General features: G+C 53.7%; 2 protein-coding genes, 1 long non-coding RNA gene and 1 pseudogene across 3 annotated transcripts; 1 reads left to right on the top strand and 3 right to left on the bottom strand.

Moving 5' to 3' along the window:
* The first annotated feature begins 4,581 nt into the window (after positions 1-4,581).
* On the top strand, positions 4,582-13,554 carry LOC119098983 (solute carrier family 35 member C2-like; annotated as a pseudogene).
* An 11,565-nt stretch (positions 13,555-25,119) lies between these two features.
* LOC119098724 (uncharacterized) lies at positions 25,120-27,055 on the bottom strand. The gene is made up of 3 exons (XR_005094283.1): positions 27,012-27,055; positions 25,456-25,517; positions 25,120-25,129 (listed from the first exon to the last, which is right to left on the bottom strand). It is a non-coding gene; the product is annotated as an uncharacterized LOC119098724 (long non-coding RNA).
* A 2,999-nt stretch (positions 27,056-30,054) lies between these two features.
* LOC119098982 (polypeptide N-acetylgalactosaminyltransferase 5) lies at positions 30,055-60,834 on the bottom strand. Its single transcript, XM_037222031.1, has 11 exons — positions 60,784-60,834; positions 59,590-59,626; positions 57,214-57,493; positions 56,728-56,894; positions 55,633-55,807; positions 54,990-55,190; positions 50,477-50,594; positions 45,753-45,938; positions 45,005-45,244; positions 43,647-43,796; positions 30,055-30,108 (listed from the first exon to the last, which is right to left on the bottom strand). Exons 2-11 carry the CDS (start codon positions 59,624-59,626, stop codon positions 30,055-30,057), a joined length of 1,608 nt encoding a protein of 535 aa, XP_037077926.1. The 5' UTR covers positions 60,784-60,834.
* LOC119098723 (zinc transporter ZIP2) lies at positions 51,805-53,631 on the bottom strand. Its single transcript, XM_037221734.1, has one exon. The coding sequence runs from the start codon at positions 53,239-53,241 to the stop codon at positions 52,222-52,224; it is 1,020 nt and encodes a 339-aa protein (XP_037077629.1). The 5' UTR covers positions 53,242-53,631; the 3' UTR covers positions 51,805-52,221.
* Positions 60,835-71,320: the final 10,486 nt, after the last annotated feature.

The raw sequence follows: 71,320 nt of genomic DNA, 5'->3' as shown, positions 1-71,320 counted from the left end.
CTCTGGTCCGCCGCCTGCAGTGCTGACTTCACAGTGCGGTTGGCCCGCTCCCCTGCACCCGACCCTGCCCGGTGGTACGGAGTCACACGAATCTGACGAGTCCCTACATTCTGTAGGTACTCAGTGAAGGCTCCGGACGTGAAGTGCGTCCCGTTGTCGGAGACAAACTCTTTCGGGTAGCCTTCTCGCGGAGCAATCACCTCCACGAACTGGATAGGGGCTTCTGAGCTCGCCTCTGCACAAAACCCCACCTTGATCCACTTGGAGTAGTAGTTCACCAAAAACTGTCGCGAACCGTTGGTTCTTGGGTGCCTTCATAGGACCGGCGTGGTCCACCCTGACCTTGTCCCGTGACGCCTGTGGCAAAGGTACGGACTGCATCGGCGCGCTGCGTATCCTGGCTGTCTTGTCTAGCGCTGAACAAACATCACAAGCTCTGACGATAGCCTTCACCTCGGTGTCCATTCTCGGCCACCCATAGACTTTTCTGGCTCGCTGTTTGGATCTTGCAATCCCCTGGTGGCCTTCGTAAGCCAGTTTGACCGTCCTGGAGCGCAGTCTCGCCACCCGCTGCCCGTGTAGCACCAGGTCGCCCACCAGACTGAGCTCACCCCGGCAACGGGAGAAGACGGTTGGAGCTCCTCTGGACAGTCTCTGCATCGCCGCGGCCACCGCCCCGGAATATGCTCCATGAGCTGGCGTGGCACCGGGTCCTCCCCGCGTTAACCCTGGCCAGCTCGTCCCGCTGCATGGCCTGGGGCTGGGCCGCCACGACGTCACCGCTGCCACCGCCACGACGTCGTCTTCTTGAGCGTCCTCAGTCCGGCCTGGAAGTCTTGATAGGTCATTCGCTGGGTTCTCCGATCCCTGGACGTGCTTGACCGTGAAGTGGCTCGCCATGAGACGTGACGCCCAGCTGGCGATCCATAGGCCGGCTCGACCCACACCTGGTGACGTCATCAGGGTGCAGAGCGCAGCATGATCCGCTCGGCGGCAGAAAGACCGTCTCCACAAGTATTTTCTCCACTTCTCCACCGCCCAGACGCACGCGAGTACCTCCCGCTCCGTCCCACTGTAATGTCGCTGTGCTGGGTTGAGACTGGAGGAGGCGAAGCTCACCACCCTCTTTCCCTCCGGATGCGGCTGGGACAGCGCTGCGCCAAGCCCGACGTCACTGGCGTCGGTAGTGACTCGGGTCGGCAGGGACGGGTCTTACATGGCGAGCACCTGGCTGGTCAAGATGTTTTGCCGTACTGCGCAGTTCGGACTGACCGATTCGAGGCCCCTTGTTGACACAGAATGCCCTGTTCGGGACTGCAAGCCCCTGAACCATACAGGAGCCCGGCCAATGTAAATCGTGGGCCTGCCCTTGTCCCTCCTTGGGAAATGGACCCACAGAGCTCAGACCAACATGGAGCTGGCTGTTCGTTGTTCGTGATCTCTGGCCGAAATAGAGGAACAGTCAGTCTCACGAGTCCCTACCGGTGTAAGAGATCATCTTATTGACATTTGAGAATATGACCCTCTCAATGTGACCTCCGGACAGCCCTTCGGACCCTTTAGCTTCCCCATTGAGCCCTTGATCTTTGGTCTCGAGAGACCCTTTGGTCCCCTTTTCGGGCCTCCTCAACCACCGCTTCGACTCGGGGCCACTTGCCGCCACAGGACCCCTGTGAGGCACTGTTTGTAGTCTCGAACCGACATAGGAACCCCTCATTGTGTCAGGTACCCCGAACATTGCAAATCGCAAACTCCGGCCTCGTTTCTGCTTGGGAAATGGGTATCAAGGGCTCAGAAGGACATGGAGCCGACTTGTCAGTATTCGTGGTCTCTGACCAACTAAAAAATCTGCATTGTTTCGGTGTTCCCTGAGCCGGTGCAAGAGGACCTCTGACTGATATGTCAGGTTATCACCCTACGGCCGCGATTCTTTATGTGACCCACAGCCAGGCCTTTGGGCCCTTATGCCCTCCAGCCGGGCCTTTGATCATCGGTTCCGGGGTGCCGTCGGGCCCCTTTTCAGGTCTCATCGAATACTTCCCCTGGTCAGCTCGGGGCTTGCGCGGGCACAGGACCCTCTGTTAGGCGCTGTGGGCCCCTGGCAAATAAAAGGTCCCTGGCAAGTGTAAATATCTGGCCGCGACTTTTTAACTGATTGGGAAGTGAGCCCTCAGACCTATACCGTCACGGAACCAACTGTGTGGTACTGGTGGTAGCTGACCGGCATATAAGCCTATGTTGACTCAGGGGCTCTCCGATGAGCGCAAAGGGTCCCCTGACCGGTATTTGATTGTCAGCCTTTGCAGACCGGAGCCCCTGAATAAGACTCCGACCAGCCCTTTATACCATTCCTACAATCGCGCCCTTGATCGTCGGAACGAGTGGGCCCTCCAGGCTTTTCGGGCCTCCTCGAACACTGCCTCTAGCCAACTCTGGGCCCCTTGACGACACCGGGGACCCTGCTAGGTGCTGTGGGGCCTCGAGCAATGTCAATCGCTGACTCCTGCTTTGTCCGTGCTTAGGAAATGTGCCCTTAGGTCTATTCTGCCATGGAGCCGGCTGGGCGTTAGTGGTGGTGTCTGACCGAAATATAGGCCCTTATTGACTCAGTGGGCCCATGATCAGCACTCAAGGCCCTCTGGCTGGCATTGGAGTGCCCAGCCCTGCGGCCGAAGCCCCCGCAATGGGACCTCCGGCCAGCCTCTCCAGTCTTTCGGGCCCTCAAATCGGGCCCTTAATCGTCGGTTCCGAGGGGCCCGAAGGTCCCCTCGGAACCTCAGGGGGAGGGGGTACGTTCCCCCTGTGCCCCCTGGTTGCTCTACGGCAGACAAACGTTGGCGACTCAGCCAGACGTCGATAACGCAAGCAGGCAGACGTCGATGACGCGGGCTGACCCACGCCGAGGATGCAGGCAGACAATCACGTCAGTGGCCACTGCGAAGCTTGTTCCGACGATGCAGCCTACACTCCAGATGGTATCAACAAAAATACGTATTGTTGAGTAACAGCAAACTTCACCTAGCATGTCCACGACGACCCCCTAGAATGTTAGCGTGGGTGCATTTATGGCTTTGGCTTTGCTTTCAGGAGAAGAGCCTTGCCGTCGCTCGACCGTCTATTCAGCCGCGACACTCCCGAACAGGCTAGCCAAAAACTGACCAACGGCCGTCGCGCTGCGCCCCAAGCCATGAATTGGTGCCAGCTTGACAAACGTCTTACCAAATTCTTTTATTTAGTAGCATTATACGAATCAAGTGCTTCTCAAAACAAAAGCGTAAATGACGCACTTGATGCATTTAATCTGCCCTGTTGTCAGTCGCCGAAATTAGTGAGGACCTGGTGGTGCTTGGAACGAGGCGGGGACCTGGGAATACGGGGAAAGTGTGTCACGATAAGGACATTAGCTGCATTGACTTTTTGCTGTCCGCAACAAAATAGACTAGCTTTCCTTGAGTACACACATGCTTAAAAATATTAACTCCATCTTTTTTGAATTGGTGAATTTCTGGGAGCAGAGTCCATGCTAAGCAGTGTTTGCTGTGAGAGTCCTGATTCCCACCATCTTAACGTTCATTTCCAGGTCCACAGCAAAAATGGTGAAAAAATCGAACCAACACTATGCTTTCCATGGTCTTCCCTTCCCTCTTGGACTTAACCATGAGTGTGGATGTTGCCATAGATCACAGGCTGTCCCAATCAAGGGCATGGACACTTTTGTGGTGCATTTCCCAGGTGCATAGTTTGTTGCTAATTTCTATACATGCTTGCAATGGAGCTTATGGTATCTGATGATAATGCCTTGCTATCCATGCTCAAGTTGCTGGATTTATATCTTACATTTGAGATAAAAGATCCCCTGAGTTAAAAATAGGATTTCCTGCCCATTGTGATAGTAGAGAAAAGTAAGCATGTCAGTTTTGAGATAAATGGTATCCAAAGAAGTACAAACTTCCTCCATTTGTCCATGTTTACTGCATCAGGTTTCCTTGGTGAGCTGAAGTCTATGAGCTGTGGCAACTGTCCTTTTCTTGTCTCAATCATGTCTACCAAAGTTTGTAATGGTTGGACGGACAACTTAGTAAGTCAATGTACCAAGCATGTGTCTGTGCATGTCTGCATTTGTCTGAGTCTGTCTGTGTCTGTGATTGCCTATGGCAGTCCGCAACATGCTGTCAAACCTGAACAGCAGTCAAACCATAGCCATCCATTTGATCAGATCTAATGCATTAGATCATGCTACTGTGGTAATTACAGCCTTGTTTCCTCATAATCATAAAAGAGTGATAGAATTTACTGGTAGGTGGTTGTGCAGAAGTTTTAAACTATGCACTTAGATTCTTTGAGCTTGTGGGCACAGTGTGCCCATTTACCACTACCTTGTGATCATGAAATGTTTGGTAATTATAAGATATCTCATGATATCTGCGATCCAAAGGCATGAGGGCCTAAGTGCTATGTTAACTAAATTATAAGGCCTTTTTGCATAGGAGGACAAATATGTTCTGGTTGTGGATAATTCTGAAATATGTATGCCTTGAAATGTTTTCAGATCACATCAAACAATGAATGGTGAAGAGCATCATGGATTTTGAACTTATGAAGTATGCATTCAAGAGCATTGGTTGCCTTCTGACATATTTCTTTTTCTCCATATCACTTACATTTTATCAGAAATCTCTTCTGCAGGTCAGTTGCTGGCATGACATGATATTCAGGCTAATGATCAGGCATGAATATTAACTATCAAAATATGGTGTTATCATTTGTCAAAGTGTATGCTAACTTAATTGTGCAATAGGGCAATTACAGATCACACTCAAACCGTATTGTATGCTTTGAACAACAGTTAGATCACTGCTAAAACTTGAGCAATATAGTAACATGGGTTACCTTCTTGAACAAGATTTATGGTGCAACAATTATTCCTGCAATCTTTAGAGTAGAACATAGTCTTTTTGGTGTCAAATATGCTATTGTTTTCAGTGGCAGGTGAACAAGGTCTGCACTGTTTGCAAGCTAGTAGTATTTGAGGGTGACCACCTCAATGCCTTTCAACTGATAATGTTTCTTAAAAATCAAAACTTTCTTCAACTGTATGTGCAAAGTTAAATTTTAGGATTTTACTGGACAAACTCCCTTTAATGCAACAACTGTAATGTTGGTTCAAATGTTAGGCATGTTGTGGATCAGATTGGGGAGAAAAACTGTTACAAGATCAGGGTGTTGGTATGCATGTATTTTTGCTTGTGACTGCATGAAATGCATAAGTTCATGCCACTAACCAGTCAAAAGCACAAGTTTTGAGATGCTAATATATTATTTTTGTAGGCTGCATGCTACAAATGATAAACAAGTTACAAAATTAACCCTGTGTGTTGTATGACACTTCATACTGGTGTGACCTGCAACAGTGTGATGTGCACATGCCATTCTTCTGACAGGAGCTGCGCTTTCCGCTCTCGATCGTACTCGCCCACCTGACCGTCAAGTTTCTCCTGGCGGCCACCGTGCGCAACTATCTCGAGTGTACCTACAACACACAGCGCACCACGCTCTCATGGCGACAGTTCTGGCGCAAGGTGTCGGCGCCGGGCGTGCTGAGCGCACTGGATATTGGCCTCTCGCAGTGGAGCTTTGAGTTCATCACTGTGACGCTCTACACCATGACGAAGTCCACGTCCGTCATCTTTATTTACGTGTGCGCCCTCTTCCTACGCATCGAGCAGCTGGTGAGCACACTGCACTCCGGAGCGTTGGCGGGCCGCGAGCGTCTAAGCCTCGGGCGCTGTCGATGGGCCTTGGGCGCGTGCTGCAAGCTGTAGGATGCGAAGGGGTGCTGATCGACTCCAGTTAGTTGTTTCCGTGGTCGCCAGCATGTAAACTGCGCTGTAACGAGCGCGCTCGGTTAGTTGGGGCAGGTGTGTCACGCCCCCAACTCATTGTTTTTATTTCCCATTCGCGCTACAGGACGTAGGGCCAGGTATTCGCGCCCAGGGCGGCAACACTTGTACAAATGCAATAAAACCTGTGACACATCCGCCGGGGGCATTGGCGCCTGTCTGCAGTGCATGGACACAAGGGCGGCCAGTGTCCTGGCTAGTGGTGCATACGTTTGACAAAGAGCCCCTGATAGTGGCACGCCCGTAAAAATTTGGCGGATATAGCCTTTTGAAGCATGCTTTTTCATTTCTATCCTCTCCTACTGGGAACGGAAGCCAAAAGCTACCGCAACATCAATTCCTTCTTAAATTGATAGCCAATAAACGGAAGAAATCATGCGTTAATTTGCGCTCGGTTGGGGAGGGGGCAATCTGACCCCACGGAGGTTTCCGAAATGGTTTGCGAACGGCGCGGCGTGGCCGCGCCAAATTCTGTATAGCTGTAGACAACTGAGTATTGGATCGCTCGGTATCAGAACATTTATTTACATTTACATTTAGGTGTAACCCTGTAAGGTCGCTGTCCTACGGCAGGTCAAAGTCAGGCCATGGATTCAGCGAAGACGATGTCTGGGGAATCGTTTAATATGATGCAACAGTGGAGTGTTAGACGACGCCATACATCTGGGAGAGTTTCTCAGGCAGTACAATAATTGGATAAAAACATTTAGTTGACGTAGGGTCAGGTATAAAGATCAGACCAAGGCCAAACTAACCTGTTTTATTGCTCTAGATCTTGCTGTACGGGGTATTTTCTGGTGCTCATTTCAAATTTTTCCATAACAGGAACTGCAGTATACATCCCCCCATGGACTTCTGAAGGGTCAGGATAGGTCACTGGCCTACAATTACCCAGATCAACATTTTGTTTTAGGAACATTCTGCCATGCGTAATCTTTGGTGCTTCTTCAAATGCCAAACTCAGAGAACTCTTGTGGGATTCGGGTCACCACGACATACGAAGGTCAAAAAAGGTCGCTGACCTTAAATTGGCACCGATGACCTGTTAATTAAAGCAAATACCTAAGTTCGGGGCCCTTGGACACCAGTCTGGAATTCGCCCTCGTTTGACGTTATTTGATCCGGAGGTCATGATCTTGGAACCTTAAATTTTGATACGAGCTAGTTCACATACAGGCCAACCAACGCGCCCTGTGAGTTTTGGCTTTCTAGCTCACTTAGTTTCTGAGATCTCGAGGGAGGCAAATTGACCCTCACCCAAACAAAGGGCATTAAGCATGCCACCCGGGCACGTGCTAAACGGCTGCAGAAAATAAATCCCCGGTACTATTCAATTTACAATTATCCAGGGGGCTATTTTTAAACCAACAGAGCTCCGAAGTTTTACCAGAATTGTTATCAGTTCTGCAGGAGTATTAAGGCCCCCGCGAATATAGATAGTAGATGCAAGTGGGTCAGCAACTTGTGTAAACATGACCAGGCCATGCTTCTATGGAAAGGTTTCAACATTGTGTCAGAATCGACCGTGACGTAGATTTCGTAGCGTAGTGTAGAACATGCGCACTCGCGAATCATAGCAACAAAGACCTCGACGCCAGGCGTTGCAGTCTTCGCAGGCCACGTAGCGTCACACCCACGGTTAATACCAAGCTGGGACCAACGGACAAAAGTGATGACACATCTGAATGGAGTACGTTTGAACGCTTTGGGGGACAAAATTCATACTTGTATAATCTAGTCCGGCATATACTTCAACTGTGCCATTTTTAGGTTGATGATACGACCGCAGTGGCTTTACAGCGCTGCGAAGTGGCGCTAGGATTTGATGGTGGGACGGAAACAGAAGCGGAGGAATATCTATTTCTCGTATTGTTGTCACTGTTGACCTGTCCAAATATAAGGTATAGGATGAGTTGTAAAAATGCTCACATACTTATCTTTGAACGGCGCGAACTAACTTTGAGGCTCTCCGTAAGCCTGCTTTTACGACGGTTGTTCTCGCGCGCACGGCGCCCGCAACCTGGTGTTACATACCGTGGCCAACGCTGTTCGGTTTTACGCAAGCTGCATACCGGCCGTCGTTGTCCGTGCTTCCGAGATGGCGGGTGCGCAGGTTTAAAACCCTTTGATGTAATTTGCTTCCCCTGTCCCCCTGTGCCTCCCTGCCTGGACCACTGCATAGGCATGCTGTACGTGATTCCATTCGTCGCCGTCACGTGGTGTGCTTGTTGACGTGGCGTGCTTGTGACGTGGTGTGCTTGTGACGTGGCGTGCTTGTGACGTGGCGTGCTTTGTGACGTGGGTGTGCTTGTGACGTGGTGTGCTTGTGACGTGGCGTGCTTGTGACGTGGTGTGCTTGTGACGTGGTTTGCTTATGACGTGGTGTGTTTTCAGCAATGGTCTATGGCGCTGGTAGTGACGCTCATCTCGGGAGGCCTGGTGATTTTCACATACGAGTCGACCACATTTCACCTGCTGGGATTCCTGATGGCGCTGGCTGCCGCGCTGAGCAGGTGAGCAGCTGACCTGGGTGCGCGCGCCTCCGCTCAGCCTCGTCGCAAGGCCAGGACCATCCACAGGCCCCTGCCAGGTGTCAGCCCCCATTGGACGGCCGCCCGCCGTCAATTACCACAATTGCTATCAGGAGCCCTTCCCGGGGATGATTCTTGATGAGCCCTTCCTAGCCCTGATCGACTACCAACCTGGCTTTGCAGGCCTGCTCAGCCGATTGGGGGGACACGAGCCGGCTGACCGGGTTGCGAAGGCGGCCTCTGCTGCTCCCTGACGGTACCATGCGGGGTCCTGCGAGCGACCTATAGGCGTCAATCAAACGACGCGACAACAGAATGGCAGACAATGTCGGGTCTGAGAGGAGCCATAACAAGATCAAAAGCCATTAAACCTGGGTCGGGGGCACTGGTCGTCCTTTCTGGGCAAGTCTGGACAGAAAAAGAGATGCTGACTTGTGTACGTATTTGCCATAGTTTCAGCACGCACTCATGCCGACTGTGCAACGCTGCAGGCGTCCTTACGTACGATGGGTGCGGTGAGACCCTCGTTGTCAGGCATACACTGATTGAATATGCACTGTTTGTAAACTCGTCGTGTAGTTTGAAACGTAACAAAAGCACAAAATAGCCTAAGAAGCCGGCACGCTCCATAGTACCAGACATCCTCATCATTACTACCAACCCCTCCCCGGTCAACCCTTTCCTCGTCTCTCCACCGCGCCTCCGTCCTGTCCTCCGACCATAGCTTGGCAGCCGTCGTCTCCGCCGTCCTTGACGCCTCTTTAGCCCTTCTGTCTCTCCGACCGTAGCTCCACAGCCGTCCGTCCCCGCCGCCTTGACGCGTCGTTAACCCTTCTGTCTTCCGACCGTGGCTCCACAGCTGTCCGTCTCCGCCGTCTTGACGCCTCGTTAACCCTTCTGTCTTCCGACCGTAACTCCACAGCCGTCCGTCCCGCCGCCTTGACGCCTCGTTAACCCTTCTGTCTTCCGACCGTGGATCCGCAGCCGTCCGTCTCCGCCGTCTTGGCGCCCTCGCTAGCCCTCCTGTCTTCCGACCCGTAGCTCCACAGCCGTCCATCTCCGCCGTCTTGACGCCTCGCTAGCCCTTCTGTCTTCCGACCGTAGCTCCGCAGCCGTCCGTCTCCGCCGTCTTGGCGCCTCGCTAGCCCTCCCAATCTGTCCGCCGCCTTAGACTCCGCTTCTTCTCCCAACCTGCCCGCAGCCTTGTTGCATCCGTCGTATCCCTCTAAGCTGCCGGCAAACTCCGGCCACCACTCTCCCTGTCTTCAATGGTCGGTTTAAATGCCACTTTTCTCAGTATCACGTTCAGGACGAACATGAGTGAGCTGTTCGTTCCGCATAAAAACCAGGTTGAGCCTAGTTTTTTGGGAACGAAAGAGCGATTTTGCAAATGTTTTGGTGCAGCATTCTCGATTATGATTATGATATTGAAATAAAGAAGGTGGCGCTTCAATCCACAACCACCTTGTAATCTGATCTCCTGTCATGCAGCGGTGTGAAACCGCCGCTGCGTCGTGAGTTACGGCATATGTATGCAATGCTCAAAGGAATGGCCTGTCTCCCCTTACTTGGTCACCACTTGATACCTCCAGTGAGCCGGTTGGTAACGTTTTCGCTCAGACATATGCAGGAGCTGTGAGGGACCTGGCTATTCCTGTGGCGTGCAGGATGACTTGTAGCGAAGCGCCGCTATCGCCATTGCGTCTCTCATAGCTGCAACTTCCCGAGTTGAAGCGGTAGGGTCTCCAGGGAGTGAGTAACGGACACGATGCTGACCGCGCTGGGGACGGGACAAACTGGCCCTGAAAATTGTCGGCTGGTTTCCGATGGGCATCCAGGGTATCAGCCGGCGCGGGAAAGCCATGTTAGGCGATGGCGAGTGTTCCGAATGGTGGCGTATTGTAATAAGGCGCATAGGTGGAACGTAGTGGCGTGGTGTTGGATCTGATTTAATGCTTTTCGTATTCGAATCGTTTCTAAAATGCCAGCAGGGGCCAGAAATGTGTTAACACGCACTCGGGTGGGGGTGGGAGTCAAATTGACCACCCTGAATGTTTTTTTTTCCGGAACGATTTCCGAACGGCGCGGCGTAGTCGTGCCAAATTTTGCGTAGGTGTAGGCAATTGAATAGCGGATTGTTTGGCACCAATTTTAATGTACCTTGTAAGGTCGCTGACCTGTGACAGGTCAAAGTCAGGCCATGGTTTCAGCGAAGTCAATTTCTAGGGAATCGTTCAATCTGATGCAACAACTGAGTGTTAGAAGGATATCCAGCGGGCCAACCAGGCGCGTGTTAATCGTGATAATGGCCTGACTGTGTCCTCGTTCTGTTTAATGCGTCCATATGGACTGAACCAGCTTTTTCTGGTGGCCCGCCCACAGCCCAAACTGTCACGCTTCAAAAGCTGGTCGTTACTGTCGCACACCCCAACAGAAAATGATGCTTAGGTTTACAGAGTAAAAGGAAACTACATGCCATCGTCATGAAGTGTGGCCACATCCGACTCCGCACAGCTGCCAGCCACACCCTTTTGTTCGGTGATGCGATGCGTCATCCTTCGCACACTGCTCGTCCCATCAGTTGGCCAGCGCATGGCCCTGGAGCGCGCCTCCGTGTCCATATGTGGTGTCGCTACCTTCATCCATTTTCTTTTCCGGAAACAGTTACATTTTTTAAATGTTTGTCACAATTGATTTTGCGCCTCTAAATATTGTAGTTAGTGGCGCTTTCGTTCTGCTGCAGCACCATTTTGCCATAAAATGTTTTACGAGTTATGAATAGTATGGTGGATTTCTTATCGTATTCATGGCGCTCAGGCGCTAGTAGAAATATGCTGTTTGATAATTTTGTACCGCTGCTGCCATAAGCAGTTCTTCTCGGCGTGGGAAGCCGAGTATAACCGTTACCCCGCTATTTATGCGATGCTCGGACATCGCCACTGGTGCGCTTGGCTGCTCCCAACAGAGGTCACCGCACAGCGGAGCCGTGCGGCGCGCGGCTGGCATTACACCCGTGCCGGCAGTGGGCTTGCGGTGGACGCTGTCACAGATTCTGATGCAAAAGAAGGAGCTGGGCCTCTCCCAACCCCATCGACATGATCTACCACATTCAGCCGTGGATGATCGTCAGTTTAATGCCGTTTGCCGTCTTCTTTGAAGGTGAGCCATCTTGGCGAGCGCGGGCCTCCTTTCACGCGCGTATGACCAGCCTCCTGCGGGCCCTTCGACTGCCCGCGTCCTCCGTATAGCTAGCTGGTAGAACATTGCTCGGCCACTGCTAAAGTACGGCCTTTCCACGTTCCTTGTGCTCCCGATGATGACACACCCGGCGGGTGGAAGCCCAGGCCAGCCGACATATTGAGGCGTGGTACCATTAGAGGCACGTCACGGCCGCCACGTTTTTCTCTTGTGTCGGGATGTATGGCCATGTAATGGGCCGTTGAACACCGGGACTGCAGGCGTCACATACTGCGATTAGTGTGCTCGTCAGAACACACTGGCTAAAGTAACACGGGTTCGTGGTGTTATTGTGGGTGGAGCAGTGAAGTTTTCTTCCGCAGCTATGTCGATTTGTGACCACTGCACGTTTCTCACCGCTCTCGAATAGGCAGCCTTTACGAGACTGTGACACCGTTGTGGACTCGTCTGAGCTGTGACGAATCTACGGTTCAGACGAACATCTGCACCTTTGTTGTGTTGATGCCGTTCGTACCACCCAGCCCCACCCAGAAGCGTTTCCAAGCTCTGCGGCCGTACCGTGTCCTCCCCTGCCCTGCCCTGTCACCCTGCCCCAGCCCCAGCCCTGCCAAGCCCCAGCCCGCTGCTGCCACGGCCCCGGCCCCGACTCCAGGCGGAGCGCGGTCACTCCCCTCTGACGGGCCCGGCCGGCGTGGGCGCCAGGTGCGGCCGTGGCCACGTCGCGCGACCTGTTTCTCTACTCGGAGCCGCATCAGCTGGCCGACTCGGCCGGCCGCGTGCTGCTCGGCTGCGTGCTGGACTTCATGATGGACCTCTCCGAGTTCCTGGCGCTGCGCGTCACCGTCCAGCGTCACGCTCTGCGTGGCCAGCGTGTTCAAGGTACGTCACTCCGCCGACCCCTGCAGAGGTGTGCTGCGCGGGTCGTGGTGCTGGAGACGGCGCACTCATTCGCTCTATGCGATGCTGACTACGTGATGGGAGTGTTGGAAGCTCGGGTTGGTGACGCGACGGGGGCTGTGCGTCTCGTCACTTAGAAACATGTGGAACTGGAGTTGGAACTGGAACTGGTAAACAAACATGAAATTAACGTATTCTTATGCATTTTCCTAAAAGAACACGTTTTGGTCAGAGCGGCCATCATCTTAGACGGCCCATAAGACGGCTCAGACCAATATCTGCCTCTCATACGGCCGGTCAGTGATATCAGATACGTTAGTGGAGAATAAACGGATGGTCACTCGTAATGATCCACGCAGCTTTCGTAGTTGTTTACGTCAGCGCAGTTAAAAACAGGTACTGCATTGCTGATGAAGCCTACATTCGGGTAGTAGGGTAATAAAGCTTTATGTCTGAAGCCGATAGCTCAACAGACACCAGTATCCCCTTGAATACGCTCGACCCGGTCCCGGTGTCAAAGATGCAAACAAGAACCATCATAACACTATCAGCTTCTTTCTATCGTGTTTAATGTTTTAATAACATTCGCGCCACCTCCTGCCACCACTGTGGCAATAAGCCGCCCCGCCCAATCTCGCGTGTCTGTCTGCGGTGGGTTTCCGCGTGTCTGCTCTCCGCGTGCCGCCACACGAGGTGCGCGCCCCGCCGCTGGCTGTCCTCCGAGTTGCAGGCTGGCGTGTGACAGTCCCGCGGCCGCCACAGGAGGTGTGTGTACCCTGCTGCTGGCCATCCTGGTGAACGGGCGACGAGCTGAGCGGCCTGAAGGCGGTCGGCCTGGTCACGTGCGTGGGCGGGATCGCGCTGCACGCCGGCATCAAGGGCGCGCCACCTGGCCACCGCCCGGCCGGCCGACGTTCGGCCGCGCCACCTTGGCACCGAGCTGCCGCTGCTCGGCGAACACGACGACGACGACGACGACGAGGACGTGCTCTTCGAGAACCGATAGCGACGCGAAGCGCCGGCGGGTCGTGACGTCACGAGTCACTCTGACGTCACCGGCGGAGGGGTCTCTGTCTCCGCGAACGGCGGAGAGCCGGGGCTCGAGCGCCGCGGCTCAGGGAAGGCGGCGAGCGCTCGGCTCGGGATCTCAACACCAGCGAGCGCCGCTTTCGCGACAAACGCTGGCCGGCTGGAGCTTGCGACGAAGGCGACGGGATACCGGCGCGGCTCGGAGACAAAGGCGGCGGCGTGGCGCCGCCAGCAACCTGTGATAACTAGGGTCGCCATCATTCCTTGGGTGTGGACATTGTTCCGTGGCGTGTGCGTGTGGGTGCGCGCCTTCCCGCCTTTGGTGTGATGTGGGATTCAGGTGTGGTGGTGTGACATTCAGCGTGGTGGAACGAGCTCCGCCGTCGGCGCCCGGCCCTCGGCGATCGCGCCGTTTTGGTGCCGGTGTTTTGGACCTGTTGTTAGGGGCTAGCGTTCTCAGGCGAGCTGGTTGCTGTTGGCGACACCCACGTTATCAGAGTTTATGTCGTTGGGAGGGTTAAAATACACCGATATGTTTGTTCTCAGCAGTCTGCTGGCCTCGCGACGTGCCATGGCACCTCAATCTTCCCTTCACGACCAGGTCCCGGAAGTAGAGAATATCGGGGCGAGGATCGCCCACTCGGCTGTCAGGGCTGCCGGCCGCAGCATACCACCGCCCCAACCGTCAGCACACTAGCCGTAACACCCTCCGCGGTGCGGGACCCAGCTACTACTGCGGACGTCCCCCAACCAGCTGAGTGCACGCAACCGTGCATGTCAAAGGCAACTGTTCGGCAAACCAACATTTCTGTTCCATGTGGTCGGGTCAAGGTCTCCAAAGGTTTCTTAGAAGTGCTCTCGTTCCGAAGAACATCCGCACGAAATGCAAGATGATTTGGGGGTAGAGCATTGGGGGGGGGGGAGGGGGGGAATTTAAATGCGTCGATCTTTCCACGCATCTACCTCGCCTATCTGAGCACATTGCTCACACCCTGGTACAGCATACTCATCTGGCGCCACTAATGTTTAGTGATATCATCCAATGGGACAGAACACAGATGCGTAAAGGGTCATTATAGCGCGTGCAAAAAACCTGCCATGGCGCTTCAAGCGGTGCGATCCCCTGACAGCTCGTTGGGACTAGCCCGGGAGTATCGGACCGTTGCCCTCGGCGGTCGCGAAGCTCGAGCATATATCGATATCACCGGGTGGCTCTCCCGCATTAATTATCAAATCTGAACAGAGTGCTCAGGGGCAAATAACACCCCATATTGAATATGACCGAATGGGATGTGTGCTGACAAGGTGACAGTTGACAGGGCACGATGCTCGACATTGGCATGATTTGGCTTTCAGTCCGGTGTACTTGCCGAGAACGCGACAAATGTAATGTTTCAGCGGAGTGTTCGTGGCATAATACAACTGCACACACCAGTAGAGCTGCTTCTTCGTTTCCTTCACCAGTGGCGTATCGTTCACGAAAAGCGGTGGCCCAGCCACTGTCCATCAGTAATGATTGCACACCACACCGCCTGCGTAACGCACACTGCGGCCGGAGAGAGACGCGACACGAACAAGCACGACATCGACCAAACTACTGGAATGAAGTGCAGCGGCGTGGACGCGTGACGCGTGACGCGTGACGCGCCGCCGCACACCGCCCGTCCGCTAAGCTCGGCGAACCGATCGGGGCCGAACTCTACACCGCTACCACAGCGCGCGTGACCGGAGGTGACCGGTGCGTCGGTGGCCCCCAAGTTCAAGAGCGTGAACTAAAACACGCATCAGCGAGGCGGCCGGCAGCTAGTCAACTCGCACAGAGCGCACTAGGGGCACAGAAATCCGCTTCGGAGTCTCACAAGGCAGAAATAGCGTGTCCTTTCCACGGCCGCCTTCGTGGCGGTCACTGCCTTCGCAGGCTCTTCTAACTGCCCTCGCGAGGGCGGACGGCTCAACTGAACGACACCGCGACGGGAGAAACGCTAACAAGCTCAATGGGTGCTTGCCGCCCGTCCGCCACTGCTGGGACCAACAAACGCACGCACCCGACCGTCGAAAGCTGTCACTGAATCAAGCGGAATCTGCCAGCGAGAGCTGGTCATCACAGACAAGCGGCGCACACACCGGCGTCTAATGTAGGAGGCGCGACTCCCGACCAGTTTGGCGGGGCACACGCCATCATTGATCAACGCTTAACGCACTCCAGCTTGGCCAACAAAGGTATTTACAATTTTGTTTGGGACCTGGCAATCCCAAACATCGAACTTGATGATACGCCGGTCAGTACCGAATGCGTTTAATAGACCGTCTAAACGTTTCTCGAGATAGACTTGAAAAAAACCTTCAGTTTCTATCGGCCTCCAGAGAGCCAAGCCTAACCCAACAAGCGCGCCCATCACGAGCTCGACGCGCCCAGGGGCCCAGTCATGCGGGCCGGTGTCCCCCAGCTACCTGGGCCACGGTCTGGCAGGCAAGCAGCGGCGGCGGTGGCGCGAGGGGCAGCCTACGTCGGCCGGGCGGCGGCTCCGCGCCATCACGGCTCGGCGTGCCCCACCAGCTGGCGGCGCGCGCGTGCTCGGACCAAGTGGCGCGAGACCCCCGCGGCCGTGGTGTCGGCCACGGACCCGCCCGGGGCCGCGGCGACCGCCCGATGTCACACAGAGACTGCTCAGCGGCCGTGGCAGCCGTCGTCAACCCATACGGCAACGAGGACCAGCCCAGCGGCGTGAAGCGAGCGCAACCACTGCAACATTGACCGTAGCCGCCGCAACACCGGCACCGCACCGCGCCCCGTCCGGCTCTGTCCGTAAGCCGCGGACCTAGCACAGTCCGCCAGCGTACTCGTCACTCTTCGTCATCGTGGCTGAACGACCGTCCGCGGCGGCACCCGTCGCTCCCTGTGGGCAGACGGGTGCGGGCGGGGGGAGGGGGTCAGGTCGGGCCGACACAGCTGCGACCAGGCGTAACGAGCTCTGGCTCACGCGAGGCCGCACAAGTGCCCACCTGCCCATCAGCGGACGATGTGTGACACCGCTGAGGCCCGATAACTGCCAGCTATTTCGTTTCCAACAACTGCGATCCCCCCTTGCCTGAAATAACGTGCTCTGAAAGAGAGAGGTGACTGGGAGCAGAGGAGCAGACACAGGCCCGCGAGGAGCAGGACACAGGCACAGCGGCGCACAGCTCGTCGTGTGGCGCACAACGCGTGCCGTCGGCCGGCGGTCTGGTCCACAGCCGGCCGTAGGAAACGCGCTCTCCGCGGGCATATGGCAGGTGGCTGGAGATCGTCTGGGCTGTCTAAGCGTCTAAGCAAACACCAGGGCCGCGTTCCCCATTACCAACGGCTGCCCACACGTTGCAACCTATGACGTCAGAGGTAGATGCGTCACAACATCTCATGCGGTTTGGAGGTTAGTCGCTTATGTATGATGTAGTACTTCCGACATCATTAGTAGCAACTCAAGTAGGTACTTTTGCCAATGAGGAACGCGGCCCAGCTTGATTTGGCAGTCCGACAACAGCGACAGCGCCGGAGTCCAGCGACAGTGCCGGAGTCCAGCGACAGTGCCGGAGCCGGCGACAGTGCCGGAGTCCAGCCACAGCGCCGGAGTCCAAAGGCAGCGCCGGAGTCCAGCGACAGCGCGGAGTCCAGCGACGGCGCCGGAGTCCAAGCGACAGTGCCGGAGTCAAGCGACGGCGCCTGGAGTTCAAGCGACGGCGCCGGAGTCAAGCGACGGCGCCGGAGCCAGCGACGGCGCCGGAGTCCAGCGACGGCGCCGGAAGTCCAGCGACGGCGCCGGAGTCCAGCGACAGTGGCCGGAGTCCAGCGACAGCGCCGGAGTTATCAGCGACGGCGCCGGAGTCTAGCAACAGCGCCGGAGTCCAGCGACCAGCGCGGGTAGTCCAGCGACAAGCGCGGGAGTCCGGCGACAGCGCAGGGAGTCCAGCGACGGCGCCGGAGTCTAGCAACAGCGCCGGAGTCCAGCGACAGCGCCGGAGTCCGGCGACAGCGCCGGCGTCCAGCGACCGCGCCGGAGTCCAGCGACGGCGTCGGAGCCGCAGCGCACCTCACCTGTCGACACGGAGACGCTCTGTTGGAAGTTGGCCGCCAGAGCATCTTGTCGACTGCGCCTCCGCCGTCGGGACTTCTCCTGCGGGTTTGCCTGAGGACAAACGTAACAACGTCGCGGGCCTCAGAGGCACAACCCAGCGCAACAAGTCATGCCCTGTTTCCGCCCTCCCCCCCAGATGGCCAAAGTCGGGCAAAACGTGGCGTTTTCGGACGATAACAATGCCGTTCTGAATGCGCCCTTGGCAGTTCATGGCGGCAAACAGAGGTAACGGAAGTTCTCCAGGTGTGTGTGCGTGGGTGCGTTCGTGCGTGCGCTGCGTGCGTGCGTGCGTGCGTGCGTGCGTGTGGTGTGGAGGGGGTGGGGTGGGGTGGGGGGTGGGGGGGGGTGGGGGTGGGGGGTGGGGGGTGGGGGGTGGGGGGTGGGGGGTGGGGGGGGGGGGGGGCAGTACAGCCATCTTTGGTTATTCCTGCCCAGTCAACATTCAGACAGACAATGCTAAATCTTCAGAGAGTGGGGCGGAGGGGAGGCGTCTACCCCCGGCCCAACGGTTGCTTCGCCCTTTGCAGTGTGACACCATTTTAGCATGAGGACGACGTGTCAGGTGCAAGCAAATATATAGGACAGGCAAAGGACGCGATGGGTGAAGGAAACGCCGGGAAAGGCCAGACCACCTTAATAAATACGCAGCTCCATGGACGCGTCCATCGCCGCAATATTCCAGTCAGAAGCCATCTGGGAACCCTACCGTGACTTCGGGCAGCTTCAGGCTGGCGGCCAGCTTGGCGTAGTCGATGTCCATGTGTTTGATGAACGACGAGCCGAGCGGGCGCGCGCCAACTCCGGATCCTCTTCCTCATAGCCCTCCAGCAGCTGGGCTAGCGTGCCCACCTGAGGTCGGGAGGTCGTAGGGGTCAGACGGGGAGTCAGGAGTGTCCAGCTCAGGTGGGAGAGGGTGGTCACCTGTGGTCACGAGTCACGGGGTCAGAGGGTCAGCTCAGGTGGGAAAGGGTGGTCACCTGTGGTCACGAGTCACGGGGTCAGAGGATCAGCTCAGGTGAGGAGAGGGTGGTCACCTGTGGTCACAGTCACGGGGTCAGAGGGTCAGCTCAGGTGGGAGAGGGTGGTCACCTGTGGTCACGAGTCACGGGTCAGAGGGTCAGCCTCAGGTGGGAGAGGGTGGGTCACCTGCGGCACGGTCACAGGGTCAGAGATAAGCTCAGCTGAGAGAGGGTGGCTACCTGCAATCCGAGATAGTGGGTATGGGCGGGTATCACAGCTGGGACAGAATGGCCATCTGCTATCAACTGGTTATGTGGCCAGGGACGACAGTCAGTTGTGAACAGGGTGACATCTGCGGTCAGCCCAAACCATCGCCCAGTGGAGACATACTGGCGGGCAGCAGGAACGGCGGACGAGTCCGCTCCCAATGGGCTGCTACGAGGGGCACTGGCGGGGCGTCAGCGTGTTGACTAAAAGTAGCTTTCCTTACATACAAAACAGGATCCCATACAGAACGGCTAAAGCACGATACCATTGCAGGCCCTGGGACATCACGAAACTTGGCAAAAGCAAAATGGAGCTCGCGTTAACGAATGAATCACCCAATAATTGCCAAAAAGGCCAATTGCCGGCGACAGGGCGGCACCGCCCGTGGACTCTCCTCCTCGGCCTCGCAGTAGTTGCTGCCCCACTCGTCGAAAGGCCTTCCTGGCGGCGACCACAATCATCCCTGGCGAGGTGAAGCAGCACCAGCACCACCGTCAGGCGGCCCAGCTGCGCGGCGTCCTCGAGCTCCTGAGGGCCGGCGGCACGGGGGTCAGCGGCCGGCCACAACCACGCGGGGTACGGGGCAGAGAAGCAGTCCCATGTCAGGAGGCTGCGTCAGGCGACCCTAGCGGCCGATCAGAGTCCACAGCCAATCTCTGGTGTCGGCGGCATAACTTGACGGAAAGCTGTTGAATAAACATCGGCACTTCGTACGGACTACCTGGGAACGGCACGGCAGAACTGATTGCGATGGAAGAAGCGAGCGCAATGAAAAAGGAATGACGAAGGTGACACGGCCTTTTCACAGCCCTTCCCTTCCCCACCCTCGCCTGCCGGTATCCTGCCTCATATGCTGGCCCCCACCTCACCTGTTGGTACCCACCTCACCTGCCAGTCCCCACCTCATCTGTCGTACCTACCTCGCATGCCGGCCCCTACCCCACCTGTTGGTACCCCATCTCACCCGCCGGTCCCCACCTAACCTGTTGGTAACCCGCCCCATCTGCCGGCCCCCTCCTCACCTGTTGGACTTCACCTCACCTCACCTCACCCCCGCGTCACCTACCGGCCCCCCTCACCTGTTGGTACCCTGCCTCACATACTGGCCCCCGCCTCACCTGTTGGTACCCCGCCTCACATACTGACCCCCATCTCACCTGTTGGCACCCCACGTCACCTACCAGCCCCACCTCACCTGTTGGTACCCCACCACACATACTGGCCCCCATCTCACCTGTTGGTACCCCGCCTCACATACTGGCCCCCACCTCACCTGTTGATACCCCGCCTCGACTGCCAGCCCCCCCCCCCCTCACCTGTTGGTACCCCATCTCCCTGCGGACGGACACCACGGCCTCATCGTAGCGACCCAGGCGCACCATCAGCCGGGACTGTCTTCGAGGTGTAGTTGGCTGGCGGCAAGAGCAGGGTTATCGCGTTTAGCCCGTTTCGTCGGTTAAACCCCCCGCCCCACGCGCTGTCGAAACAAATTTCCGTCACGTCTACACCAACCTCCTTCGCTTCGTGAGAACCCCAGGGGAGGAAACGGAGAGTGTTGGAAGATTATCACGGCGTAAGTACCACGGCAAAAAACTCCTGCCGACAGATGTGTTACGTTAGTTATACACGCTATTACATCTAAAAGATTATGCAGCCTTTTACTTGTGCGCGACATCACCTCCATGCAAAGACACACATGACGTGAGTGCTACACCCACAACACCTTCTGCCGTAAAAAATATACCCGGCTATTACTGACACAGCAAAGACCTATCCGGCCATTGCTTCTATGCGACATTACTTACCACTGCAACGAGCTATAGCAGATGATATTAGTGGTACACAACAAAACTTGAAGTTATACAATATTTTATTTTAAAAAAGTATATGTCCATCTGTCTCTACTGTAAAAAACTATGTAGTCTTGACTTGTCAGCGATTTTACTTCTTCTTTGGCCCATAGTTATGTGAAATTTGTGCAAAAACGTGGTAAATACAAATAAGGTGGCAATATAAGAAACAGCTTTTCGATTATCGTAACTAACGCCTTATCTGTATAAATAAACAGCTTTTCGTATTGACATAACATACATTTAGTTGCAGTATTGTCCAGTTGAGGTTCCTTCCTAACCTGTGAATTGTTCCTACACCCGCTGTTAGATGTCCACAGCATGCTGTGGCTTCACGCGAGCATCAGTAGAAGAAGTAGTGCTACGCACCACCCTTAATATTATACGAGTTCTTGCAAATAAATCTAATGACAATTAATAGATTTGCAAGCGGACACGTTTTGTCGCGTAGCACTTATATTGCGTTTAAGTCTTTTGCAGTAAAAGGTAACGGGACATTACACATCTGTGAAGCCTAGCTTTTGGTCGTGTAGGTACTCAACCGTGTGGACGTCTTTACGGTAGAATAAATGCCGTAAATAAGCAATGGTTGTGCAAGTCCTTGCAGTGGGTATAATGATGGGTATGAGTATTGAAAGTATATAAGTGTCGTCGTATAGCATTGATCTTGCGTACAAGTTTTTGCAGTAAAAATAATGTCGTGCATAATTTCTGAATGTATAAGCGTTCGCAGTAGAAAACATGACGAGTATACATTTGTGCAGCATAAGTTTTGTCGCATAGCAGGTAATGTTGAGTATCAATATTGACAGTGAAAGTGATGTTATAACCCATGTCGCAGAAGCAGTTTCTGTTGTGACACTTTGTTATGGAATCGCATTAGAAGTCGCATATAGGTAGGATAATACTGCACACGAGGACATGAAGGAAAAATCCGCTGACCAGAGCCACCCGGCAGCGAGTCAGTGGGTAAACCATGAACGCCGGGTTATATCAACCAGTGCACCAATCGGAAGGGTCAGGACGACCACAGGACACTTCTGAATGGCGATGGTGTAGCAACATCACACCATGCCAAGAGGGCACTGACCTGCTGTACATCACAGGCGGGAAAGGGGGTGCACGACACCACTGCCGGGAAAAATGACTTCACCGGCGGAACCATCCAATGAAAGGATAATTAGGACTAGTGGCATAACGTCACTGGAGGGCAGTTAGACTCAGTGGAACGGCACAGCCAGGGAGCACAGTTGGGTCCCCAGCATTGCACCGTCAGGAGGGGAGAGTTTGGCCTACCAGCGAAACAGGGAAGGACAGTTGGACCCATCCGCCCAACATGGCCGAGAAAGGATAGACCCTGGCGCTACCTTGCTGCGCAAAGAACAGTTGGACGCACCATCACTGCACCGTCCGGGAGAGGGGGGGGGGGGGGGAGTCGAACCCACCGGCGGTGCGCGGCCGGTCCTCCAGCATGACCACATCGGTGGCGCGCTGGTACAGCGGCACAGCATCGGCCGGCCTCGACGTCTCCAGAATCTTGGCCGACTTCTCCAGACATTGCGCCGCCGACTGGACTGCCGTGTTGCTGGAACGGCGCTCCCGTCAGCGCGCGCGGGCGGCCGCGCAGCTGACAAGTCCGAACGGGTCACGTGAGGAGGCCGCGCAGCTCAGACAGTCCGAACGGGTCACGTGAGGAGGCGCGCGGCTCAGACACGTCCGACGGGTAACGTGAGGAGGCCTGCGCGGCTCAGACACGTCCGCACGGGTAACGTGAGGAGGCTGCGCGGCTCAGACACGTCCGCACGGGTAACGTGAGGAGGCTGCGCGGCTCAGACACGTCCGGACGGGTAACGTGAGGAGGCGCGCGGCTCAGACACGTCCGCACGGGTAACGTGAGGAGGCCGCGCGGCTCTCAGACACGTCCGAACGGGTAACGTGAGGAGGCCGCGCGGCTCAGACACGTCCGGACGGGTAACGTGAGGAGGCCGCGCGGACACAATCAGCAAATCCGCATCGATGTCACCCAGCCCAGCACGGAGACGGCGTCTTCTGCGCGCATAGCATACTCCCGACCGTCTGAATATGTGTGCTCAGGACGGCCGGCGCAGACCGCAGGCTCGCATCTCACCGCACCCGAACTCCGCACCGCCAACGAACACCGCCAAACCAGACCAGCATCTGCCCACCGGAACACGCACCCGAACCCAGCACCGCCCACCGGAACACCGCCACCCGAACCCAGCACCGCCCACCGGAACACCGCACCAGAACCCAGCATCGCCCACCGGAACACCATACCCGAACCACAGCACGCCCACCGAATCACCGCACCCGAACAACCACCGCCCACCCGAACCCAGCACCGCCCATCGGAACACCGCACCCAAAACCTGCACCGCCAACCGGATCACCGCACCAGAACCCAGCACCGCCCACCGGAACACCGCACCCGAACCCAGCACCGCCCACCGGAACACCGCACCCGAACCCAGCACCGCCCAATGGATCGTGTGCACCCCAGCGCGTGGTTCGCGTTTCCCACCTGGAAGAGTTTGGCGGCGCGCTCGCATAGCGTGATGACGGTGGGCAGGTCGGCCAGCTCCTTGCTCATCAGCACGCCCTGCTCGTAGCACTTGGCCGCAGCGAACAGCGACCCGTTCTGCTCGTGGCAGTTGGCGGCCTTTGCGAGGCAGTCGCGGCACTCGGCGTGGGCGCGCACCGTCTTGTAGCAGTGGCTGCGCGGGCAACAGGTCAGACCCACGTGACGCCGCCGCCCAGGCGCCAACCGGCCAGCTGACGGTGCGTCAGCTCGGGACGCCCCACTCTCGGGCATCCAGTCGGAGCACATACCCGGCTGCAGATTCATAGTGATGGCTACATGTTTTGTAATTGTCCACGATGAACGTGCCGTTCTTAAGTAGCACACCGTCTGGTGCAAAGGGGCGCTGCACTAGGCACAGCACCCAACGGTCCAGTCATCAGCCGGGCGGAGCCGACAGCTGCACAGCAGCAGATCTAAGCGCATGTACTCAAGAAACAAGTCAGGAGCGGCGTCATTAGCTGGTGCTTGGAGCTATTAACGTACGTCGCGCTTACATATGTACGTCGGGTGGCGATCAATGAAAACAGTCTGACGCAATATAGATAAGCCAGCGGGCATCGAGAGTTGTTCGCAGTACGAGGCCACCTTCACTGGGTGGAATGCCGCACTTCAAGCCAGTGATCAGCACGACTAAACATCGCGAATTTGACAGGGCCAGAGCCTTTCCAAGGAGCCTTTCCCAGGAATACGACCTGGCGGTAACTGATCAACTTATCAGTAAACGCACATCCAGGCTCTTGAACAAAATCAGATGCATGGCTATGCTTTCACATTCCGTTCACCATTCGCGCACATCATTATGGGTTTTTGTGCATGATTGGGTAAACCCTATGAGTAACAATGTGACACATTGATCGGCGATATAGCTCTCGCACAGAGCTCCAAAGTAATGGGTCTTTTTAAAGCATGCACTTCACATGATGCATGGCCAAGCAGGCACCTATTGATGATGATGATGATGATGGTGATAATGATAAAGGCTTGTTGACCACATAGGTCATGTGGCACCTGCAGGTGTCTATTGACACTGGAAAAAGATTGTCAAGAGGTGGTTGAAACTCAAGATGTTTGTCAATTTCCATACCATTTTGAATGGTTGCAACTTTCAGTGATGGCAGCAGACTCTAATTCAACACACACATGAACAGATGATGCAACAAAGCCTTCATCACAAAAGAAGCAATCCAAAATCAACAGATTGAGCTGTGAGCTGTCACAATGGCAGGACAGCTTAGTGTGATCTGCACATGGCAGCAATGCAAAGGATATGCACAACAGATACTTGGTTTATGGTTGTCATGCTTCTCTATTCAATTCTGTGTCAGATGACTGCATTGCACACAGCTATTCATATTCATGACTGGAGTTGAGGCATAAATAAAACTGCCTAACAAATTAGTCACATATATGTGGAACAGCATGGTGGAGCCAGCCAATGATGGCTGAGGAGTTCACAAACTCACAATAAATATCAGGTTGGAAACAATAGCAGCAGGCCCAATAACATACTAGAGCGAGTCCTGTTTTGTTTTTGTTATCTGGTTTTGACAGATTGTCTGCAATGGAAGACCCTATCTAAATATGCAAATCAAATTATTAAGAAAGGTTGCAAATCAGACAACATATGGTCATGCACATGTTTCTTAGTCAACAACTAGTGTAAGCAGGTAGGTAAGTTCACAGATGTTTTGTGTGGAACATATAATATATACTCACCTGCTTTGTTGTATTCATCTGCAGCTGAGTCTAGATCTGGCTTCCATTTAAAAATGATGTTTTCAGGCTGAACAACAAAGCATATGCATTACAAACAAGCACCACCTACACATTAAGATGAAATAAATAATATGCACAGTAAAAAGTTTCCTAAGCTGTGACATGAATAAATACACCACAATGCTAATGGTAGACCAAATAAAGGTTTATTGAAAATACTTTGAATAAGCAACTGCTATATACATACACTCATCAAATGTTATTGTGTGATGCAAGTTATAGCCATGATGTGTGACTAATAGACATTCAAGCAAACACACCCTCATATTACAGTTATCAAGAAACACATCTAGTAACCCTGGATGTGCTTTACATTATAGCTAGACTGCTTACTATTTTTCAGCTTCCTTTATGTGTGCCAAGGCTTCTTCTTTCTTACTTGACATGATTCAATGCTGGAAAGGACCAAAAAATTAGCTGACTCAACAGCACATTCCAATGGCCAAGGAGAGCAGCCAAGCTCTTCCAATATGACATCATTTTGACAACACCCCATCAATGCTGCAGCACAAGGTTCAGCATGCACAAGGGTTTTCATAGTATAGAGAGCACAGTACATGGAAATGCTCAAGAAAGCAGAATAAAGTTCAAATAAACATGCTTAAACTAACAGTCATGCAGTTATTATTGTGGCCAGTATTGGTAACAGGTATGTAACAGGAGAAGTAATACTATATGATAGCAATATTGCTTTAAGAAGCACAAAACACACCTAATTAAAATGCTAGCAATACTGATGCACATACATGAGCTGTTCGAAAACACCACAATGTGTGTGGGCTTGAGGCTGTTCTGCTCATGTTAATGTAACTGCGTCATGCTTGAGGGCTCCAAAAACACATCACATCCATTTGATTAGGATGTACTAGGGCCATGCAACATTTGCCCATAATGATTATGAAGCACCTAATGTTTTAACAGAAGCAAGCTATGGCTGCCTGTGAATGTTCAGTACTATCTCAAACCATCCATATCAATCAGCATAGTGTATTGAGCTCACCTTCAGTTACCAAATAAATATGCACAGCTGCCAAATAGGTATCACCTTCATGCACACCCACTAAATGAAAGCTGATCCTCAAACACCATTACTTCAATCATAGTGCAATGAAATAAGGATCATTGTGGTTTCAGACCTCATGACTGCCCAGGCACCTTTGAGCCCATCCTACAAAAATAATATGCTGTGCCAAGATGCCTACAGTCTTAAAGCCCTGAACCTTGAGTTCAACTGTGCAAAACTCAAGCCAGGATGCATCCCACTGATTTTTTTTTTTGGTTTACCTCAGCACAAGAATTTGGCATTACATTTCTGTAAAATCTCATTTCTCAGCATTAATAATTGCTTGAAAAATTGGCTTTCTATGCACTAAAATTGGCAGAACTGTGCATCAAATGCAAGCAAATAAAGTGTGTGTATACCCTTGCTGTGACATCTCTGCTATGCCCATTCCAACATCTTGATGTCTCTGCTGTACCATACATGTTCAGAATAACCGTCTTTGCAGTCTAAATAATTTTGAGAGTGGGTACCTTTAATTAATGTCATGCAACAAATATAGCTCAGTGTCATAGCACTGTAGGGATGGAGGCATTGAAGCTTGAAGCGCCTTGTGCTGCTCATGCTCAACTAGCCAAGCAAGCTATACTTGTCATTTTATATGGCCATTGGCCACTCCTTCATGTTCCCAAGGATAGCTGCCCAGATCCAAGAGTTTTGATGTTCCTTCAATATAATAAGGGTAGAAGAAACAAGCTCGATGCCATGCACTTCGTTTATTTAGGGAGATGCATCTTTCCACCGAGCAGGAAACTACTGACAAATATTCACCTCGCACGTTACATCTCACCCAAAAATTCCAGCAAACCCCATTCAATTGCAAACTCACACGTCAAAACGCTCTCGACGAGAAGCCAGCTGATACCTAACCGAACGCAATGCGCTCATGGGTCTGACAGACAGGTCCCCGCAATTAACCTGCCTCGCCTAAGACTCAGTTTTATTGATCAAGTGCTGACAGCTGGCCTGGCCTGTGGGCGATCTGATGCCATTCTGCAGTATTTTGTCGAGTATGCGCAGTTTTGAAAAGCATACAATACTGCTACCAGACCGAAGATTTTGGGCACATGATATGGCTGCATACTACAGAAAATATGCGAAAAAGGAGGACTGACGGTGAAGAGAGGCCCAAGGGACACCGGGACGACGATGCGTTGGTCAAAAGGCCGATAAAAGACGGGGTAAACGCGTCGAACATCTCTCCCTTCTCTGCCGTCTCCCCATATACAGCATGCTCTTTCCCCGTGACGGTGTGTCGACGTCCACGAAGTTGCAGTTATGTATCGGATTGTTCCGGGTGTTAGTTCTGATCACGATGCAAAGCGCTACGCTACTCATTAAGGCACAGCAACACCGAACCTCTGGACTTCTTTTTTTCATTATCCCGTGACCTTCAAAGGCAACATTTAATGTCAAACAACCAGGGAGCTCCATATCATCCAAAAGTATCGGCTGATTTCGCAGTTTTGGGGATCAGAATTACGTTCAGCACACAAACTCGGCCGCTCTTTGACATCAACTGCAAGGCAAATGACGTGTAACTCCACATCGCGCGAAGTTACCGACCGATTTCGCATTTTCAGGCATCAGAATATTTATTAGAGTATAAACTAGCGTCCGTCACAAATGCTCGAACTCTCAAGGTGAATCTTCAAGGTGGGAATCTGCATGCACATACCGCGAATTGCTTGCATTGGCCCTGTGCCTTCGGCAACATTACTGATCATCTTCCCACGGGCACACGAGCATAGCTAAGGTAGTACTGCCTTTATTCAGTGCACATGTAACAATGTCTCATTAACAGATACGAAAAAACAATGACCCTCGTTGGCGGTCGTTCTGGGTTGGCTTGTGGAATGGTGTAGCGCGCGCGATCACACGACCGGCGGAACCCCGACGAACAGCGGTGACCCAGTGGCCAGAGATTCCCCGGGGAAGTAACAAACAAGCCGACGCCAGGGCAGATCAGGCGATCTTCACCTGACCCCTCTCATGATGAAATCACATTGATTGGCTTGGAGCCGACCACGAAGACCAAAATTTAGTCTCATAACAGACCTCCACTGGCGATCAGATTTGAGCTCCTACGTTCTACCTTCAGAGATCAACGCGGCCCTGGTTGAAGAGTCTCTCGATGAAGACAGGAGGGGCAGAGTTGGGGTTGCCATCACCGATATGATAATCCTACACAACGCTAGTCATGGGATGGGCCTCATCGCATACAACATCATTGCACAACATGAATCGGCGCTTTGGTCCCAGGCTCCACTCCATACCCAAAACGATCAGCCCAATTTCAAGAGATCGTACGGCAGCTGCAGCAAACGAGAACTAGGTATGCAAATAAATGAACAAAGGCAAAACATTTGTGTAGCACAAAAGTTGACATTATGAATGCAAACGCACGATAATATAACTATAGCCACCGAGGAGTGGTTGCGATAAATTTACAGGCAGTTTGCGTGTGATGAAAACGCTGAGGGATATTGAACTTGGGCGGATATTTTAACAAGTCACATCACGAATATATACGAGCATGGCCAACAACCAACACATGGACAAAAGTGGTAGTGCGACACCAGTTACACCAGTGTCCGATCACAAGGCCTGGTAGCACAACAAAGCCATAATTTTATGCTGCAATCAGAAAATATCACCAAACCCAGAAAATGGGAGAACATGGAATGGAAACCCAGCCTGCGATAGGACACAGCTGATATGCTGTGGAATGGTCCGTACCTTTATCCGTTGCCTCGCGACCCGTTCGCAACGCAGCATTTACGTTCAACGACGTTTCAGAGTAAAACACTTTACAATGCCGCCTGTTTTAGTATTGACGCTTTTGCTACTTCATAAGCGTTTATGCGCCATTCTGTCCTGGAACCTACACGGACTCGGTCTTCAGCGCAGATCTAGAGAGCATTATCGGGAACAAACTCAGACGATGCATACCAGCAAAAGTGCTACCAGTTCACATGCCAAAAATAACAAAGGCACTGCTATGAACATGTGCCCATGGCTGCATTACAAGCCACGAACCGAACACAATAAGGCCACACCAAAGGTCGGCTGAACCACCGCATGATCACAGACAACTGAAGTCACTTCATTACAAGGATCCCGAACTCAAGGAGAGCACGGACCGTCACGATCAATGCATGTAGGACGGAGCTCGCGACACCATCACCAACTTCACCAGGCCCAGGTGGCCGCCGAGTATGGCAGCCAGCCTTCAACCCCGGCACCGACTTCACCAGGCCCAGGTGGCCGCCGGTATGGCAGCCAGCCTTAAACCCCGGCCGATTCACCAGGCCCAGGTGGCCGCCGAGTATGGCAGCCAGCCTTCAAACCCCGGCACCGACTTCACCAGGCCCAGGTGGCCGCCGAGTATGGCAGCCAGCCTTCAAACCCCGGCACCGACTTCACCAGGCCCAGGTGGCCGCCGAGTATGCAGCCAGCCTTCAAACCCCGGCACCGATTCACCAGGCCCAGGTGGCCGCCGAGCTATGGCAGCCAGCCTTCAAACCCGGCACCGACTTCACCAGGCCCAGGTGGCCGCCGAGTATGGCAGCCAGCCTTCAAACCCCGGCACCGACTTCACCAGGCCCAGGTGGCGCCCGCCTTACCCCCGGCACCGACCGGCCGCAGTATGGCAGCCAGCCTTCAAACCCCGGCACCGACTTCACCAGGCCAGGCGGCCGCCGAGTTGCCGAAGCCAACCTTCAAAACCCCGGCACCCGTCTTCACCAGCCGCGCCGCCAGCGTCGCCGGCGCCGCCTCAGTCCCGTCATCACAGCTCCGGGGGTGAACGAAGTCGAACTGCTGCGAAGGCGCGCCCGAGCAGGGGACCACCGCCAGCAGGTGCATCGCCTCTATGCCGTCCCCGTCCGACAGAGGTTGGACGAGAGGTGTTGCAGCTGGCCGCTCTGTCGACAGACGGCGGGTTGGACGGGGTTAGCGAACGCCGCGGTGTTTGGCCGCTCTGTCCACAGAGGGAGAGCCGGGCGGGGTTAGCGAAGACCGTGGGCGTCTGGCCGCTCTGTGGACCGAAGGAGGGCCGGCGGGGTTAACGAAGACCGTAGTGCCTGGCCGCTCTGTGGACCGAGAGAGGGCCGGGCAGGGTTAGCGAAGACCGTAGTGCCTGGCCGCTCTGTGGACCGAGAGAGGGCCGGCGGGGTTAACGAAGACCGTGGTGCCTGGCCGCTCTGTGGACCGAGAGAGGGCCGGGCAGGGTTAGCGAAGACCGTGGTGCCTGGCCGCTCTGTGGACCGGAGGAGGGCCGGCGGGGTTAGCGAAGACCGTGGTGCCTGGCCGCTCTGTGGACCGAGAGGGCCGGGCAGGGTTAGCGAAGACCGTGGTGCCTGGCCGCTCTGTGGACCGAAGGAGGGCCGGGTAGGGTTAACGAAGACCGTGGCGTCTGGCCGCTCTGTGGACCGAAGGAGGGCCGGGCGGGGTTAACGAAGACCATGGTGCCTGGCCGCGCTGTGGACCGAGGGAGGGCCGGGCGAGGTCAGGAAAAGCCGCGGTGTCCGGCAACTTTGTGGGCAGACCGGCGACTGTGGCATCTCGTTCAAAACTTCAGTGTCATTGGAATACACAGCAAAGCTACACTTTGGTGAAGGACTTCCAAACGAAAACGTGCCAATTCAGTGTCAAACAAATATGCCGAAATGGCTGATAGTGGTTAAGGGTAATGTTTCCCATCTGAATGTATTGGAGCAAGCATCGACACCTGGGGAAGAAGACTTATAAGACACGATCGTGTTGTGCTCTCAAGTGTCAAGACCGTATTCCAAGACAATATAATTGTCCTATTTAGTTCATGCAACACTCGATGCATCAAACGTTTCATCACGTAGTGGGAACATCCTTATGACGTCTGTTCGCGCCAGGACTGACCGTGTCAGAATTGCCACTGTAACAGACGGGCCGACTCCACATGTAGCACTTCAATCTCCAGGAAGGTGATCTCTAGCACGTGGCGGGATGCGGAAGGCGTTACTGGACCAAATATCGCCGTGTGTCCTATTCGGTCCCTTTCTCGTGATGTCTCACATATTTGCCCGTGATTTTACACTGTTACCTTATATTCACATCATCGATTAAGGTGCTATTCTTTGGTCGTTCGATTCCCTATCAATTTCTGTAAAAGTTCGTACCAATATTTCACTTCCTGTATCATTCGATACAAAGTGTGAGCCGTGTTCGATCACTCCGCCCCTCTCATCCTTCCTCTCGCCTCAACCCTTATCCTCGCGACCCCGTTTGTCCGGGACAGTTGCATGCGCCCGGAACGAGTAAGCCAAGAGGCTTCCTAATGGGGACCCTCGTACGTACGCCAGGCACGTGCCGCACAGAGGAGTCTCTGTGCGGGCTTTGGCCTTGAGTACCACATGGCCAATGGGCGGGAAGCATTCGCGTGACATTCCTATGGGATAATGCATGCCGGGTGGCATTGAAACAGTCCGCACAGTTTTAAGAGCGTCTAGCTCAGAAACCAGATGCTTTCAAATCTTAAAAAGGCCAGGGCTTTGAAGTGCGTTGAGTGATCTTTAAAACAGCCATTCCCGTTGAAACTCCACACAAATTTGGAACAATCTCTGTCATCCAACCGTCAGTCGTTATGAATATGATATATAACAATCATTTATCGTGGTAAGGCTGATCGAGACGTTCAAAATAATAAGCATCAACTTCAAGAGTGTGCCAACTTGTTTGTACTTTTCACTTATTGTACGATCAAACGCACACGCTTTAATAAAATAACCGGTTTTGTCGAAATCCTTCTAGAACATTCGAACCTGCATTTTAAAGTAGCCGCTCCTGCGGGGAAAATATAATTGCACTTCGTGCCCACCACTATGAAAAGTAATGCATTTCATTTGCCATGCTTTTTCCACGTGAGTGTTCTGTAATGTTTGCAACACGCTAATTCGTCAAAATATTGTGTGACAAATGCTACGAAAGCTTAAAACATTCTGTTTACATAAAGGTATGCGAACATGAAGCTTTTTTCTCGCGAATGCAACAAAACGTTTCACTACGTCTTTGGTTTCTCCCTGTGGCGTTTACCACCGCGACTCTCTTCGAGGCCCACTTTGCCTTTGGGAATGGGGGCATCACATGGTCCACAGTACTCCATTGGTTCAAATTTCAACCAATGCATTTCTTGTTCTCCCATTTTCAACCAATGCCGCTTCTGCGAGAGAAAATGTATATATGCGACAATAAATAAGCAAGATTGATATCCTTGTTATGTGTAGACGGCGCTGTAGTCGCGCTACCCAGTGCCACGTTAGACGTAACTGGTCACGACGTTTCACCAGATTTTGTTCTTGAAATATGCGCCAACTGTGGGGCATTCCCTTCAGGCTTGGAAAGCTCCGCTTTGTTGACGCTCCAGCGGGGGTTGAAATGAGGACTAGATAATCCAAGCGTATTTAAGTATGGTGGGGGAACGATGAGGGCAGACGAAAGTCAAAGATCGAGAGCAGGAAAGGTGATGTTGGCGTGCGTGTGTTAGTGTTTGATCACTGAGAAAGACAAGACCGTGTGCAGTTAAAAGCCAGCCGATGAGGTGTTCTCGGGGACTCGTGCTAGTGCATCTCCAGGCTTGGTGATGAGCGTTTAAGTCACCTAGGATCATACAGGGAGCTTATTTCTTGTTGAAAAAGAGTTGGAAGTGTGGCCCTCGTTTGAGTTAAAGAGACGTTCACCAGAACCAAGAGCCAAGGGAATTGCATCTGTTGGTTGTTCAGCAGCCTCTTCAAAATGGGTCATAGTCCCAGATCTTGAAATGAATAAAATTCAACAGTTTCACTTAAGGTTAGTTTATAAAAAACACGTGCAGAAATAACTGTTTGCAGACTTGGAGATTATTGTGGTAACCCTCATATTATGAGGCTTAGTGTGAGCACCTTGGAACCGATTGCAATGCCTTTTTATGTTAGTTATGGACCAAACATAATACAGAAGGGATGGATGTGATATCAGGTTTCTTACACCTTGTTCTTTTGGCCACTAACCAATTTCAGGGTTGGGTATGAGTACCTAGAATGAAAGATAAAGTTGGCGGGCCCATGCGGACTTCGGGCGGGGGGGGACACTTATCTTGCGGGGCGGGTGGGGGCTTTTAAATTTGGGTGCGGGGCGGATGCAGGCCATTCCAAATCAAAATAATTGGCAGCTTTAACGGGTAGGCACCGCATCAGGGCCCGTTCGATCTGCCGTCTGCACCACTGTTAGCTGGAACGCGCCACGTAATGCATGCTGACGGAGTGCCCGGTATGAGGGCTGACGGAAGTTTTTTTTTTAACTTAACCTTCCCTTTTTCTTTAACCTTTAATTACTCCAAACCTCACACTTACTCTGGCTTGTCGCCAACCACGCCACACTGCCCTTTTAAAATGGCGTATCGAGATGTGGCTTACGCTCCAGTATCACTCCCATCTATCCCATGCGTGAGCTGAGTGTTTCTTCCCAGTCCCGTCTCATTCAAATTTCTTCCCTTCCCATTTGACACGTTCGCGATTTTTTTGTAGGAAAGGACTAACGATCCTTCACTGCTAATTGTTCTGACATGGAGCCAATTCTCTAATTGAACTTGTATTGACTTGACACTTGTAATAGGAAAGCCCATGTTCGAGACACGGGGCGCTTCGTTCCTGTTCTCTTTTTCGTCCTATTTTTCGAACGATCTTTTACGGTTACTGTCATTGTCATTGTCATTGGGGCTTTACGACACACTCAGCTGCTGAGGCTATATATGGCGTCGCCTGCCTCTCACCCTGGCGGGAAGGGCGGGCAACGCAGGGAATCGAACCCCGCACCTCTGGTTTCCCAGACGCGCAGTGGTTAACGCAGACGCGTTACTTTTACGGTTACTCTAACGCTGTTCATTTTCTGGGGAACACAGTTACACACCAAACAAATCACCGTCAATCACTTTGTCATGGCTGGTCTTGAGAGCCCAGTTTCCTTTTTTATCTATCTTAAGTCGCATCCCCCAAATAGAGACAAGTGCCCTGACCCCACCTAACGAACTCGCAAACGCATGACCTACCAGAAAAACTCGCGCTTTCTTGTAAGAGCGCTTTATCTAATCTGGTAGCGCTATGTAATTCTACACCCAATCTCCATGCTGACGGACTGACAAAAATCCTGGTAGCGGCGCCAGCAGGAGCGTGACCTGACAGGCCACGTGACTGTGTTCACATGACGTGACGTAGGGAGGATACTGCGTCATGACTGGTGCTGACAAAGGTGCTGACGACAGATCAAATGCGGCCCAAAGGACGTCCATGCCCCAGCAGGACCCGAGGTTACGTAACCGTCCCACATTCTCGTTTTCAAGCAAGACTCCATACGTCGACTTTGCAAAAGCCCACCATCGCAGAGCAAACCGCAGGGGCAGAAGTCTCAGCAGCAGCCGCTGCAGCCATGTTTTATCTAGGCATCACTGCAGGATAGCTCTGCACTACTTTGGAGTCAGCGCGGTCATGCAAACACTCTCAGTGAGTGACGAAATTCTCAAGCCCGTGTAGCGAAGCGCAGTGGGCAGCACAGCCGCGCGCTCCCTCCCACCAGTTCCCTCTGAGCTCCAGCCCGGCAGCCGGCTTTTTATCGCTCCAAAGCCCAAGGTCGTTGGCCGAGGTTCACCCGATACTCAGACACGCCCAGAGGCGGTGTCGGCGTGCACCGGCTCTGGGGCGAGCGCGGCAGTGCAGAGCGCTACTGACGCGATCTCGTCAATGTCCAAAACTAGCCTGCAGCCACCTGTCTGCCACCCAGCATCCGACTCCGAGCGCACTGCCAGGCTGGTTCGCGGCGCCGCGCATTGCCTCCGGACACGGCCACCTCCGGCCTCCCCCGTCCGGTCCCTGAGCGCGCCTCTGCTCTCGCCCGACCGTCCGGACGGCGAAGGGGCCGCCCGCGACGACGGCCGCAGTTGCACACGCACGTCTGCTCGTCTCGGTGCGCACGGTACAGCAACCGCCAGCGATCGCGGAGTCCGGAGAACGCGCACGCGCGCCGCCCCCGCCCCGCCCCGCTCCGGTGTCGACCGCCGTGCGTGTCGACTGGGGCTGTGACCTGCACCGGCCGGCCGCGGGGCCTGCAAGCGGCGCCTAGGCGGCGCAGTGACCGCGCTTGACTGCGAACCGGTGCGCGGCAAACACTACCGTCATGAGCGTGGTCGGCGCCAAGCTGGGCGGCTTCGCCGTGCTGCTGCTGACCTCGTTGGTGCTGGGCCTGCTGCCGTTCAAGCTGACCCCGCTGCTGCTGCGGCGCGCCGGCACGCAGCACGGCCGTGTCAATATGGCGCTCTCCTGTCTACAGTGCTTCGGTGGCGGCATCCTGCTGGCCACTGTGTTCGCACACATGCTGCCCGAGTTCCGCCAGAGTCTGTCAGAAGTGGGGCCCGGCGCCGACTTCCCGCTGGCCGAGGTGCTGCTCTGCGTCGGTATGTTCACCATCTACGCTATCGAGGAACTAGTGACGATCGGCGGTCCGCCGCAGCAGCGGCGGCGGCGGCGGCGGAGGCGGCAGCAGCAACGCGGAGGCGCCCATTCTGAAGACGGCGTCTGGCGGCGGCGGATGGCGGCGCCGGGCCACCGGCTGCTGCGTCGCGGCCCGACTACGGCGCCGTGTTCGACTCGGCCGGCGGCGGGCAGCAGCGGACACGGCCACTCGCACTCACACATGGCACCGCCGGCCAACCTCGGCAGCTTCCGCGTGCTGATCGTGGCCGTGCGCTTGTCGGGTGCACTCCGTGTTCGAAGGTTATGGCGATCGGGGCTCGAGGCCACGGAGACCAGCGCCTGGCTGCTCACCGCCGCCATCGCCACCCACAAGTCCATCATCGCCTTCTGCCTGGGCGAGCAGCTGGCCACATCGCCGCAGCCACTGCGCACGGCCATCATCACCCTGCTGGTGTTCGTGCTCGCCTCGCCGGCTGGCATCCTGATCGGTATGCTAGCCTCGTCCTCCGACGGCGATGTCGCCTCGCAGACGCTCATGACGGACGTGCTGCAGGCGCTGGCCGCCGGCACCATTCTGTACGTCGTCCTCTTCGAGATCATCAGCGGCGAGCGCGCCAAGCCCGGCAACGGACTCGTGAAGCTGTCGGCCATCCTAGTCGGCTTCGGCTTCATGCTGCTGGTGACGAACCTGGTCAAGGAGGCCGGAGCCAGAGTCGGACGGCACGGCCGTCACGTCGGCTTCTCCTCGGACCGCGGTCTAAGCGCCGCAAGGCCGCAAATGGTGCCGTGTAGGGCATGCCGTCGATGGTTGCGCCGTGCGCACGGATTACTAGTGAGCCTTCACAACCCTCTAAGTTTTGCTCGCTTTGACAGAGTTCGAGGAGGATGACCACTTCCAGTCACTCTACCACCCCCATCTTGTTACGTAAGACTTCATCACAGAACAGTCGCCTTGCGCGTTTGACTGCCATCATTCCAGACAGCCTTCTCAGACAAGTTCTGTGAACCAATTCCGGCCGTACAGCTAAGGTCCTCTTGCCCGCCGAGTCTAGTCTATGAAGCTGACTCCTAATCCGAATAGCATTCACGCATACGGGAGTGAAGCCTCGATTGTACGATTTCCTACCCCAAAGTTGACAATGATGCTAGAGGCAGCACGTCGCAAACGATGTCGCCACTATATTTTTTCAGCGAACGGCGTCTATTTTGAGCCATGTACACAACTGCTGGCTCAAGTGTGCTCTGTTTGAACGGATAACATCGCGATGCACGATGGAAGGTGGTTTGATGTAGAGTTAAGCGACTACTCTTGACTAACGCTGATCTGATGCCACTGTAGAATGAAGCCAGTGCATTTGACTAACGTTGATTTGATGAAAATGAAGCGACTGCATTAGACTAACGTTGATCTGATGTCATTGCAGAATGAAGCGACTATATTTTACTACGACTGTTAAGAATGAAGGTTAGGTTGCTTTGATTTTACAACCGCCGTTTTACTCCGGCTGCAGTGCGCGCTCCGGCCATTTGTTCGCATCGAAACGCTACCATTTTAGTTAGATCGACAATACGATAGCCAGCGGTCCCCAACTTAAGCGAGCTTGCGTTCAACATGTCTATTGATTTGGATATCCAGACTCATGCGAACCGAAGCAATAAACCCGATGGACAGTAACAGCGCGGCGTGCGGTTGTTTTAATGGGAAACCGTGACAAAACACGCAGGTAGGTTATGGGCATACCATGAGTTGCCTTGTCAGGCCGTCTCTCAACGTCAGCAATTCCGCACATTTTGCCTAACACAGTAAGCTGGCGACCCTTTGTTTGCAAAGTTGGGAGAGACGCGTTACACGAGCGCTTGCACAGCAATACCAATCTTGTACCTTTTAGATCACACCAGGTACATAACGGACACTGAACCGTAATGATGGTGGCAGCCTGGGCACTAGCCACACCGAATAAGACGATGGCTGATGGCATTAGCATTTACCCTACACTGCACCACCGCGGGTGCGTTGGCAAAACTGCAATGAGGGCCGCCATCTGGGCATTAAAGGTCAGGCAGCGTCCGTCAGAGCAGTGCCCAAGCCGGACGCCAGCAGATGTTGGGCAACACGTGCTTCGCCGAACGCAAGCTTGTTTACCATGATTCCCAGCTACACACTCACGGACCGTCTACGACCCAGAGTTGCCGCCGGGGTACAAGCCGACATCTGGGTCGTATACTGGTACAGCTGGTGTGTTGGGCAGGGGACACCTGGGCCGGTACGCTGGTACAGCTGTGTGTTGGGCAGGGACACCTGGGCCGGTGCACTGGTACAGCTGGTGTGTTGGGCAGGGACACCTGTGCCGGTGCACTGGTACAGCTGGTGTGTTGTGGCAGGGACACCTGGGCCGGTACGCTGGTAACGCTGGTGTGTTGGGCAGGGACACCTGGGCCGGTACGCTTGGTACAGCTGGTCCTGGGTGCTGGCAGGGACACCTGGGCCGGTGCACTTGGTACAGCTGGTGTGGCTGGGCAAGGGTCACCTGGGCCGGTAGCACTGGTACAGCTGGTGTGTTGGGCAGGGACACCTGGGCCGGTACGCTGGTACAGCTGGTGTGTTGGGCAGGGACACCTGGGCCGGTGCACTGGTACAGCTGGTGTGTTGGGCAGGGACACCTGGGCCGGTGCACTGGTACAGCTTGGTGTGTGTTGGGCAGGGACACCTGGGCCGGTGCACTAGTACAGCTGGTGTGTTGGGCAGGGACACCTGGGCCGGTGCACTGGTACAGCTGGTGTGTTGGGCAGGGACACCTGGGCCGGTGCACTGGTACAGCTGGTGTGTTGGGCAAGGGCACCTGGGCCGGTGCACTGGTACAGCTGGTGTGCTGGGCAAGGGCACCTGGGCCGGTGCACTGGTACAGCTGGTGTGTTGGGCAAGGGCACCTGGGCCGGTGCACTGGTACAGCTGGTGTGTTGGGCAAGGGCACCTGGGCCGGTGCACTGGTACAGCTGGTGTGTTGGGCAAAGGGCACCTGGGCCGGTGCACTGGTACAGCTGGTGTGCTGGGCAAGGGCACCTGGGCCGGTGCACTGGTACAGCTGGTGTGTTGGGCAAGGGCACCTGGGACGGTGCACTGGTACAGCTGGTGTGTTTGGGCAGGGACACCTGGGCCGGTTGCACTGGTACAGCTGGTGTGTTGGGGCAAGGGCACCTGGGCCGGTGCACTGGTACAGCTGGTGTGTTGGGCAAGGACACCTGGGCCGGTGCACTGGTACAGCTGGTGTGTTGGGCAAGGGCACCTGGGCCGGTGCACTGGTACAGCTGGTGTGTTGGGCAAAGGGCACCTGGGCCGGTGCACTGGTACAGCTGGTGTGTTGGGCAAGGGCACCTGGGCCGGTGCCACTGGTACAGCTGGTGTGTTGGGCAAGGACACCTGGGCCGGTGCACTGGTACAGCTGGTGTGCTGGGCAAGGGCACCTGGGCCGGTGGCACTGGTACAGCTGGTGTGCTGGGGCAAGGGCACCTGGGCCGGTGCACTGGTACAGCTGGTGTGCTGGGCAAGGGCACCTGGGCCGGTGCACTGGATACAGCTGGTTGTGTTGGGCAAGGGCACCTGGGCCGGTGCACTGGTACAGCTGGTGTGTTGGGCAAGGACACCTGGGCCGGTGGCACTGGTACAGCTTGTGTGTTGGGCAATGACACCTGAGGCCGGTGCACTGGTACAGCTGGTTGTGTTGGGCAAGGGCACCTGGGCCGGTGCACTGGTACAGCCTTGGTGTGTTGGGCAGGGACACCTGGGCCGGTGCACTGGTACAGCTTGGTGTGTTGGGCAAGGGCAACCTGGGCACGGTGCACTGTACAGCTGGTGTGTTGGGCAGGGACACCTGGGCCGGTGCACTGGACAGCTGGTGTGTTGGGGCAAGGGCACCTGGGCCGGTGCACTGGTAGCAGCGGTGTGTTGGGCAAGGGGCACCTGGGCCGGTGCACTGGTTACAGCTGGTGTGTTGGGCAAGGGCACCTGGGCCGGTGCACTGGTACAGCTGGTGTGTTGGGCAAGGACACCTGGGCCGGTGCACTGGTACAGCTGGTGTGTTGGGCAAGGACACCTGGGCCGGTGCACTGGTACAGCTGGTGTGTTGCACTGCATTATCAATATGACGTCCACGCGGAGGCGGACACGCTAGTGCTCCGAGACATCATGGCTGCCTAACTTTATACAAATAGTCACTCGAAGGATGGAGCCCTGCGGTCCAACACAACATTCGACCTTTAAAGGAAATGTTCCACGTTATATGGGGTTTGAGCTGAAATAGCCTTCTTGAAGACCTTTCGGCGCTGTCCACAATCCCAACCTTTCTCAAGACCTACGCCCTTCTAGTTTCTGAGATATACGGCCGCGAAAATATGGTCAGATTTATCGGGGAGAGTTTTTCAAAATTACCTTGGCATTCATGACGCCATAATAACGTCATTCAATCTCCCATTCCACATGCCATGCGGCGATCAAGGCCAAGATAAATGTAATTATCGAGGCGTTCATGGGCGCAAAATGGCCCTAGAAGTCGACGCGCCCTAAAACCCCAATCATCATCATCGAGGCGTTCATATCTGGCGTTTGTGAGCGCAATTTCCATGTATGATGGCCGTCAACTGGCTTTCGACCAATGTTGTGCAAGATACGATGATGTAATCAACCCACGACGCATTGAGAAGCGTGTTTACTAAGCAGAGAATCGTGCTGTCTAGAGCAGCCTTTTCCACCTAAAACACATACCAATAGTGATAAGTGGGCTTGTTTTATCATACATGATGTTTGCTTCAATACCTTCAAATATGAAACATTTCCCACAGCAAGCGCTCGGGTCGGGGTGGGGGGTGGGGGGGGGGGGGGGGAATATGACCCCGTCAAGATTTACACAGAACAATTTCCGAACGGTGCGGCAAAGCCTTGCCAAACTTAATGTAACTGTAGACAATGGAAATTGCGGATATTTTAGTATACAACATTAGATATACCATGAAAGATCGTTGCCACGGCCCTATCTCCATCTGAACTCAGGCTATCAAACCTATAAATCTAGAACCCAAGCGCCCACTGATGGTTGGGCTGGCGACGACAGTAAGGATGGACAAGGACATTGGAACGTATCATACGACGCTGGCCGTTATGTAATCAATGTGACCGGACATACGGGAATTGTATTAGATACATGTATATCTACATAACACACACACACACGATATATATATATATATATATATATATATATATATATATATATACTGGCAGATTCCTTCCTTTTTTGCATGTTCGATTTAAAATGACCGTTGACTCAGCATCGAGAAGCTTTTTTACGCATCGTTCGAGTTTCAGGGTTTCTGGCTTAGCATTGAAGTTTAGATTAGAGGTGGTTCGTGCAAAACCATTCAATATTCGTCCATCTTTGCATTCTTACGCTTCGACATCTTGTATCATCGTCGGAGAAGTCTGAATGGCACAAGAGGTAAGTTTGAGTTTTAAGGGACCAAAATTGTGCATTACTATTGAAAAACAACTTTTGGTACAGAGAAGACAAAGGAAATATGGCTAACTGAAGTAAGACAAAATCCTTTCATTACTTTCACACTTATAAAATACACTCATAATGGAAGCACTACAAAGACACAAACACATTATCACAATGACATCAATAACACTCACCGCTCACCACCTAATAACTCAAGTGTTGTCCAAAAATGTTTTGGTCTGTTATGGGCTGGATACAGTTTGTTAACAAGAATACTTTCCCACATTTAAAGGCGTTTCCTGTCGTTGCACGCCTGCATAATGCAAGTGTTGCCTGTCAGTTGTTGCGTTAACGTCCTGTCATTTCCATCGCGTCCATGATTTTCATCGCAATAGGAAAATATCTAACTTCCTTATGGGAAACAGCCCAGACGAACCCAGGAAACCAAAAATGCACCAATGTAGTGCATCGATCCCAACGCAATATCGAAGGCCGCGAACTTGGTTCCATACACTACATTGGCGTGACCACGACACTCCCGACGCCTGACAGTGCCCTTGCGCGACGGGGCACCTCTGGACCACACGCGACACGAACATGTCAGGACATTGACACAACAACTGACAGACACCAGTGACATTCTTCAGGCATGCAACGACAGAAGATGGCTTGAAATTTGGGAAACCCATCAACGAACCCTCTCCAGCCCTTAGCAGACAAACACACTCTTGCACAAGCCTTGAGTTGATAGGTGATGGGCGGCGCGTTCTACTGATGCTTTACTTCCATTGGCCATGCTTTTCAGTTGGCCAACTTTCATTCTTTGAAACTAAAAACTTATTTTGTGTACCATTCAGCCTTCTCCGACGATGAGACAAAATCTCGAAACGTAAAAATACAAAGATTGGCGAATATAATGAATATGAATGATTTCGCACGAACCATCTCAAATATAATCGATAATGCTAAGGCAAACGACCGGAAACTTGAGTGATGTTTAAAAAGCTCGTCAACGCTGAGTCGGGGTTCATTTTTATCGAACACACACGGACCACGGACCACGGACACGGACACGGACACGACACGGACACGGACACGGACACGGACACGGACACGGACACGGACACACACACACACACACACACACACACACACACACATATATATATATATATATATATATATATATATATATATATATATATATATATATATACATATATATATATATATACCCATATACCTTCATATATTATATACATTATTTTCGCTTTCCTTTGCATTATTTTCGCTTTTTCTTTCCTTTCGCTTCCTTTCAACACCTTTGGCTTCTTATGTGACATGTCACTGGCCTGGGGCAAAGGACAGTCAAGCGAGCTGCTACACTCATACGTCGGAGGGTGACCACTTTACTGACCTCCTCTAGAGCGTCGAGCACCGCCAAAGAACGTAACCTACCTCCGGAAATGGTGCCGTGGTGAACTATCGTGTGATCCTTACAGCATCTGATTTCACTATGCTCGAAACGTAAACCCAATTGTGTTGAAAAAACTTGATGTACGATATGAGCAAATAAGTACAGCAAGCTTGCACAGGCGATGTAAAATCCGGCTTGTGGTCGGATTCGAGGACCCACTTGACATCGATACTTAACCGGCCGGTGGCAATACAACTGCATCGCATTATTCAAACCGCTTAGAAGGCTGTGCGGATCCAATGGCGATGTTAGCATCGTTTTTCAACAACGTTTCAATCGCTAACGCCCATTCATTACCAACATGACCAGCTCAGCCACTTGCGCTTCGCAGGTGTTTCAACTTTCGAATACAGGCCATCAAAAGTCTTATAATAGTTTAGCGTATTGGAAACCACCGTCGCTCACACGTTTTTCAACGGAGTGATTTTTTAGCTGTTCCGGTGTATATGGACAATATGTGATGTGACCACCACAGATGCCAACGATCTCTTAGCAGGCTGTGAACCGACGCACATCGAGCAGCCTTGAAAACGGCCATCAACGAGCCCAAGTGCGCCTTATTAACGCATCACTTCAGCACAAGTGTGAACATCATGCCATTTAAGTTTCCGCAGCAAATTAGGACCATTAATGTTACCAAAGCCCACATGTAATAGGCCAAACGCAGTTCTCGTCATGTTCAGGCACGATAAAGTTGGTCTGATGATAACGTGCCCCGAGCAGCTATATGGTAACACGAGGGCACCCCGTGAACTGCGGAGAAGTCCGAGGTCCGAGGTCAATACCCACCGACGCGCTCACAGAAACACCTGAACCTACCAAGAGCGGCGGAAAGTGTAACATCCAAATACGGGATAAGAAACTTACAGAAGTAGATCTCAAGCGTCGGCTTTGACCGGACAGCAGCGAACCTGTCGTCAGAGTGAGAGCACCGTCTTACTTCAGCAGTGCAGCGCCGCCGCCACGCCGCGCTCGGCGGCGGCGCAGCTGCACGGTCGCCCGCTCCAGGCGCTCACCTGCGCCGTGTAGCTCCAGCGGTGTTCGTCGAGCCCGTGGACCTTGCAGGGTGCCATGGGCGCGTGGCGCGGCTGGTCGGGTGCCGGCTCGGAGACGGTGGCGCACAGGTCCTCGCGGCGGACCTCGTCTCGCCGGCTGTGCGCCAGGTACTGTGGCACGACACAGCCGAGGCCCGGTGAGGGCGGCGCACAGGTCCTCGCGGCGAACCTCGCCCCCCCCCCTCCCCAGCTGTGCGCCAGGTACTGCAGCAGGGCACGGCCGAGGCCCGATGAGGGCGGCGCACAGGTCCTCGCGGCGAACCTCGCCCCCCCCCCTCCCCAGCTGTGCGCCAGGTACTGCAGCAGGGCACGGCCGAGGCCCGATGAGGGCGGCGCACAGGTCCTCGCGGCGAACCTCGCCCCCCCCCCCCCCTCCCCAGCTGTGCGCCAGGTACTGCAGCAGGGCACGGCCGAGGCCCGGTGAGGGCGGCGCACAGGTCCTCGCGGCGAACCTCGCCCCCCCCCCTCCCCAGCTGTGCGCCAGGTACTGCAGCAGGGCACGGCCGAGGCCCGGTGAGGGCGGCGCACAGGTCCTCGCGGCGAACCTCGCCCCCCCCCCCTCCCCAGCTGTGCGCCAGGTACTGCAGCACGGCACGGCCGAGGCCCGGTGAGGGCGGCGCACAGGTCCTCGCGGCGAACCTCGCCCCCCCCCCCCTCCCCAGCTGTGCGCCAGGTACTGCAGCACGGCACGGGCCGAGGGCCCGGTGAGGGCGGCGCACAGGTCCTCGCGGCGAACCTCGCCCCCCCCCCCTCCCCAGCTGTGCGCCAGGTACTGCAGCACGGCACGGCCGAGGCCCGGTGAGGGCGGCGCACAGGTCCTCGCGGCGAACCTCGCCCCCCCCCCCCCTCCCCAGCTGTGCGCCAGGTACTGCAGCACGGCACGGCCGAGGCCCGGTGAGGGCGGCGCACAGGTCCTCGCGGCGAACCTCGCCCCCCCCCCCCTCCCCAGCTGTGCGCCAGGTACTGCAGCACGGCACGGCCGAGGCCCGGTGAGGGCGGCGCACAGGTCCTCGCGGCGAACCTCGCCCCCCCCCCCCCCTCCCCAGCTGTGCGCCAGGTACTGCAGCACGGCACGGCCGAGGCCCGATGAGGGCGGCGCACAGGTCCTCGCGGCGAACCTCGCCCCCCCCCCCTCCCCAGCTGTGCGCCAGGTACTGCGGCGCGGCACCGCCGAGGCCCGATGAGGGCGGCGCAATGGCGCACGGGTCTAACTTTCTCGACACATGACATCAAACCGAAAATACATGGCACAGCAGAGACAGATAACAATGGCTAGTACGGAACATTTTCATAGCTGCCCCCAGGCGCCGGAGCCGCACCTGGCCGGAGACTGGCGGCTCGGTGCAGGTGTTGAGCCCCAGGTACACCAGGTCCTCAATGACCAGGGTGTCGACGCAGAGCTCAGCACGGTCGCGCGAGCGTAGCTGGCCGCTGGCGAGCACGTCCTCGTCCAGGCGCATCTTGTTGGGGTAGACGGTGTCCAGGTACCAACGGAACGAGCGGCAGCCGAGCCGACGCCGCAGCTCGAGACGTGACGTGACGTCACCGGCCTCCGGGGGCTGCCAAAAAGTCAACAGAGGTCACGGCAGGTCAGCAAACCGCGGCGCGGGGAGAACACGGCCTCCGGAGGCTACCACCGGTCAACAGAGGTCACGGCAGGTCAGCGAGCCGCGGCGCAGGGAGAACACGGTTTCCGGGGGCTGTCACCGGTCAACAGAGCTCACGGCAGGTCAGCGAACCGCGGCGCAGGGAGAACACGGCCTCCGGAGGCTGTCACCGGTCAACAGAGGTCACGGCAGGTCAGCGAACCACGGCGCAGGAGAAAACGGCCCGCGGCGAACATGTCAGCGCGGAGCAATGCCAGCGCACACAACGAAGACTTCAACATTACAGGCATGCCAAGCCAAATCATCGTGCGTCAAAACCCATACAGGTCGACGCAGACCAGCACTTTCGGGCAGGCACAGTTTCCACCGCATGCAGTCTCACTGGGTCACCGAGCCAATCACCCTCACATCATTACCGCAGCCGCAAACCATCCCACTGGCAACGAGCCCGGTGCCTCACGTGCGTGTGCCGGTAGTGGAGGTGGAAGTAGCGGCTGTACTCGTCCATCCAAACGGCGGCGATCCGCGCCATGTTGGCCGCCAGCGGGTTGGCGCTCCAGGGGAACGTGTACGGATGGAAGTCACGGAAGATGTGGCCGACGCGCGAGCACGGCAGCGTCTCCACCACACCGCCGCACTGCCACGTCTGTCGGCGACCAGCGGAGCGCGGACTGTCAAAACACCACATTCCGCCCTACGCCAGTCCGCACATGTTCGCCGCGTCCAATCGGTGGGCACAGCACAGGTGCCAACATGGCGCCGTACAATACTACTCCACCCTGGCATACCCACGAGGGGGTGGGGGACATATCGGCACAATTTCCCAAAATTATTTTTGTTCCCTCCAACGGTCCCCATAGACTGCACGTTGTTACATTCCAAACGTCACTTACAGGTAAGGCTGTTTCACCAGATCCCACTTTGACCGCCTAATCCTCATTTGTTTCTCATCATTCAGCTGCTTGGCTTAGAGCCCTTTCGGCCAGAAACAATCACTTCAGGGCTATAGGATTAAGGAGACTGGATAACGGTGGGGCAGGGCTGCATAGCTTTGGGGGGGGGGGGGGAAGGGGGGGAGGGGCAACTGCCGAGCTTTAGTACACACAGGGACACTTCAGAGCGTGCGCTGGGCGCGCGGCAGGGGGCCCCTTGGCCCACGCTTGGCTGACGAGTGCAGCCTGCCCGTATTGGCGGATGAACGGGGCGTCGCGATGATTTAGGATAAAGCAAGGAGAGACGATAAGCGGGTCGGATGTCCTAATCATTCAAAAATCGAAGTGTGTTTGCCATCGTAGCATCTACGCCACGCTAAGTTCAGTTACTGGCTGCCAAATGTTTATAGCAAACTAAGAATTTGATTGCATGGTGCATTTAATACATTTTTAACTTAAAACTTCAGTCTATGCACTGTGCTTCGTTCTGCCCGGCAATAAATATAAGGCAATGCTAATTAGATGAACAACACGTTGATGTGTGGAGGGGAACAATAATAACTTTAATAATAACTTGTCCATAACACATTGTATTGATCCAGAAAAAAACGCACATATATTACAGCCGTGGGCTTCCATCAGTACGCCCACATAAAGTAAACATTCGGTCGAAATCACAAACGTCGTGCAGCATATTCTTTTTAACGTATTACACACTGTTCTTAGGGCATTTACATCGAGCAACTTAATCGGAGACGAATTACATTACCAGACTGTGTCATATGGGAGAGCCTTCAAAGGGCTCAGGGAGGAAGTCGTGGTGTTCAGTATCGGTTTCCCATTTCTCATGTGATTCTGCGATTTTCAATTCAGCAATAGTTTCACGTATCTGCGGCACGTATATTCTGAGCGAGTTTGTGCGGACGACTTCCGTATAGTGTGCGTTGGCGAAATGGTCGCGAAATGGAATGTTTTTGGTTTCTTTTAGGCTTTTGGCTCCCATGACCACCTGCCCGGCATCCGTCACCCTGATCACATGCAGGGAGAGATGCAACAGCTCCAATATAGCCAAGTTGACTGCAGGGCATGCGTGGCAGCGCCGACTATCTTCGTCCTCATTTGCTCACCGAGTGGATCAATGAAAACAGCCACGTTGAGTACTGACTAGCAGCTTTTACTCGTTTTGCGCAACATCAATAACGCAACGTTGCATTTCTCACATTTCATCAGACGTTCAACACTGGTGCGTCACCGAGATATCACAAATGAGGAGCCAGATGCTGCATGGGAAGGAAGTCGCCAAACTGACCACACCCGGTTCTCCGGCTTGCAAGAATTATAAACACGTCACGGCGTCCCTTGACAGTGCACGTCACAAACCAGTCACATGTCTGGCATACTTATGACATGCATCTGGCTTTCCGATGGTAAACCACATTGCCTTCACCGTCCATTAAAGCCCCAGCTCAACATAGCGTACGTGATCTCCCACCCAACGCTTCAGGTTATATAAGCCACCACTAGGTGGCACTACTGCATTAACAGAACTATTAGTACACTAAGAAACCAATAGGTGGCTACAACACAGTACGGTCCATGTTGTTTTTTTATCTGCATGGTAAAAACAAATGCGCAAAGCAGGTCACTTTTTCCCTGCGGCATATTATGGCGCATGGTGTGTACTGAAATGCATATCCAAACGGCGACGACACCTTGTTTCGTGCGCAAGCAATAGACATTCAGATCATGAAACTAGGAATTCCGTCGACAATAAACATTGACTACATAACCAAAGACGCCCAGAATCACTTATCATCTAGTAGAGGTTACTTTTGACCTACGACAGGGCGATGAAGAATGGAGGTAATGATCACATGATTAACCTCACGGCGACCTCTTGATGAACAGGAGATATGCCACTTCTGAGCCCCTAGATGATCCCATACGCAATCTAAGTCGAAAACAAATGTGTCCAACGGGACAGTAGGTGGGGCACGTTTGACGTGGGGGAGTTGGGCGTTGTCACGAATCTACTAGTGGAATCTGTGCATCTCAGAAAAGGCCAATGACGTCACTGGTCCCTTCCGATTCAGCCGCCGTTGCGCTGTCCGGTCAGTTGCCGCATCGCAGCAGGGATAGGGTGAATCCAACGCTCCTTTGTGATCTCAAACACTACAAGAGAGCTAGAAACACATGTCCCAGGGTGGGGTAACCTGCATGTGAATTTAAATGGATCGAAATTAAGGTTCTTAGGTCGTGCCCTTCGGGTCAAACTCCAGATATCGGTGTCCAAAATGCCCCCAAACCTCCTCGTGCAACCACCGTGAACAAAGAAATATTCTAAGCAAAAGGTCACTGATGTTCATTTAACGTTGGTGACCAAGCAAGTACACCAGTGTTGTAATTTTGGCATTTAAATGAGCTTCAAAGGATTGCGCCGAACAATGTGCCCGCCGAAAAAAAATGTTGACCGGGGCCAATTTATATCAGTGACCTTTTCTGACTTTAAATAAGTACATGTAAGACGTTCGATGCGGTCCCTGTCACATTCAGTTCAAAATAAGCACCAGGGACTACCCTACCCAGCACACTATCGCGTAACAAAAAACCGGTTCTGACCTCGGTCTGGCCTTCATACCTGGCCACAGGTCAGTGATTTTTTTGTAATCCTGCATGCAATTGTTGTCTCAATCTCAAAAATGCGTGGCTTCCTCCGACACTCGTTGTCGTATCAGATTGCACGATTCCCCACAAATTGTCTTCGCTGGCAGAAGTGGGCTGAGTTTGACCTGCCACAAGCCAAGGACCTTGCCAGGTACATCCACTTCTTTGATACGCAAGAATCACTCTCAAAGTGCCAACAGTTATGTAACGATTGGTGCCGCCATGCCGCGCGGCTCGGCAATCATCCTGGAAAACCTGGTGATCAACCTGGAAAATCAACCTGGTGAACTGCCCCCCCCCCCCCCCCCAACCGACCGCGTGTCAAGGGACGGGGCCGGTGTGGACCTTATGGCCAAACATTTAAGCCCCTGCTTAAAAGACTGATGGAGATGAATACTGATAAACTAATGTTTCTGATGTGGCTGCCTACAGAGCCCATGAAAAACCACTCAACGAATTTTTAATAAATAGATACCCCTAATTATCAGACGTCTGGGTAGTGGTAACTAGTAACAAACGGGACAAATTGTAACAGCGACTGTGCTGCTTTTAATGACTAAAATCTGCCTCATCAACAAAAATGCCTGCCTTACAAGGAAACGCTTAAAATAGTCAGCGAGCATCATATGCCAAATGCTGGTCAACGTGGTGTGACCCCAATTGTCGTCCGTAGCACGAAAAATGGGATTGTCTTTAGCTCCACAGACCCCAAAATCACTGTGAAAAAATCGGGTTTTATTTTCTTCAAGACTGGGAGACAGTACAAGTAGTTTTACGAGTCGCAATAGGTTACTGAGCGGGTTCATCTGTCCTCCCCCGGCCTACAACCGGGAAGCCCATTAGGAAGCCTTGTCCCGGAGCCCCACGCGCGTGCGTGCATGCGTGTGTGTGTGTGTGTGGTGTGTGTGTGTGGTGTGTGTGTGTGTGTGGTGTGTGTGGTGTGTGTGTGTGTGTGTGTGTGTGTGTGTGATGGTGTGTGTGTGTGTGTGTGTGTTTGTGGTGTGTGTGTGTGTGTGTGTGTGTGTGTGTGTGTGTGTGTGTGTGTGTGTGTGTGTGTGTGTGTGTTGTGTGTGGTGTGTGTGTGTGTGTGTGTGTGTGTGTGTGTGTGTGTGTGTGTGTGTGTGTGTGCCTGTGTGTGTGTGCCTGTGTGTGTGTGTGCCTGTGTGTGTGTGTGCCTGTGTGTGTGTGTGCCTGTGTGTGTGTGTGTGTGTGCGTGTATGCGTGCGCGTGCCGTGCGTGTATGTGTGCCCTGGTTTTTGTCTGAGGAATAATGATAATACTACTGTCTTATTTATGTGAAGTATGTTCCTCGCTAATGCGCTGAACAACTCACGTTATCTATCTTTTCATTTGGAGGGGGCACTTATTATTAGCCACATGAGGGGTTTCAGGCTCTCAGCATCGGTTTTCAATTTGAGGTCATCAAATTCTTGAATTCGGATTCTCGGCATCTTGAGATGATAAGCAAACACTCGTCAGTCTTCGGCAACGCTGGAAATAAGTCACGACCAGCGGTTGCAACAATAATGGCACAGTTGCAGCCGCCGGCGTGAGCGCGCCCGACACCCTGCCGCCGCGCCGTACTGACCCTGAACGAGAGCTCGAGGTTCTCGCCGCCGTAAACGTCCATGCCGGTGTCGTAGCCGCCCAGCTGCCAGAAGTACTGGCGGCTCATGGCGTACAGGCCTCCGGACATCACTGGCGACCTGCGGGGCACGGCGCGCCGCGTCAGGGGCGTGGCGGGCGCCGGCACGACTAGCCACGCCCGCACGCCATGTGATGGTGTCACGCTCGCCGCGCCGGCACCAGCCGGCCGCGCGGCACGGACACGAGAGCAGGCCGCGCTCGCACAGCGTGCGCCGGAGATCTGCGCAGCTAAACAACTAGGTTCCGTACAAGACACTCGAAAAAACGCAGTGATACTATGACAAACACCGCAGCAGCAGCAGGGTTTTTTTCAGGCGGTTTTCACTCAAACGTTAAGGGTCTGGTGGGAATCAAGGATGTTTGCGGTTGCAAGACAATGCAATGCAAGCCATCACGCAGTTCCAGACGAATATCCCGTCGATATAAATCGTTTTGTGCCATGCAAAAGAAAAAAAGACCCTAATGCGACATGAACAGCCACCATTGCTGAATGAACATCGAGCCCCTATCCAACGTTCATACCATTAGGGACTGGCGAGCCCTGATACGCTAGCACAAGGAGTAAACTTCCACAGAAAGCTGGGAGGTGGAGGGCGAGTTAGGAGGAAGGCCAAACCTTTCCCCCAAATATGCCAACCTCCCCGGCCCATTTTCCTCTCAGATAGGGCTGGAGCCCCCTCCCCCTCCCCACCCCACCCAACTGCCAAAGGAAAACCACCCACAGTGTAGTAAAGTAAAGTGTGTAGCAACACTCAAGTGTAGTAAAGGAGCAACTGCTCTCAGTTCGCTTCGAATATCCACACGCGCGGACATTCGGCGTGTTCAGACGACAGCACCTCCCCTAGCCCGTCACGCGACACGTCACTTTTGTGGCCCCCACTCGCCCGACATGCAGCCGGTGACCTTTGGTACCGGGCTCCCACCTGCGAGCGGCCCCACTCTTTCACCGGGCCAGCCGCTCGCGGCCAGCACTGAGCGTCACGAGCGCCAGCCGGGACGGGGGCAGTGGGGCCGGTCACCCGATCTCCTCGGCAACGCTGCCCCAGCCTGTTTTGACTGCGAACTTCGTGATAGGTGTGCTCAGGGTGAGCCACGGCTGAATAATGCAAGGATGATGAAGATGGTCCGTGAATGGACTGTGCCCTCAATGTATTTTGCATTGGCACACAGCAATTAAGACAACCATTCCATCGAAGTTGGCAACCTCACCCACTCATCTAGCCGTCACCCCAAACCAAGTGCCCTAACAATCAGAAGTCGACCGAGGCCAACTCCCCATATTTCGACACGGGATTCGTTTCCTAAGTTTACCGGTGCTTACTTCAGCGACGGTTCAACTCGGACGCCGGGACACGACACGACTGGTAAAATAAGATCCACCTGGGTGTACAACGCGCGTTTCACCAGTCCAACATCACAACTGCGATACTATAACACCCGGCCGGATTACCAGATTCACAAACTAAGCGAGACGAGACTCGCCGGCCAACTTCACTCCCACCCAAATGTCACGCTTTAGCGGGATACCCAGACATCGCATATTGCTACCGCAGTACGCGAATGTTCAAGCTGCAGCAGTTTCGTGCGCCGCCTTGACGTTATCCCCGGCGGCCATCGAGACGCAACGCGCCGCCGTCAGCGCGGAGACCACCGCCGTATCTCCCTCCTCCACGCGCGCGACGCCCCCTAGCGCTGCGGGTCCGCCATGGGCGCCTCCTCCGGCTCCTGCACCACAGTCACCATCAGCAACATGAAGCTGAAGCCCGCCAGGATAGCGGCCAACTTGGCTAGTCCGCTGCCCGGTTTGGCGCGTTCGCCACCAATGATTTCGAAGATGACCACGTAGAGGATGGTGCCGGCGGCCAGCGCCTGCAGCACAGCCGTCAGCGCCATGTGGCCGCCGCTGGAAGAGGTCACCAGCGTGCCCAGCACGATCCCCGTGGGCGAGGCCAGCACGAAAGCCGCCAGTGTGGCCAGCGCCCGCTGCGTGCTCGACACGGACGCGGCCAGCTGCTCGCCCAGGCAGAAGGCGATGATGGACTTGTGGGTGGCGATGGCGGCGGTGAGCAGCCAGGTGCTGGCCTCCGTGGCCTCGAGCCCGATGGCCATGCCCTCGAACACAGAGTGCACCGACAGCGCCACGGCCACGATCAGCACGCGGAAGCTGCCGAGGTTGGGCGGCGACTCGGGCGGCGGCGGGCAGCGTCGGCGACGGCGGCGCGACCCCGTCACAGCGCCGTACTCGCGCTCGGCTTCCTCCAGCAGGGCGCTGCCCTGGCGCGCGTCGTACAGCACCCGGTCACCCCGCTCCTCGTCTTCAGCCGTCTCCTCCTCCTCCTCCTCAGCACCATCCATCGTGCTATACTCAGCCGACGGATCACGGCGCGCGCACAGCATACCCAGCTCCTCCAGCAGGTAGATACTGAACAGGCCGCAACATACAAGCACCTCGGCCAGCGGGAACTCCAGCTTGCCCAGCGCCTTCTCCACGGCCTCCCGCACCTCGGGCAGCATGTGCGCGAACACGGTGGCCAGCAGAACGCCGCCTCCGAGACATTGCAGGCACGATAGCGTCAGCGACGCGCGGTTCTTGCCGCCCGATCTGCGCTTCAGGCAGGAGGCCAGCTTGAACGGGATCAGGCCCATCAGCAGCGAGGACAGCAGCAGCACAAGAAAGGCGCCCACCTTAGCCGAGAGGAGACCCATTGTGGGGCACGGAGACGCACGCCCGTCAGGCGGCAGCGGAGAGACCGGCAGATGAAACCCGCTCAGAGCAGTCCGCACCTCGCGAGCCCTGGTCACGGGCAGACACACACCCAGTGGAGCAGCCGACCAGCGTCACTAAAGACAGCGCGCCCGATCCATTCCCAGCAGCGGCAAGAGTCCTGTCTACTCCGGCTCGGCACCAGCGCACGCGGTGGGTGAGAACTGCGCCCACTGCTGGCAGCAGAAGACCCGGGATCCGTTCCACACAGCGCGTGAGTCCGATCCGCTCCAGCCAACCGCCGAGCTGACAGACAGCTGAGCTGAGCCGAGCTAGCGCAGGGCGGAGCGGCCAAGCACCAGCGCCGCCCGCGGCAGCAGTCGACGTCCGCCGCTGCGCGTCGTCGACAGCTTCGGCCGGGGCGTGTCCGTCAGCCGAATGTCAGCGGCGCTCGTCAGCGGCGGCAGAAGGTCACGTGTCGGCGCGCCCGGCGCCCGCGCCGGCCGACGGGAAGGTCAGCCTGCGACGGGAGCCCGGAGCCGAGAGTAGGAGGGGCGCGAGCAGCGCCGGCCGACACTGAGAAGCCGGGAGCGCGGAGCCGAGAGGAGGGGCGCGAGCAGCGCCGGCCGACACTGAGAAGCCGGGAGCTCGGAACCGAGAGGAGGGGGGCCACGAGCAGCGCGGGCCGACACTTGGAAGCCGGGAGCTCGGAGCCGAGAGGAGGGACGCGAGCAGCGCGGGACGACACTTGGAAGCCGGGAGCTCGGAGCCGAGAGAAGCAGGGACACGAGCAGCGCGGGCCGAGACTGGGAGCCCGGAGGCCGACAGGACCCAGTGGCGACGTGCCGCACTTTCCGCGGCCATCTGCGCGGGACCGCGACTAGACGAGACAATAGCCTTAGGAGAGTGAGGAGCGCCCGGCGACAAAGGTCGCCGTCGGGAGCAGCTGCAGCTGTGCACGATGGCGGTTCTGCGTGTCAGCGTCGGCCGGGGTTCGGCGACCACCTGACGCGTGACATCTCACCGCGCCGGAAACGTTCAGGTCAACAACCGCCGGGGCGACTGCATACTGGCCCCCATGCGACGTTATGATAGTTACACACGATATTTTTAGAAAGATCGACATGCGTTTATGGTACATCGCTCCACGCCATTCGGAGCAAAATAAAAGAAAAAAAACATGCCAAAACTACCAGGTCGTAGATGGCAGCAAAGTTATTGCATGATCGACTCCTCCGACAGACGCGTGGAACGGGATTTCGAACAAAGAACACCAAACCTCGCGCTAAGTACTGATCACTGGCGCGCAATGAACTATCCTGAATTGTTCACTCCTTCCCGCCCAGCAGGGCAGGGATGAAGACTCGTCCTGCGGCCGTCCGGTCTCCTTTCGTGTCACCACAGCAAGAGTTCACCACGACTCATTTTCGTACGAGAACAGCGTCCAACTAGGGATCTGCAGTCCGAAAATGTCGGAATTCCACACGACAACCAGATAGTTTTGTTGCTTTTGTTTTACCAGAACTGCGGCCTAAATCACCTCTACCCTATCTGTATATCCAACGTTTAAATGTCACCATAATCTGTCGTCCAGCCACCGTAACTTGACCCACCAGTGCGTCCCTTTTTCACGACCTGACCTCCCATCGTACGCTCTGGCCGTTATGTACCCTCTCATCAGTACGCACGACCCTGCCACCCCTCTGTCCCCTGGCAGTGTCCTGTTCGCCCCCGGCGCCCCGGCTCTGACCTGACCGGCGCCGCCTCATCAGCTGGCGGCCGGCCGTCGGCGTCGCCTGCGTCGATCCATTCGAAGTGGCCGGACCAGGCGAACCCGCCGGCCACGCGCTCCGCCCTCTCGTACGCCAAGTCCTTGTCCCGGATGTTGTCGATGGCCGGGCACACGAGCGCGCGCGGCTCCTCCTTGATGCGCTGCAGCAGCGGCTCCACCCTGGCGGCGGGGACCGGCGTCGTCAGAGCAGTGGCGGCCCACTGTCGTCCAGCAGCGCGGGGCTCGCAAGGGGTGTTGGTCATCACGCCTTGGCCATCATCCCCTGATCTCATGACAGGAGTAGGCAATGCGGCACGTGCAAACACATGCTGCGACAGTAAACCCACTTGCTAGAGAGCAACTGCCGCACAGTAACGCTGCCCGTTCACAGCTCAGTTGAACAGGAAACGCAAAAGCGGATACAAACAATATCAACAAACACACCTTGCATACACCATAATTGGGTTTATAGCTACCAGTAAACCTAGCAATACAAATGCAGCACAGCCATCAGAAAACAAGTTCTCCGTTTACGGCAACACCACAAACGTCACCGTCTGCCGGCGCGCTTACTCAGGACCGCTCCCGAGACGGCCGCTGGCCAGCGTCGGCGGCGGCTCACCATTGCTGGCCGGGCTCCACATGCGAGTCCAGGAAGATGAGCACCTGGCCGCCGGCGCGCTCGGCGCCCCAGTGGCGGCCCTTGATCAGGCCCTGACGCTCGTGCAGGCGCAGAAGCCGCACCTTGGTTGGCAGCCGCTGTGCCACGTAGCGTTCCAGCTGGACGCCCAGCTCCGCTGTCGGCAGGCGCGGCGCGAGCGAGGGTTACGGGTGCGTGCCTGCAGGTGAGTCATCTACCCTAGCTCTGCCACCCGGCTCCAAATGGAGCCGGGTGGCAATGAAACAAAACAGACAGTGGACAACCTGGTGTCAGATCAACTGTGGCGATAACAAATCAATGATACAAAACTTACGAGTTCGCAAAGCAGATCACAGCCCTTTTCAGTCCAAAGAGGCACAACATGCATTGTCACACAATACTGCTACATGCTGCAATAGGCATAATAGCATTAGCAATAGCCATTGCTGTAAAGCACCACATGTCAATTTTGTGTTTTGAGTGGTTCAGTGAAAAAGTACCAAAATTATCAATCTGGTGTAATGCAAGCCCATGGGAGGCTAGGCCAATGACCTCTTTTCCCTTTCCAACAGCCAATGATCATTTCAAGGTGGCACAAAAAGAAAACAGCAAAAAAAATACATGTTCAATTTCGCGACGTTATTCACTGGGGGTTTCCGTCATTCTAGAAATATAGCTGGGATCCAGCATCAGCCTTCGCCCCATGATGAGAGATCCCGGCTTGCTGCCATATTATCGCACATATCCCTTACAGGATCCCAAAATGACGTCAGATGGAAAGGGTTCCTCCAGAAGGCATCGCAAATATTATAAATACAAATGGGGTGGCTGGGCAGTGCAGACTTCATGACAGGGCAGGCCTCGACTGAAACAAACATGGAATTGGAATAGGAAAACAGCATTGAGGATACCCACCCCATAGACCCAGATGCAAAACAACCACCTTCCTCACACTGCAACCTCAGAGTACGAAGCCAAAAGCTAGACTTCTTCCCAGCCACAAGTAAACACGCATAATCGTTGATCGCCCGCCGTCTCCGCCGCCACGGCGCCACCATTCACGGCACGCAGTCCAACCTTTAGTGCTGGCGTCGTCCACCAGGAGAACCTCGTGCAGCAGGTGCTCGGGCGTGCGGGCCAGCACCGAGTGGACGGTGCGCAGCAGAGCCGACCACGCCTCGTTGTGGAAGTTGATGACGACGCTGGCGTTGGGCAGGTCAGTGTCGAACGCTCGATTACGGCACCTGGTCCCGGCGGGCCGGCGGCAGGATCGCGGGGTCACCAGATGTCACGCCAGGGACACGGGCCATAGGACGCATGTCGCACGGGTATAGTTAACACGCTTAGCCGAAGAAATGTGAAGAAAACATGGTCTGTCAACACTTCTACATCATGCCAAGTCTTCTTATTGACATGTTTGGACAAATTGCTTGCATACTGCGTGGGAGCGTTCTGCGGCGAGAGATGTCCCGTGAAACACGGAGAACTCAGGCAAACCCGCGAGGGACCCACACACAGACCCCTGGCGAGCGGACACCACCTGGCGGTCGGCTGAGCACTCACAGAGCGGGCCGAACGTCGGGCAGGCGCCGCACGTACGGCACCTTGTCGCTGGCCACCACGTTGAAGCCCTCTTGCTGGAAGAGCCGGTCGGCGCGGCGCTGCTCGTCGGCCGAGAGCAGCACGGGCCGGCCGGCGTCGCCGGCGCCCGGCTCGATCAGCGCCAGCTGCGGGAAGTCAGGCTCGGCCGGCCGCCGCAGCAGCGCGTACAGCACGGCTGCGGCGGCGGCGGCGGCCGCAGCCAGCAGGAAAGGCCGTCGCCAAGGCCAGCTGGACCGGACCTCTGCAGCAGTTAGTTGATCGTGGCACACAAGAGCATTTTGAAATACGCGCGAAGGCATGGCTTGGGTGGATTTACGATGAATTTGAAAGTTCGGATCAGTGAGTTTTTCAATAGATTTGTCGAATACCTCCCACATCGGCGAGAATGTGAAGACAAGTATAATCCACATCTGCCTGGCACCAAGAAAAGGAGGTGGCTGTTACATGCGTCATTATAGGTGACCCATGTGTCATTCATAGATAAAAGTTCATCGTGAGTAACAACTGTGTGACCATGGAAAACTGTGAGTTGGCCATGACGTACGAAAAGAACTTCTCAGAAGTCGTTAATCGAGTATAGTGATATGATCGTAGCAATATGATAGAAGCAACAGAAGGGTTGTACAAATGGAAGAGCAATGGTTAACTCTCATTTTATGGACTTAGCATGACTTACAATCATTGCATATCATGGAACCACCATAAGCATTTAAATGTCCCGCCAAACAGGTGGAGGAATCCCAGGACACATATTACCTCGGATGCATAGTCTGTGACATAGCAAGCTATTCAGGAATTTAGACAACAAAAAACACAACTGCCAACTTACTACACTTAGAACAAAACGAGCTTGCAGGCTTGCTTGGCTAAGCGACGGAGCGTCTATGGACGATTTGCGTTTGCATTATTGCGGGATGCGTTCAACACCGCTCATGGGATTCCCTGGCCGACCCGAACTCTGACTGCTGGGACGCCTGACGGGCACCTGGTGTGATGTGTTGGCTGTCAGGGACGTTCAAACCCTGGTCTCCAGATTTCCACTGCGGTTGGAGCGTTGACGTGCACTCCAAAGTGCGAGAAAATCCACTTGCTACCACTGCAAATGCCAGATCTCCCTAATTTCGCCCCTGCCACTTGTCGATGCAGCTGCAGTGTTTCTGTGTTGTCAGACACTTTACTAACCCCAAAACACACCCCCAGAGGCCAGTGGGAGTGCCGTTTGGCCGTAGCCGTGAGTTTACGTGAAAATATATGCATTTCGTGGGCCCTTTTATCGTACCCGTTGTCAATTATTATTTACTCGATACGTGTGGCTTCTCTAGCATTTCTCAAAGCAAGGCATTCTGGCAATGCATTTGATCGTCACTATGGCTCACCTCTCTCGCCACAAAAAGTGAATTAATGCAGGAAAGAATGGCGGTTGGCGAGCGCCTGCAGCATCCGGCGCATGGGTTCTTCGTCGTTTTGGCCGCCGCCGGCGCCGGAGACGGGGCAATCGATCGGCGGCATGGCACAATCAGTACAGACAATGAATTGATGCACGCGGTGATTTAACAGCGTGCCGTATTCGGCACCGTTTTTTAAAAATGTCGACACCCCCTGTTCGCCCAACGAATACTGGCATAGCCGTGCGTCCAACAAACTCGTATTAGGCACGTGAATTGCAGCTGGTCCGTTGGCCGACGTTTTGAACTGTATTTGCGTTTCTGACCGCTCTGGCTGCCAAGCTGAGGTATACAACGTGAAAACCATCAAAACAAGCCAACTTCATCTTGGCCGCTTCTGTGCACCTGACAAGTGACAGCACGTCTCACACCGCTCGATGCTCCGTCCAATGATCTACCTACACAGTTTCGAACGGCTGCTCGTCGGCTTTGTCGTCCGTCACATTCCCGGGCGGCCGGTGCAAGACCAGCGGGCCTGCACCGGTCTTGTCGCCACATCTATGCCCGATCCCGGTTCGCAGCGGCTGGCGATCTACCCGTGGAAAACGGTCTTGTGCGCCCGTGCGTCATGTTCAAATTTCACTGTTTAATGACCCGCCATTTGGACCCTGGGCAATGCAAAACAAAATGGGACAGGCGCAGACACATCCTAGGCAATGGCAGTTGTTTAGGGTGTGCCTGTCTTGAGGGTGTTTCTGCACCCTGTAATCGTTTTTATCATGCATTCAGTAAGCTGATGGCAATAATGTGTTCTGTCTTCTTAAATTCCAAGAGCTTGTTATGCAGCAGACAGATGATGCATCCATGGCAGCCTGTATTCTGGGATTCCTCCATCTGTTTGCTGAGACCTGAACCTGCAGAACAACCCATAAACAATGGGGTGAATGCTTACTTTTAGACTTGGTCCCACATCTTGATTTTCCTGGCATCTGTGGGCATGACAAACATGGTGACTTGCAACATAATTTTGCCTCTTAACTCTGTCCAAAAGTTGTCGACACAGTATTACTTTTCTGAGCTTTGTGATGCTCAAATAAAGTTTCAAGTGCCAGAATGCAAGCACAACTGAGACCAGTCCATCAAAAGCTTGGAAACAGCTTCCAGATGGAACCTGCCAGTTCCCCTTGCACCATCTCTTGGAATGCTTGGATGTTGCATGGATAAAAATGAGGTAAATGGTTAAGCTGTTCCATTTCTTTTTCCTTGCCTTCACATCATTTTGACAAAAACTTTCTTAGTTTTATTGCTCATGGTAATGGTTTTCACTGCATCTTTCCTAGCCATCTTAATTGTTGGCAAGGTTCTGCAAAGATTACTGCTTATGCTCCATGCATGTGAACTCAGATCAACAGTGAAACAAAAGGAGAGGAGACAAGAGTTAAGCTTTTAAGGAGAAGAGTTTATATATATTTAAGACAATCCAAAGAACTTGAAAAGCATGAGCATGAAAGTATAAAAAAGATGAGGAAAACCAATGCAATTATCAAGGCCATTAGGTTTGACTAAGAGTAAAATTAAAAGGTTGCATTTCTCAAACAACTGTGGTTGATATAGGTTTACACACACATCAACTGCTCAGCTATTTTGCACCCAATCTCGAAAAACAAGCTGGAGAGGCTATGTTTCATACTAGACATAATACCAACACAGGGAAAGAATGAACAACCACACAATTTCTTTTTGCCTTGAGTCTTAGACATCAATGATATACTGGCCCAGGGGAAGCAATCCAAGTGAATATTGTTGAGGCCAAGAGGTGACTTAAGAATTCCCTTTCCCTCCATAAATGCCCCCACTATAAGTTACCAAACCAACACCGGGAGACCAAGACCCTTCTGAGACCATAAAAAACTGACACTTCTATGCTGGCCAGTTGTTCTACCGACGTAATGTCGTCAATAATGAGAGTTTAGTTCAGTTACTGGGTTACAATTATTACATAGCTTTGGTTATGTCACAACAATGACAAATCATTTGCTGTCACACCAATGTGTACAATGTTCAAACCAGGAATATGTTCTTCATAACAACAAAAAGCCCTTAATGATTGCAACCAATATTTTACGCAACCCACATTGCGACCAACCTTCCCCAACTTTATTCATCGGGCTTTCGCCGCCAACGCAACTCACACCGCGCCGGGTGCCGCGCTGCCGTTACTTTTGCCGTAGCCTTGCTTCTGCCCACATTACCGTAATCTGTGTAGCGGCACTGTGACGTCAACATGGGACTAAATCAGATGGCACCAGCGTTCCGGCGACGTGACAACGTTACCCTTTGCTGTCTGGTTTAAACATAAATATCACCATAAACCAGATTTCTTCGGCCTACCACATTCAATAAAGCATTTTAACAGGTAACTGGCGTTGGTTTGCACCAGAGCTACAAGATTATTGCTGGAATGGGCTTGCATCCTGCAGCATCCCCGGCAGAAAGATGGTGTACCCCACTCACCAATGATTTATCCCCACGTACTCTAGCCTGCAGCACGGACGGATCCAGAGGGGTGGCCACGGGGCCACGGCCCCCCCCCCCCCCTTGAACCTCGAAGGGCCTCATAGTCGACCAAACAGATGCAGCTTCGTAAACACAAAACGCAACAAAATTGGACATCTTTGGATTTTCAGGCCACCAAGAACAGTTGCCAGTGAAAGTGAAGAGCCAACGAGAAGGGATAAAAATATTGAATGATTAAAAATGTCGGTAATTGAAAATTGTAAGCCTTGTTTTGCCGTCCAGGGGCCCTGTGCTGTTTTTAGGAGACCTATATGCCCACTTGCAGGGCCATTCCGATCGTTAAGGAGCCTTCCACGTTGCCCTTCACTTATTTGCGTTCGCTCAGAGGGCCCTGCACTGTTGCTGTGCCTTCCTGCTAGCGTGTCGGGGCGCTCTTTTCACACAGGGGCCTTCCACGGATTCTTTTTATTCGCCAGAAAGGCTCTGTGGGCTATAGACGGGGCCTCATATGCTAACCTGCCGGGGTATTCTCGGTTGCTCGGGGACCTTTACGTTGGTCTTGCTTCACCTATCAGCACGCTCGCGATATGCTCATAGGCCCTCTGCATTGGTATAGGGAGTTTCCAATTCTATGTCACTTGCTTACGGCCCTAAGCTTTTGTCGGGGGCCCATTTGTTAGCCTGCTTATGCACACTCGGTCGGTCGGGGCCGTCCAAATTGGGTCTTAGGTACATTCTATTTGAATGGAGGACCCTGCACATTTGTCGGACCCCCATCTGTTAACCTGCTCCGGCACACTGGATTGTTTGGGGGCCCTGCACATTGGGTATTTTAATGTAGACCCTACGCTCTTGTCGGGGCCATCTAATAGCTTGCTCGGATACACTCGATCTTTTGGGGCTCTCCACACGGGGTCGTGGGTACATTTTATTTACATCTGCTTCGCTCTTGTCGGGGGCCTATCTGATAAACTGCTCGGGCACATTCCTTCGTTTGGGGGTCCTCTACAGTGGGTCCTGGGTACATCCTATTTGAATGGGGCCCTACGCACTTGTCGGGGGCCTTCTCTGTTCACCTCTTCGCCAAACTGGATTGTTCGGGGGCGCTGCACATTGGATCTTGGTGTTTGAATTAAGGGCCCTGCGCTCCTATCGGGCCATCTGATAACATGCTCAGATACATTCCATCTTTCAAGGGCCCTCCGTACTGGGTTTTGGGCACTTATTATTTCAATGGAGGGTCCTACGTTCTTGATGCGGCCCCTTCTGATAAGCTGCTCGGGCACCTTCGATTGTTGGGGTACATGTACGTTGGGTCTTGGCTACTTTCTGTTTGATTAGAGGGCAATGCGCTCTTGACGGGGGCCCTATCTGCTAACATGCGCGGGCGCACTCGATCATTCGTGGGCCCTCTGTATCGTGTCGTGAGTATTTCATATTTGAACGTTAGGCCCTGTGCTCTTGTCGGCGGCCCCATCTGTTAACCTGCTCGGGCACCCCCAGTTGCTCCGGGCTTCTCCATATTGTGTTTTGGGGACTTCTGGATAGCCCTACACTCCTGTCGGGGGCCCATATGGTCACCTCCTTTGAATTTAGGGCCCTACACTCCTGTGGGGGCCGTCTGAAAATATGTTCGGGCACATCCCATCTTTCGGGAGCGCTCTGCACGGGGTTTGGGCACTTCTTATTTGAATGGAGAGCCTTACGCTCTTGTCGAGTCTATTCTGATAAGCTGCTGGGGTGCGTTCCATCGTTCGGGGGTCATTTCCATTAGGTCTTCAGTGCTTCCTGTTTGAATGGAAGTCCCTACGCTCTTGACGGGACCCTTTATACTAACCTGCTCGGGAACTGGCCTCCCGCTCTTGTCGTGGTCCCGATCTGTTGCCTACTCGGGCACACTCGATCGTTCCGGGGCTCTCCATGCTGTGCTTTGGCTACTTCTTATTTGAATGGATGAACGTCTGTTCGTAACGGGCCCCATCTACTAAACTGCCTAGGGCGGTGGCGGATACAGACGGGGAGAGGGAAGGCACGGGACCGTACCCCCTATAAACCATGCCGAGGGGATTTATAGACTCCAAAGGGGCTCACAACCGCTCGAACGGGCGCAGTTTTTTTAAACAAAACATTACACACCACACAACTGGACATCTTTGGGTCTGCAGACGACCAAGAACGGTTGCTGGCAAAAGTAAAGAGTTCATAAGCAGACAAAGTTAATCATTTGCTGATTGAGGAGATGTTGCTGCTGGGTGGGGGGGGGGGGAGGAATTTGGGGGTTCATTACGCTGTCCAGAGACATAACGCTGTTACCAGGACCCTATCTGTCCACTTGCCGGGTCGATCTGATGGCTAATGAGCTTTCCACGCTGCCCTTGATCTATTTGCATTTTCCCGTGGGGTCCAATACTGCTGTTGGGACTATATCTGCTTCCATGCCTGAGCACTCTTGATTGATTAAGTTTTCCTCCACGAATTTGTTCCCGTTCTCCCGAAAGGCTCTGTATGCTTTTTGCGGGGCCTCATATGCCAGGGTATACTCAGTTGCTCAGCAACCCATCAGATTAGCATCGGGTTCATTCCACCTGTTCGAGGGGCCTTGTGCTGTTGCTAGAATTTACATGTGGTAAGGCACCGAGACACTCGATGCCCAAGTGCCCTCCACTTTGATTTGGGGTTCTTTCCCTTTGACCCCATTTTCGGAGGACTCTTCACTCCTCTCAAGGATCTTGCGGTTAACCTGCCCGGATGCTTTTGATCGCGCAGGATGTCAATGCATGGTCTTGAGTAGGTCCCCTCTGCTCAGTGTCCTGTGCTCTGGACGGGGCCTTATTTGTCAGCCTGCCGAGGCATTAGCGGTCGTTTAGAGGCACACCACGTTGGCCCTGGGTTCTTTCTGCTTGCTCTGAGGACCCTCTTCTTGTTGACAGGAACTTGTTTGTTCGCCTCCTGCGGCACCCATGATCGCTCAGGTTTCGTCCCTATGGGCATTGGTGCCTTAGCCTTACAGCAACAGTCGGTAAATATTGAAACTGTTTATCTACAAATTAAATGGCCGGAATGCAAGGATATTTTTAGAGGGGGCCCCACACCCTACGGGGTCCCATAGTGTTTCGTATCCCCCCCCCCCCCCCGTTGACAAAATCCTGCATCCGCCCCAGGTCGGTAGTGCTTAAAAACAGTCTGCGTAAAAGAGAACAACACACAACAAAAACATACAGTGGGTTGAAAAACGGCAGGTTAGATGGGCTCGCAGCACCCTGGGACAAGTAATGAGAAGTTGGTATGCACATCCTGTAGCCTTAGGAGAGGCGTTGTCGAGGTGGTATGCACATCCTGTAGCCTTAGGAGAGGCGTTGTCGAGGTGGTATGCACATCCTGTAGCCTTAGGAGAGGCGTTGTCGAGGTGGAATGCGCATCCTTTAGCCTTGGGAGAGGCGTTGTCGAGGTGGAATGCACATCCTTTAGCCTTGGGAGAGGCGTTGTCGAGGTGGTATTCACATCCTGTAGCCTTAGGAGAGGCGTTGTCGAGGTGGTATGCACATCCTGTAGCCTTAGGAGAGGCGTTGTCGAGGTGGTATGCACATCCTGTAGCCTTAGGAGAGGCGTTGTCGAGGTGGTATGCACATCCTGTAGCCTTAGGAAAGGCGTTGTCGAGGTGGTATGCACATCCTGTAGCCTTAGGAGAGGCGTTGTCGAGGTGGTATGCACATCCTGTAGCCTTAGGAGAGGCGTTGTCGAGGTGGAATGCACATCCTGTAGCCTTGGGAGAGGCGTTGTCGAGGTGGTAGGCACATCCTGTAGCCTTAGGAGAGGCGTTGTCGAGGTGGTATGCACATCCTGTAGCCTTAGGAGAGGCGTTGTCGAGGTGGTAGGCACATCCTGTAGCCTTAGGAGAGGCGTTGTCGAGGTGAAATGTACATCCTGTAGTGTTGGGAGAGGCGTTGTCGAGGTGGAATGTACATCCTTTAGCCTTGGGAGAGGCGTTGTCGAGGTGGAATGCACATCCTGCAGCCTTGGGAGAGGCGCCGTCGAGGTGGAATGTACATCCTGTAGCGTTGAGAGAGGCGTTGTCGAGGTGGAATGTACATCCTGTAGTGTTGGGAGAGGCGTTGTCGAGGTGGAATGTACATCCTGTAGTGTTGGGAGAGGCGTTGTCGAGGTGGAATGTACCTTTGAGAGGCGTTGTCGAGGTGGAATGTACATCCTGTAGTGTTGGGAGAGGCGTTGTCGAGGTGGAATGCACATCCTTTAGCCTTGGTAGAGACGTTGTCGAGGTGGAATGCACATCCTGTAGCCTTGGGAGAGGCGCTGTCGAGGTGGATGCAGGGCTGGCCTGCCGAAATGGGGGTAGTGAGCGATGAATCCCGGGAGGCGTAAGTGCTGCGAGCGCCATTTCAGTTCAAGGTGGCAGATTTTCCTGTAAGACGGCAAAATTTTTGCAAGTTTTGCAATTTCAGCCAACCAAAGAGCCGTGGCCGATATCTCAGCTCGGGCATATCCTTGGGGATATATTAGGTAGTCGGGGCATATTCCTTACGCAGCTTGTTCACCCAACCCATCCGACATTATGGATCTGCGACTTAACCAACACTTAAGAGGATCATAGCACAGCAATAGTGAAATTCGTGGCACTGCCCTGCTCACTCAACAAACTTTTGTTTACATTTCACTGCGTACAGATATTGCCGTGCGAGGATAAATGGGCAATCATTGCCCCAAAAGTTGATATTGTGATTGCATATGATGTTTATTCATTTGCATATAAATATTCATTTGACTACGGGGCATTGCATATGAATACTCAGGTGGTCGACTACGACAAATGTGGCTGGGGGGCTGGGGATAGAAAACGTGGTCAAATAGAATTTACTTTTTGAAGTAGATCATAACACCGATTTGTCTTGAGCAGGTTTTAAATGCAAAATGCTCAATACCCTTTTACATGGCATTGCAACAGAAATGTAGAGCAGGATTACCACCGATGGATAAGACAGAAGTATTAGCCTCATTCCTCGTATAAAAACCAGGAGATTGGAGATAAATTTGGGTTGATATTTCGGCAACATGCCTTTATCGGAACAATAGCGGAAGCGGATTCAAAATTGTCTGTCGATGATCCTACTCGATTCTTCACTTTGAAATAGTGAACCACAGTTTTTACAGTTCACCAACATCCAGCGGATTGAACAAAGAGCGATTGCCAGCCATTACTACGATATATTGGCTATCTAGGACTTAGAATACGCGAACATATGTGTACATGCAAACGAATTCAAGCAAATAGGCATCACGCATCACGCTTCATTCTGTCATGCAAGCGAGTTGAAGTGAACAGGCATCACACATCGTGTATCAATTATACATGCAGACGATTTCAAATGAACAGGCATCGCACACCACGCGTCAGGTATCACTTACACATGTAAACGATTTTAAGCTAGCACGCATCACACAAAAGGCCACATTTCATGTTCGCATAATTGCCAATGATATGCCCTGCATGTTAAGACTTGGTCGCCGACCTAATTATGTAAATGCGGGAAAAATAGGCAATAACTGCTTTCTGATCGACCAATGCTGTGCCAAAAAAGATCTGCTAGGATTATTATGTTAATCATGCGGAAATGAAAGCATTGAATGAACGTGTTCTTTGTTACTCCGGAAATACCGCGCATGCTACCCGTCCGTACAAAGTCTATGCCCCATAATCATTTGTTTTCAAAGTTGGGTGGAGCCGAGGGTTGTTTTGATACCAGGGAGTGTACGGCTTGTTCATAAGCTATTCGTGCTAAGCTATCTTGATTGGCCGCACTAATCTGATAAGGCATCATTGATTATTAACATTAATCCCCTCGAATCATGGGGGATATCGAGTACAATAGTGATCCACCATGGTTCAAGTTCTTAATCATTTGCGGGAGGCTTCTGACGAGAGATTCTGAGCACAAAAATGTCACCGAAATAATGTAAATTTCTCTTATCTCCTGCCTTGAGCACAGCTCCCAAGATAAAGGGTTAATCCGATCCGCTAAAAATATAAAACCTTGATTGTCCCAGCGTTTCACTATGGTGTTGCTAAACTTAGATTCCAAAACCATAGTCTTCCGGACAGAAGCTGATGCTGATCTGGGCTACATTGTGAAGAAAATTCTAACCACGCTTGAAAAATATCTTTCGAAACAGATTATGAAATTTCTCAGTGACGTATTTTAGGTTTGTCGGTCTTAAGCTTACCAGGTCTTTAATAGACGCAACTTTCGCCATGATTAATTTCGACCAATCTTGTGGGGGGCAAAGTAGTGTTTCAATCCACGACATATTTAAGTGTTTTCATAAAGGAGCCGATATTCGCCATATCCAGACAGTCAAGTTTCCATGATTGTGTCAGTTAAGATTTGTTAACGCGGTCTTGTCTGTCGCCCCACAGGTTTTTGAACGTCTCCTCTATTCTCTTTACCACGTCCCTTGAGGGATAAGGCAAATATATGAATATATGTGCTAGTTTTGATATTAGCAGGGACTTGATGACAGTCATTCTGTCCACTAACGTTAACTGTGGCGTTTTCCATTGCAATATCTCCTCTATCAGTGCTACCTTCATTTCGAGGTTTTTGCTATTTATGTCCGCGTTATTCTTTTTGAACGTAATGCCAAGCACTTTTCATTCTTCAACAAACGTAATTCCTCCTGCATTTCTCTGTGAAGCTTCAGTGACGATCCCGATCTGAAGGTATTTTGTTTTGCTAATATTTAACTTAAGACCAGGAACGGAGGAGAAGCTCGTTATTTCACTGCTCCGTTCAGAAACGCGCTATCTGCTTTGAGAAACACTATTAAATCGTCGGCATACTGTGACACCCAAAATTCTCGGCCATGTTGTGTTTGAAGACCGCACAGTTGCTGTGATTTTATTATTTGATGTGCTACGGGTTCCACGACGAGATTAATGAGGTAGCCAGACGCTGGATTTCCTTGCCTTATGCCGCGCTGGATAAACATTTTTTGGCCGATGAACCCATCTAGTAACATACGAGAGAAGTTTGTGCTATTCATATATATCTTGTGTATTAAGTGCATTCAATCTTTTATTTCATGTATTCAGGGTGTTCTCCAAAGTTATGCAGATTCAGGGCCTTAGATAAAAAACCTACGATACTGTTTCAAACGCGGTTTCGAAATGAGCTGCTACTATCAAACCAGGCTGTTCCGATTTAACGCTAAACCAATAATGTCGTATACTAGTCTAGTGTTCTCCGCAATGAAACGTCCTCTCATGTATGCCGATTGAGTGGGCGAAACAAGGTCGTTCGTGACATCTCTGAGCCTGTTTGCAATAACCGCAGATATGATTTTAAATTCGACGTTCAGCAGACATATTGGTCTCCAACCTTTCAATTTATCCGACGGTTTATCTGCTTTGGGGATAAGAGTGATGATACCCTCACGATGCGAATTTAACGGATTGTCGGCTGCTGTACTACTACTGTCTGAAAACAGGATAGGGAAATGCTTCTAAATATCCCCAGAAATACTTGAAAAAGTCGGAGGTGAAGCCATTTGATCCTGGTGATTCGCCCTCTTACATTGCGTTAAGCGATGAGATAGATGAAGCTCTTTAAAGGTTATTGGAGTGTCTAAAGCTTGTTTCTGCCGTGTGCTTAACTTTCTTGTGACGTATTTTTGTAGATATGCGAAGCGGTCCGTGCCATCGCTTCTCTCGCGGTATTTTGGTGACAGATGAGATGTTAATTCATTTAATATTTGCTCTTTCTTGATAATGATTAGGTTGCCCAGCGTCAGGGACTGAATAGATTTTCGAGTTCCCTTTCTTTTTCCTAAGAGCGGAAAATATTTTGTGCTTTTCTCGCCGTGATCGTGCCATGCCGCTCTGGACCTGGTTATCAAGCCTTGAATTTTCGGCTTCCAAAACTCTTCCAACTTACTTTGAGCGTGTGCAATCAGGTCAGGGTCTTGTTCTGATTTAGTGGCTGAAAACCCGTTACGTAAATCGTTCAGCTCTATGACGATTGTGTTATTTTGCTCTCTTTCACGTCTTGCCATTCGTTTAGAGTATTCAACAGTTTCGCCTCGAATCATCAACAGCGTCTCGTAAAAAGAGCTATATGTAATGTGAATCGCGCGTGTTCGAAATTAAGTGGATTTGAGGAAGTCTGTGTCGGCAAGGGGCTCTAGTCGACCTGAGACAAATTTTGCCCAGGAAGAAAAGTACCGGACCCCGAATGCTGTTGGCGATAAACGAAAGAAAGGCGTCTGACAGGGCGAGAGTGGTGCTCCAAGTTTCTAGCCTCACGCAGCGTTCGCGGCGGGCGAAGTCCGACCGACTGGCTCCCGAAATAACCGACCGGCAGCTGAACACGGTCGGGCGCCTCGGGGTGACTGGCATCGTAACCCGAGGCACGTCCTAAACAGACCGGTCCTGACGTGTGATTCTTTTCGATGATGTGAAGAGGAGGGCTTCGGTCCCACAGCTCTAGAGAGCCACTTGTGTTGGTCGAGGTCCTCCTCCCTGACATGTCATGGAAGAACGAGTCGTGAAAATGGAATAACCCACAACGAGACAATGGAGGCACTGCCGGTCACGGGACCAAATACCGAAGAAAAGAAAGTCCCTTTCGGGCCCTGAACGGGTACGGGGGCCGTTTTGAGTCGGAGGCCCGATGGAGGCCCGATAACTCCAAATGTGGTCTATATTCGTGGTTGGATTGCATCGACGTCCCTGAGATTGAGCAGCGGCTGCCACCGACCGCAGATTCCTCGAGGCAGAAGTCAAACAGCAAACGCACATAGACGCTGCCAAGGGATAATGCAGGTGCCCTTCCCCCCCCCCCCCCCCCCCAATGTGATGAGCTACCACTGAGAAGCGCCCTCCTCCGCCTACCAGCCTAGTTTGATTGATTATCCTGGCTGTGCACACGCGAGCGCGTACATGATGACTTCAACTCCCACATATAAGGATGCATCGCCATGTGTGGGTTGGAGTCCAGGAGGTTTACCAGGTACCATCAGGAGCTGGTACCAAGTAAGCTACGGAGGGCGATAAGTTGCGCTTTTTTACGACTTAATTCATCTTGGTGATAATTCACGTCCTTCCACCTGTAACAGGACGTTTTAGCCCTGATGTCTGGTCAGTTTACTATCCCAAATTTAAGATGACACCATTCGTTATTTATCAGCCCTTCTGGTGAGAAAATGGCCGTTTCGGCTTACTGATCCGGCTGCTGATCAGGATGCGAGTTTTGGTGATGGGGGTGGCGCATCTTTAAAGCGTCCTGAAACGCCTGCTCATGCTGTAGCTTTCGTCTCCAGATAGCGCGCTGCTTCAGCAGGTCTGGGAGAGGTTAGGCCGCGCTGGTGACGTCCTCTGAGCAGATAGTGCGCCGCTTCAGCAGGTCTGGGAGAGGTTGGGCCGCGCTGGTGATGTCCTCTGAGCAGATGGCGCGCTGCTTCAGCAGGTCCGGGAGAGGTTGGGCCGCGCTGGTGATGTCCTCTGAGCAGATAGTGCGCTGCTTCAGCAGGTCTGGGAGAGGTTAGGCCGCGCTGGTGATGTCCTCTGAGCAGATAGTGCGCTGCTTCAGCAGGTCTGGGAGAGGTTGGGCCGCGCTGGTGATGTCCTCTGAGCAGATAGTGCGCTGCTTCAGCAGGTCCGGGAGAGGTTAGGCCGCGCTGGTGATGTCCTCTGAGCAGATAGTGCGCTGCTTCAGCAGGTCTGGGAGAGGTTAGGCCGCGCTGGTGATGTCCTCTGAGCAGATAGTGCGCTGCTTCAGCAGGTCCGGGAGAGGTTGGGCCGCGCTGGTGATGTCCTCTGAGCAGATAGTGCGCTGCTTCAGCAGGTCTGGGAGAGGTTAGGCCGCGCTGGTGATGTCCTCTGAGCAGATAGTGCGCTGCTTCAGCAGGTCTGGGAGAGGTTAGGCCGCGCTGGTGATGTCCTCTGAGAAGTCAGCCCGCTGATCGGAGAGTCCCAAGAGCGATCTCAAGTCAGTTGAGTTCTCTGGCCGCGGGAACTCTGAGATGGCCTGACGCTTGCCGTCGTCGATCGTGCGCCCTGGTCCGAGATCCGATAGCCGCAGCGCTCAAGCGACTGTTGAGCGAGCAAGAACTGTCGCGGGTTAATCGTGATGCCCCTCCCGGCAGCGCCTGAGGAT

This window comes from Pollicipes pollicipes, unplaced genomic scaffold, assembly GCF_011947565.3.
Source record: "Pollicipes pollicipes isolate AB1234 unplaced genomic scaffold, Ppol_2.1 Scaffold_4740;HRSCAF=5597_pilon_pilon_pilon, whole genome shotgun sequence".
NCBI lineage: Eukaryota > Metazoa > Arthropoda > Thecostraca > Pollicipedomorpha > Pollicipedidae > Pollicipes > Pollicipes pollicipes.
Note: the sequence above shows the minus strand (reverse complement) of the source record. Positions and strands in the feature narration are given on the sequence as shown.

Coding starts and splice junctions, on each gene's coding strand:
- LOC119098723 (XM_037221734.1), bottom strand. CDS start 53,241: ATGGGTCTCCTCTCGGCTAAGGTGGGCGCCTTTCTTGTGCTGCTGCTG.
- LOC119098982 (XM_037222031.1), bottom strand. CDS start 59,626: ATGCCAGGAAAATCAAGATGTGGGACCAAGTCTAAAA. Junction 50,595..54,989: donor GATGAGGCGGCGCCGGTCAG/GTCAGAGCCGGG, acceptor CGTGCCCCGCAG/GTCGCCAGTGATGTCCGGAG. Junction 45,245..45,752: donor TCCACTACCGGCACACGCAC/GTGAGGCACCGG, acceptor ACTTTTTGGCAG/CCCCCGGAGGCCGGTGACGT.